Consider the following 71578-nt stretch of genomic DNA (forward strand, 5'->3'; position numbering starts at 1 on the left):
GTTCAGGATAGTCGTAGACTTATAGTATGCTTTTAATTGGGATAATTTCTAATAAAACGATAAGTTAAAATGAAATATTGCTAATTTCAATTAGAAACGAGAAAAATTAGGGCGACATAAAACTAGCCTTGATTGATGTCTGAAAAACAAGACGGACACCCGAACCACTCTAGAATAAAAATTCGTTTGTATGCTAAGATATGACCAACTCTAAGATGTTGCATTAGGCACATCTTTGCTAATTGGGCATAGATGCCCCAAGGCTTGACGGAGCAAGTTAGAGGGTGACACAATCTAATGTAGAATTTCGGATTTCCACCCTAGACAAGATAAAGGGGTATGTGAGCTCCGAGATGTAGCCCCTTAACCGTACCATGAAGCTTACCTTTGTACGTATGTTTAGTTAGTATACTTGTATGCTAGCGATTATGAATTAAGTATGTTAAAGTATGTTTTAAGTATAAACATTATAGGATGCATGTAGTATAGTTCCGTTATTAGTGTGACACTAAGCTTGTGAGCTCAACGTTCGGAATTTGTTTCCGTGCGCATGTTAGGAGCAGGAGCCTATACTTTTACTGACTAGCACTAGCAACTAGCTCTTGAGTATGTCCTGTCTTTTGTACTATTGGCATGTAATGTAAATGAAATTGTGTATGTTAGGTTAAAATGTAAATTTGAATATTTTGTAAATCTTAATTTCAAGTATTTCGGGGACTCCCGAATATGTAAACAAGTTACATGAATTTATAAAAAAAAAAATTGTGTGTCAATTTATGGATTTATGCAAATGATCTTGTTGAATTTTAAGGAAAAACTTTGGTAAATCTCTTTTATGGTTCGTGTGACGCCATAGTCTGTTGGTCTTCGAATCTTACTAGATTAGGACGTTACACTTAATTTCTTTTATGAAATATTCATATCCGGCATTTACATTCGAGTCCAAATAACATGTGTAACTTTGCATGCATGTAAAGGTCAGGAATCTGCTAAATATGGTGGGAAAGGAGGTAAGAATGGAAGGTTATCTCATAGGTTCCTATATGGACAGGTTTCCAGATTTTTCAGTGGAGATGGGGGGCTATAATACGTTCTAAATTCAGATTCTATCAAGAGATCAAGAGTTTCGGGGAGAGTTTGGGATCCCTTTTCTCAAGCTCTAATGAGGGGAAAGTCATAATTGAATTTAAGCCGGCCCCCAGTCCAGTCATCAACTGTCAAGGTGGCAGGCAGCACCTTGGATTCTATTTCCAAGGTTTCAACTGCTATAAAGATGGCACTCAGATCTCTCGATTGTTGCCCTTGTAGTTGTTATCAGTACAATCAATAGTTTGTGATGATATGTGTCGATCCTGTCGTTGTTTAGTTTGTCCAAACGGCTAATATTGTGCTTGGATTGGGAAAAATTCAGAAATCGATTAACAAAGATTAAAAACAGATGGATTTGACACTTGGATAAAGCACTGGTAAATAAGGCTCTTAATTGAGGCTTGAAATCTGCAGTCGGTAGTTTTGCTACAGCGTTCATTGCTCAGTGTCACAGACTTAACTTTTAGTTGATTCGGTTATTAATTCGTACGATACTTGAGGAAAACATATTTCTTAAACAAATCAGTCTTAATCTTAAATATTTATTCAAAACATAATCACGGAACGTGTTAGATATTCACCACAACGTGGTCCTTCAGAACGAGAGTCGAGATCATAGAACATAGCGAATGTACACGGTCAATTTCAGACTCTTCAAGGAAAAAATATGTTATTATTGAAAATATAACACCGAGTTACAAAAAACTCACCTATATTATTGATTAGACTGTAGGGACAATCTTCGATAGTATTCACAATACACATTTTTATTTGTAGATCAGTCAAACTCATGCTATGAAAATAAAATAGAATTGTATAATATAATTTTTACACGATTGGTGTACCAAATATTTTCCTCAAATTTATTTTTTATTTAAAATTAAATTTAAATAAAACATAATTAATAATAATAATAATAAATATTAAAAAGCTCAATTTATAATTAAATGAAAATGTTAGCTAGGAAGCTCACATTACATTACATGTGTGGTGTGGAATGAAAATCAATGAATTGTTAACGAAAATGAAATCCCAAAACATAATAAAGGCAAACCCAAGACCACACAATCCCAAGGGATAACGAAATCAGAGCTACAAAACACTGATTTTGGGATTGATTTGATTATTTGATTGATTACCATCTTTCTTTTTCATTTTTGACCTTCCAATTCCATTCTCAGCCTTAGGCCAGGCTCCTCGCTGCGTTTGCTAATTGTCAAATTCATCGGGGACCCGATGATCATAAAAGGAGTATTCGGGAGATACGAAAGATGGAACCCGGTGCATCCGACGTCGGGTGCCTTTTGGGGTATGGGAGTAGGCATTGGGTGTGGCGTCGGATGGGGACCTGGATTTGGCCCTGAGGTCATTGGTTACGTCGGAGCTGGCTGTGGGATTGGTTTCAGTGTGGGTTTTACCCTTGCCGGTGTTGGCATTGGTCTTCCTGCAAATTACATCTTTCAACTTCCGTACAATGGTTCGTATATTCTTCTCTCTCTCTCTCTCTCTCTCTTATTGCTCACTGCCTTGAACTTGATATATTTTCACTCTCAAATTTCCAGCTTTTCAAACAACCAGAATCGGGGCACGGGATCTCGTCTCTTCCAAAATTACACCTGCTGTTGCCTGGAATAGATTTGCACCTCAGCTCTCTGACCTTAAAAGAGAAGCCACTGCAAGACTGTCGAGCATGGTGCCTTCCCACACTAGCTCTATTTTGGAACGTGTAGAAAGATTTAGCTCTCGCTTTTTCCATCCTCGCAAAGGTATGGATGACCAAATTAAATTGCTGTGGATTATTATTTGATGAATCCAGTGGCGGATGCACTTATAGTTGATCTGGATTTTATTGGATTAGTCATTTATTTTATCAATGATGCCCACCCTAAAACCTAAATTTTATTCGATTAGTGACCCATTAATAAAATGTCTACCCTGAAATTCGATTTTTTTTTATTAGTCACCTATTTTATTGATATGTCCACTTGAAGTTTCATTATATCCATCCTAAAATATGAATTTTCTTCAATTAGTAACTCATTTATTGATTGTTTATAACCTAAATTTTTTTTTATGCTTACCTCATTCAAAATTTTTATACCGTTAACATATATGTGCCCACCCTCGAACATTTTTCTGGATCTGCCACTGGATGAATCATAACTTAGTTTTGTAGAATCATAACTTAATTTTGCACAACAACAACAAAACCCTATTCCCATATGTAATGGGGTAAGGGGAGGTAGGGTAGTAGGCTGCCCCCAACGCCAGGTTAAGAGCAGCTTCTGTGGAAGACCTCCGGCAATCAGAAAATTAAAAATTAAGATAAAAATGCAATACATGTATAAATAAATGAATAAATAAATACATAGTTGGACACTTTTCATATGCAATCTTCGTATGCGCGTCTGTAATGAGAAGTAATCCCTGAAAATAAATCTCTGCGTAAAAATATCTGCATATAATCAGAAACGTAAGACCCGACTAAATTTAAAAAGAGGAAACATGAAGAGCAGGATACACAGAAGACAATGATAGCAAGCTACGAGAAAAGAATTAAGTCAAAAGGGTTAAAACCTAAATTAAGGCAACACTACTCCGCTACCCTAGTTCTAAGCCTTCATAAATTCCAATGACAAAAAACGTATAAAAAGTAGAGAACATGTAAATTACTACAAAGACATTAAAAGAAGACAGAGATGATACACCCTATGGATGTGGCCCGCACTACTCGGCTACACTGGTCTTAAGTCTCCATACTTTCCTATCAAAGGTCATGTCATCGATAAGGGCTAAATCCTTCAAATCAGATATCAAGCAGTCTTCCCACTTTCGCCTTGGTTGTCCTCTCCTTCTGGCATCGTCGACTGTAATCGACTCTACCCTCCTGACCGTATCCGACAGTTGTCGCCTAAGGACATGCCCAAACCACCGTAGTCTTCCCTCCCTCAATTTTTCGGATACTAGCACCACCCCCAAAGACTTCCTAATAGCAGAGTTTGGTGTCATGTCCCACAGAGTCCTACCACATATCCATCAAAGCATTCTTATTTCTGCGGCCTCCATCTTCCTTACACGATCCTTCTTGATTGCCTAACATTATGATCCATACAGCAGCGCTGGTCTTATTGTCATTCTATAAAATTCTCCCTTAAGTTTTAGAGGCACCTTCTTGTCACATAAAACTCCAGTTGCAGCCCTCCACTTTAGCCATCTCGCCTTTATACGGCGTGTAACGTCATCATCCACACCCCCATCTTTATGTATCATAGACCCTAGGTACTTGAAACAATCCTTTGAGGGGAGAACGTGTCCTTCTATGCATAATTTTACATCTTCATCGTTTTGGTTCCCACTGAAGTTTGAACATAAATACTATGTCTTTTCAATATTGATCCTTAGACCTTTTTCTTCCAGAGCAGTCTTCCAGGTAGCCAGTCTACTATTCAGCTCAGTTTTTGTTTCAACAACTAGGACAATGTCGTCAGCGAAAAGCATACACCATGGAATACCGTCAGGTGTCACACAATAGATGTCGTCCATAAAAATGGAACTTTAGCACTATTAAAGGAAATACCAAATTCATCAGTTACAAAATACAAATAATAACTCAAATACTAAGCTGTTCAAACATAGAAATGGAACTTTAGTACTATTAAAGGAAATACCAAAGCTTACGGAGATAACGAGATGTCAATAACTGACCCTTAAAACAAAAAAATAAACTGTAATTAACAATCAAATGAATGCAAATTCTCAGCCCTTGAAAACACAGAGATATTTATAACTTTCAAATTCTCAAAAACCCAAAAGAAATATACTTTTTTCCTTTCCTTTTTGAGAGTGAAAATCCGAACTTTGATTGGGAAAATGCATGACCAAAAATTAATAAAATAAATAAATTCAAACTAAGGAGCAAACAAACAAAAAAGAAGAAAAAACAGCAAAGAAAAAAAGCTTAAAAGAGGGGGAAAACAAGTTACCTGATCATAGAACAGAGAAAACAATGCTGAACAGCTTGAAATTACTCATGAAATGAAAAACTCAGAAAGGAAAAAACAAAATGATGTTTGTTCGAAGAGAAAAGAGAGACAGCTTGGATGTTTTGGACTTGTTTGTGTTCCTTCTTCTCCGAAGAAGCTCTTCCAGAACCGATCCAAACAAGAAAAAGGAAGAAAACAGTAATGATTATAGTTTATTTTTCTGCTTTTCTTGTTGATGATTGAATGAAGAAATAAAAGTTGAAGGTGTGCTATTTTTCGTCGTTTCCTTGAAAGAAGAGTAAAGAGAAAGGAGAGGAAAAACAAAGGTAATTTGACAAGCAAAGCTTACAGCCTGTCTATGTCTGTAGAATCCGTCATTTGCTGTTGTATTCTATTCTCTGTGTTACTTTTTTTCTCTGTTAGGTATGTTTGCTAAGCTGCTCTGTCTGTTTTGATGCCGTCCTGTTTTAGACTGTCTCCCTTGGCCATTATCGTTCCTTTCTGCTAAAGTGTTAATTTTTAACGTCAATTTCCTTCTTGTTTGCCTTCTACTGCCTAACGCTCAAAGTTACTAATTTGAACTTTATAATTCTTAAACGCTCAACTGAAAAATTCTTGTTTGTGTGTTTTTTCATTTGCATTTCGGACATACCATGAGTAACACAATCCAAACCGCTAAGACTTTGCTTGGTTAGGTGGAAAGAAGAATGTAAAGATGAAAAAAATGGAGAGAAGTACAAAAATTGAAAATGTATTTTTCTTTCCTATTAGTGTGCTCGGTAGGAAAGATGAAACAATGGAAAGAAGTTTTTTCCCCATTCATTGCTTGATAGCATTGAAAAATGAGAGGAAGGAAAATGAAAATTTCTACAAATGCTCAATCTACTAAATATAAACCCTTAACTTGCATCTTTCTCATTTTCTCTCCTCTTATCATTTGAAATTGAAACGATTTGTTTTTATGCTGGAAAATATTCATTTTTCTTATTAGATAAATTTGTGAATCAAATCCTACTAAGGTTAGAAGACTAAGTAGTTATTTTGATAATTGATCATTAGAAGCAGAAATTCTTAACATTTATTAACTTGCTCATTCTTCTCCTCAGTTTATGTCCAAATCAAGCATGCTGAAGACCGAAACATACTAAAGCCAGTAACAATTTGATTTTACTTTTTATTATAAGGACTTTGACCTATCATTTTTGGACATTGATGTGAGTGTCATGGTTTTTCATACTTGATTTGAGCATAAAATAATGATTTGGGGATGGGAGGGAACTTTATTTGAATGAAGCATTAAGCTTCGAGTGTATTTGAAGTAGTCTATTGCTGATCCCTTTTTCCTATTCTTACCTGAGTTGGATGAAGTGTTGCATTTTCATATTGTTTATGCGAGTAGCTAGTTTATTTTTATTCAGAATTTATTGATGGTAAAATCTTACTATCGAAGCAAAAAGTAGAAGAAGCATTATTACATTTGCATAAGGCCCCAAATAACTCAATGAGATGAAAGAAAAGGGCTTACTTCCGGAATGCGTTCTGAGATGCCATGTTATGAATCCAGTTCAATAACATAGGATATTGAAAATATACAGAGATTTGTCTGGTTACATGATTCATTTTGTTTGTATGAGTCAAAGGTCATTTCAGCATTACTATCAAAGAAATTTTAACACCGCTATTGATTGAATTGAATTTTTCAATCAATTAAAATAAAGGGATTCAACTCAATCCACCATTTTTTTCGTGAGTGTAGGTAATAATAGCACAATTCTACCTTTATCAAAAGGCAATTTAGTAAAAATTTGATTTATGGAATTATGATTTAAGGCTGCATTCTTGCTGTATGTTTTGAGTGTGATTAAGTTGCTTAGTTTTACATATGATTTTAATATTGTTGAGTTCCAGAGTTTCTACATCTTTTGCCTCTATATCAAAGTGAGCACAGTGTAACACCCCCAACCCGGATACGAGTCCGAAGTGTCACATTGACTTTTCAAACATTTATTCGTATAAAATAGTGAGTAATTTATAAACTTTGATAACAGTTAACTCATTCAAAACGTTTACAAAATATATCAGAGTTCATACAATTTATATCTTTAGACTACATGCCAACTACACTCTATAACCAGTACATATATTTTCTGATCTGACATTTGGTAAGGAGAACTGACCTGTCTTGCTCCGCATTACTCTTTACTCTTCTCGAAACCTACGTGTGAAACAATCACACGCTAAGTCGAAGACTTAGTGAGGCATAAAAACTTATAATGCACTTTATAACATATATCAATACATGCATGTTCTGTTCTATCATGTTATACCAAATTACATGCTTTCTTCGTATCATATAAAATCATATCAGATTAATTACAGTAAATACATACATACACATAACTCATCATTAACAGTTTATCATGTAATCACATACTTTTATGCTTAACATTTTCAATTAAACACTATACACACACAACATCATATCATTTCTATAACATTTATCATACCACTAACATATATTTGTTCATATCTCTGGATTAGCCCATGTACATATGTGAGAACTATAGATATATGAGTTTATGGAGGTTGTGCACTAATGCTGTCACCACAGCTCATATAAATGCACCGAAGTGCCACATAGAATTGCACCGTAGTGCCACGTAGAATTGCACCGTAGTGCCATATAATAATGTCCATAAGGACCACATATCATTCCTTAAGAATCATATACATATACTAGGGATCAAGTATGCGTCTCACCAGACTTCACACGTGTTCCAAAGAATACATATATGTCCCGAAGGACCACAATGTCCCGAAGGACCACATATCATTCCTTAAGAATCATATACATATGCTAGGGATCAAGTATGTGTCTCACCAGATTTCACACATGTTCCAAAGAATACATATATGTCCCGAAGGACCACATATCATTCCTTAAGAATCATATACATATGCTAGGGATCAAGTATGTGTCTCACCAGACTTCACACATGTTCCAAAGAATACATATATGTCCCGAAGGACCACATAGACCCTCGACTCTTGGCATGCTAACTATACCCCTAGCTCTCATGACACATAACATGGGCATTGTCATTTAACAGTTCACATTACTTGTCATTTCTCTTCTGTCACATACCATATGTATGTGTAATCATGTATTCCATATCATATCACATGTTCATATAAGCTCATAGCTTCTTTCACATATACATGTAATCACTTAGTCTATTTTCATGTAATTCTTTTCACTTCTCATATGATTTTATATTCATATCTCACATATTTCATATAGTCACTTAGCTTATTTCATTTCACATTGGGCATGTCTCATAGCATATATCACACATGCATATAATCATGTAACATATATAATAACCTATATCCATTTCATGTCTCCATGCACATACCAAAATCATAAATCAAATGACATTGTATTATTACATACTTTGTTCCATAGCCATATATTTACATATCTTAAACTTACCTAGTTTACTCTATTTCACACATAGTCACATAATCACGTAATATACTTACGCATAGATCATTTTCATACCTAAATCATATAACACCCAATTCTTCCTCATAAAGTTATATATTATATTCATATAATATCATATTATCCTATAAGTAAATACTTATCTTATGGTTTGGTATCATCAGTTATACTCAATTCCCTTCACTAATATATTATTCTCATATTACTCTCTAGTCTAATCTTATTTAACTCATCACCTTTCTCATGTAGTCATATAAATCTATTATATAAATTCTTATAATTGATCACTTATACTATTAACATGTATGGCCACTTATCATATAACCTATTTCATATTCCCATGCAATCATATAGACCATTCATATTAATTCCTATACTTATCACAATACATGTATTCACACAATCATTTAACACATTGTAATATATATCACATATACCCAAATCAAACATATGCCTATGATCATAAATTAATGCATTATAATATAGGAAATAGACTCGTCGCAAGTCTTATTTCCATTAAACATCATAAACTAACTTGTATGCACTCATCTGGCCTCACTAGTCCATTCCAATCTCTTATCTTCCCTTTTTATCGATCTTACTTGTCAATGATTCCGGAACTCGTTTAGGCTCTAAATCTACATAATAATTCATTGATACTTATCAGTATACTAATTAGTATATTCTAAACTATCATTTCTTCGGCTAAAAGAAAAGCCATTTTCATCTTTTAATGGAGGCATGCATCGATGCACTCCTGATGCATCGATGCACTGAGGGCATTCGATGTTCATTTTATTAGAAATGCATCGATGCACTCCTTATGCATCGATGCACTGACGACATTCGATGTTTGTATTTAAATTAATGCATCGATGCACTTCATATGCATCGATGCACCTTCAACAAATTTCTGGGATTTATCATTAATGCATCGGTGCATAATGAATGTGCATCGATGCACATTGCCCAGAAATGTCATTTAAGCACGAAAATCTCTTCTTACTCTACTTGACACTTTATATTTCTCCTCTTTTAATATCCCTAACTTACATACTCTTACTTAAACTAATTATTATCCATTAAATACTTCTAAAACTTAGAAATCTAATTCTCCATGTAGAATTTAAGAATCTAACCCAAATTCCAACATGTTCTAATTTGAATTCTAACACCTCATACTTCTTAGTTAGCTTTATGACAAGTCAAATCCCACTTTCAATTCTTATTATGAACTCTACTTCAAGATTTCACTTTTCTACTTCCTTTCTTTAATTCTTCCTATTCTCCTCATCTTATGGTTTTAAGATAATCTAAGCTTTCCTTAAGCTTAGTTATTATCTAAGGATCAATAAGCAACCTTAAATTCATCAAGAATTTGATTCACAAGAAAACTCACCTTTAGCTTGGCTTCACGGGGAGAAGAAGAAGAAGATGAGAGAAATGTCTAGAACTCTCATTTTTCTCCCAAATGCCATCCACGTGGGTTATAAGATAACCCCAAATAATATTAAATTCATTTACTTGATAAAAGACTAGTTTGCCCTCTTAACTTTTCCTTATATGCTAAATTATCCTTCTCCAAATATTTTAATCCAGTTCATGAACTTTCAATTTATCTAATTTGGTCACTGAAATTAAAATCTCACAATTTGATCACTAACCCGGTATGAGGGATGTTACACACAGTTTGTCAGCAGCCAACTTTTCCCTTTATGTATTCTGTGAGCGTGACACAGGCACACAGCACAGCAGATATTAATCTAGACTTTTCTGGTGATTTCCATTTGTCATTGAAGTTTATCTGCTTTTGCCTAAGTAAGATGGTTCAACCCTAGTTCTGAATTCTTGTTTGAAATTCAGATTTGCTACAAAACTGCATCTTGAGTATAAATGACCTATGGACAAGACATTACGTCTTTATGTTTGGGTCCAATGCACTGAAATGATAATGGATATGGTGAGATAGATGCAATTAGTAAATGAACTTCAAATATCATTTTAATAAATATCAATTCTTACTTTGTTGCAGGTTCAAAAGATTAGGTGCTTTGTTTATGTATATGCCATGTGACACATTTCAAATTATATGATGAAGAAAATGGCAGTGCATTTGGTGCGTGCATGGGAGACCATGAGCTGCTTGATGGTAATGCTAATGTCATATGGAGGAAGAGCCCGTTCCCTCCCCCACCCCACTCCTTTTCTTCTCAGGCAGGATCCATGTTTTTGAGACTAACAGATGATTTCATTTGAGTTTTAAGGTTGTTTCAAGTTGTCCATAGGGAAGTTATATAGATATAGGATTGACAGGCTGATGCATTTGTTATTCTCTACTCGAATATGCTGTGGAATGGAATGATTGTTTTCGCAATATGAATTCATCTCTTCTATTCTTCCATCACCGCAAGACAAGAAAATGTCCCCACATTGTCGGGCAGTCTGGAACTGTCCTTTTATGAGTTGCTTGTGGAAATTATTGGCCATCTTTGTTTTGCTCATCGCAAGACAAGGCGAGAGAAACTAGTGCCCTTGGGTTGGGATCATAGTAATTTGTGTTTTCTGATGAAGATGCAACCATACCAACCATATTACTTCTTGTGCAAGTAGTTATAGGAGTATATTTATTGGTTGACAATGTAAGAGCTTGAGAGGGCATGCGAGCCCACTTGTTGGCAAGTTTAGCGTAACGATACTCTCTCCTGGAGGAGGAAACAGAACCTTTCTTGAGATTAGGCCTCAACTGATATTAAGACCCTCTCAACCAAAAATTCTTCTTTACACCTCATTCCAGTTTCCTTATCTTCGATCAAGATGCGTGGCTCACAAGTCACCAGGAGGCTATGCATCAATTTTTTATGGGAAATTTGCTCCAACAGGGACACCAAGTTGGACTTATACACGAACTGAAAGTATTCGATGAACATAAAACTTTTAAGAAAAGCATAGTGAAAACATGAGCTTATCTTTCTCCAGATAACCGGCAGGCATAATCAGCACATCTCATACAAGATGCCTATCATCAATTCAAAGCACAATTCCTACTCTAAACATGAAATTATATTAATCAGAATGTAATTGTCAATGACATTATCCATGTAACAGAAACAAGCTCTTGAAGTCCATAACCATTACCCCTTGTTCCTCTACATTACTATCTTCAAAGAAATCCTAGAATACAACAGTATGGGCAATATAGAGATCTTGATGGAATCAAAGGAGACCAATAAGCTAAAAGTACCTGCAATATAGCATCTTTTGCAGAAGCAAGAATCATGAATTCATCTCCTCTACACGACATCGTATGCATGGATCGGGTTCATCTGACTCTATCTCCATAAACAAATGTTTTCAACACAAGTGACATCCAAACTTCAAAAGGCAATTCAATAATCATAACAAATCTTTAATGAACTCAAGGTTTAGTGTGTCTCTGACAATAAGAAACAACCCAAGGAGTAAAACAAGCATGATACCAGACGACATAATCCGTTGCTCCAGCTCTAGAGGAAGCTTCCGTCCGCCTCTAGCAGCTTCTAGAAGTACAAGGGCCAGTGAACCGCCGTCCAATGCAGGTAAAGGGAGAAGATTAATGACTGCAAGATTAAGATTCAGAAGAGCTGCAAACTCATATAGGCCATCCACGGTGGACCTTGCAACTTCAGCACCCACGGCGATAATAGCTACGGGGCCTGAGACTTTGCTTGCTGATTGTGAGAAATTCATAAAAGTCTGCTTCAAACTATCCAAAACGTTGTAAGTGAGACCCCAGAACTCCTTTCCAGTATAATTGAAGGCCTCAAAGATATTATTGGGTCTCAATTTAGTTATCTTTATGTTTGGTGATAACTGGACTCCAATCTTCCCTGATCCATCAAAATTCTCATCCGGAACAACCCCAATTTCAAAATCCTGCTTTGCCCTCTCCACCTTCAAGAACACATTTCGTTTGGGATTTTTCTTTATAATGTCAACAACTTGAGAAACTACACTAGGCCCAGTTTTCTGCAATTCAATACCATTCACAGCAAGGATAACATCACCGGGAAGAAGGCCGTCGCGGGAAGCGGCCGAAAAGGGTCTAACATCGGGGACGAGCACACCGGAGAATGGCTCTTGCATTGGTAATCCGACAGACAAGACTTGAGTAAAGATGATTGCGTAGGCAAAAACTATATTGGCGACGACACCAGCCGAAATGACGATGACCCTATCTAATATGGGTCTGTTCTTAAGCAAATTCTCATCGTCCTCAGGAATATCACTGTCTGGATCATTATCAGGGAACCCCACAAATCCACCCAACGGGACAGCTCTAAGAGAAAACTCTACATCGTTGGCGTTGAACTTTGCTAAAATTGGACCGAATCCAACAGCGAATTTACTTACACGGATTCCCTGGAGATAAGCAGCGAGGAAGTGACCGGTCTCGTGAACGACAATGATGGCAGTCAAGACGCCGGCGGCTTCCAACACGGATTCAACGTTCCCGAAGTCAAGTCCAGGAAGAGCACGTGACCTGAAATCGATCCTATCGGTTCGACTCAACAACTTGTTCTTGCTTGAGTGAGAAACGGAAAGAGAAGGAGATTTAACGAGGTGGGTTCTGGGTTTGAATGGGAACTCCGAGTACGGTGGTCTTGAAGTGTATAACCTGCTGGGGAAATAAGTGGAGGAGGAGAAAGAAGTTGGACAAGTAGAAGAAAGAGAAGAGAAGTTAATGAGCATGACTCCGATCGCTTGGGCTGAAACAAGATTGGGGATTAAACACGAAAGTGGAGAATTATGGGGTTGGCCAAAAGAATATCGTGTGGCGAAGAACAGAAGCAGGCAGAGGAGGATAATTCATATTTGTTGGGTTAGGTTGGTGTCCAACTGCGTGGAGGGGAAATGCCCCACATTTTTTTTACCCAAAATCACTTCTACCTCTCCATATATCCGGTTTTCGTCACTAAATTTATTTTTGAGTAAACTACGTATTTAGTAATTAAACTATCAGATTTATCTGTTTTAGTATTTAAAATCTTCTCAGCGGGAAATGAGGTTGCAAGAAGATGAAGCGTTTAACCTATTCAAAGATTTGCATACATCTATGGGGAGACATTTTTGTACCGGTGTCGTCGAATTTGATCTTTGTAGTAAGATTCATGAGCAGTATCGTGATCGACATACAGGTGAAACTCTTTTTGTCCCTGTAGTTGACAACATTGAACTATTCTGATTTGATGGGGATACTTTCGTTGAAGAACCATTAAAGGATATCGGCCCAGATGATGACGAGGTGAGGCCCTTCAATGAAGAACCAGGCGACCTTGACATGCCAGAGAGCGAATGATGATGACATTCCACATGTCGCGCCTCCTGTTTCTTATTACCGGCCACCATCCCACTTCACTACAGTTGAGATGGAACCTTTAAACGCTTTCGACTTTCCAAAATTCCCGCAACTTGAGCAATACAACGACATGGTGATGGTGCGCTTTATGTTGGAATGACATTCATAACAAAATAACTCGTCGTGACTGCAATTAAGAACTATAATATACGTCGATCGGTTACGTCGACTGTGGAAAAAAAACTCGGATAAGTACATCGTTGAATGTGTCCACAAGTCTAACGGATGTAATTAGAGGGTTCGTGTATCACGCTTGAAGAGGCTGAACAACCTATGGAAGCTAACATCATACGAACAACCTCATACATGCACCACCAGCAGGCTCACTCAGGATCATCCAAACTTAGATGTTAGCGTGCTTTCTGATGCCTTCATACCACTGGTCAAAGCAAATCCACGCATTACGGTTTCCAGTTGTATTGTTGTAATCACATCTCAGTACAACTACAATGTTAACTACCATAAAGCATGGTAAGCTAGGTATCATGCTCAACAAAAGTGTATGGCCAATGGGAAGAATCGTACAAAGAGTTATGGCAATGGCTGAAACTGATGAAGAAATACATATCGGAAACGATTGTCAAACTTGAAACTGTGTTGGCATACAAAAACGATTGTGTCATACAAGATGTGTGTCAATTTCACAAGCTATTTTGGACATTTCTATAGTGTGTTAATGCACTTTCGGCACTGTAAGACGATAGTTCAAATCATCGACACTTGGTTCTACGGAAGATTACACAAATAATGTTGTTGACAGTGGCACAAGACGACAATAGAAAAACAATTCACATCGTATTCGCAATAGTCGAAAATGAAGATATAGACTTGGGCATTCTTCAAGTATTTGCACAGATATGTTCTATCACGTGTCTTGCAAGAGTGTCCTGCTGGGATATATCTTATATCTGACAGAGGCGTAGAGATCAGATACGCAATTGAGCATATGGGACCATCTTGGACGCCTCCCCATATTTATCATCGGTATTGTTTACGCCACATTGTCGTTAATTATTTGTAGAAATTTAAGAACGAATATGAATGTGTAATGGTGCTTCGAATGGGTACACATTTCAATTTATTGGAATCATATATTTTGTCATTTATTATGTATAATTAACTGTTGCATTTACATTAGGTAGGCCAGTAGCATTCTACACACGAGGTTAACGAGCTGTTTGAAGAACTGAGACACATGAATCAGGAAGGCTACAACTACCTTGCGAAAATCCCAAGGAGAAATGGCTTCGATCATTTGATGTGGGCAAACGATATGATCACATGACAACGAACTTGGTTGATGCAATCAATTCATCGTTGAAGGGAGTGCGACATTTACCTATCACTTCCGTTGTAAAAGCGACATTATAATTTGGCAACCATGTTTGCAACCTTGGGAAGGCAAGTAGATGAGTGGATTGCAGGTGGTAACATAATCCACCCAGACCTCCATCAAAAATCGCTCAAACGTGATGAATGCAACATGCATCTCTCACGAACAAAATCAATTTCGTGTTTCGTAAATATTCCAGACCATTCGAAGGAATACAACACAACACATACATCTTCAATCTATGTGACAGAACATCCAACTGTGGAGTATTCCAAACATTCAACTATCCGTGTCCGCATGTAATTGCCACTTGTTCTTCTATAAGGATTGACTAGTGCAGTATGTTGATCGCGTGTATTTACTGGAAACCGTATCTAATGTGTACCGATACGAGTTTCCTCAGGATCTTTTTTCAGGAAAGTTCTCGAGAAAATGGTAATAAAAATCCCTTGTTATTCTACTTCACCTTCGGAATACAAAGACAAAAATCCTTCTACCAATTAACCCTATTAGACTCATATGAATGCACATTCGAACAACCAAAAGAATGACAAAAAACAATGGTTTCTTTTGTCCCTCTTTCAAACAAGATACAATAACTCAACGAGTTTGTAAGACACATCTACAAAAACACAACAGGAAATATGAACATTTTTCAGTCGGAGGTAAGTTAAGGAAATTACAAAAAATAGTCGGGTGTTCTCCATGCAGTCTCGGGCTCAATCTGACGTGGAGCTGGGTGAAATTGAAGAAAATTTTGCTCCATATTCTCTCCAATCTTCAGTATTGCAGCCATATTTCCACAGCGATAGCAGTAATTTGGGGCACTGAACACTGTTACCACATTCTTGTCCTACAATAATACATAGATTAGTATAATAAATATCAATCAAATAGAATAGATTACACAAACATTGTTTCTTTTTTCATTGGGGTTTCACAAACCTGGGACCAATTATATCCTTCCATAACAAGCTGGTGAGCTCTAGACATCAGGGTGAGCCCATTCGTGTGGTTGAACTGCCCAGAAATATCCTGCCCAAAGGTATACCCTGCTCCTCGAGGAGATATTCCCCACCCACATCGGTCGTCGGGATCAGACCATAAGAGATCACACATTGGACCCTCACGAGGAACCTACACAACCAACAAATACAAAGATGCTAGTAAAATTTAAAATACAGCAATACTGAGGAAGGCATATTTGACGTGATGACCCCAGTTAGGCTTCTAGAAAAACAGTGATAATAATGCTAACTGATAGATGTGACATCATTACCAGTATCTAGAATCATGTCCATAAAAAAGACAACATTCGTAGGGCCAATTTCGATTTATGAGTCATGGTATCTTTAGTTAGTGAGTCGGGAAATCAAAAAGTTCTACTCCAACCTACCTCTTATTTTCAAAAAATAATACCCATCTAGACATCAGGGTGAGCCCATTCGTGTGGTTGAACTGCCCAGAAATATCCTGCCCAAAGGTATACCCTGCTCCTCGAGGAGATATTCCCCACCCACATCGGTCGTCGGGATCAGACCATAAGAGATCACACATTGGACCCTCACGAGGAACCTACACAACCAACAAATACAAAGATGCTAGTAAAATTTAAAATACAGCAATACTGAGGAAGGCATATTTGACGTGATGACCCCAGTTAGGCTTCTAGAAAAACAGTGATAATAATGCTAACTGATAGATGTGACATCATTACCAGTATCTAGAATCATGTCCATAAAAAAGACAGCATTCGTAGGGCCAATTTCGATTTATGAGTCATGGTATCTTTAGTTAGTGAGTCGGGAAATCAAAAAGTTCTACTCCAACCTACCTCTTATTTTCAAAAAATAATACCCATTACAAATTCCACATGCGTGGATACTCAACGATGTACTTTATACTTTATAGTTTATATGCTATACCAAGTTTTGAAAAGGTTTTCTATTAGTCAGATACTATTATTTGTAATGTAACAAGGCCATCTCCTCAGACTATTTAACTTTCAAGTGCAAAGGACAATGGAACTGCAGACTGCAGTTTTACCTCTTGAATACAATCAAGAGAACGGATGTTATCTAACGTATCCAAAGATGGAGAGAGTCCGCCATGCAAGCAGAAAATCTGCAAGGACCACAAATGTTATCATCTAAAGTCTTGGAAATAATCAAGATAAGACTGGGTCTAAGAATTCAAAGTTCAAACCTGACTTTCAATCAGCGCAGTCAGAGGTAAATAGTCAAGGAGGTCAGTGAAATACTTCCATACATTAGCATTTCCATATTTTCTCAAGCATTCGTAAAAGAAGCCATATCTGAAAAGAGGGGCAGCTGATTACATACTGATCCAGCGATATCACTAAATAACTTCCACTCCTTGATATTAGGATATCATGATCCAAATACATATTACTGGTTTAACAAGTATCCATACTCCATTTTTCCAATTTACTTACAAGAAACATTAGTCTGTCATAGCAACATAAAAGAAGAAAACTTAAGAAAAGTGTAAGTACTCCAAAGAACAATCAAGAGTACTTCGCTCCAGGGTGCAGAAATTTATTTAGTCAATGAAAAAAAAAAGACAGCAAGTGCATTACAGAATGAAAAGGAGAAAAAACAATAAATATGCATATCTCACACTTGAGTTATCTGGCGGCTCTCATGGTTTCCCCTTAAAATAGTTATTCTATCTCTATAACGAACTTTCAGAGCAACTAAAAGTGTGACATTAATATCCTCGATCTGCATATACCAATGGAAAAATAATCACCTGCATACAAAGCACATATACTAAAGACACGTCGTTATGAATGATTTATGGAAACATTAGACAAGAAAAAAGCCAGCACAAACGATGCCAGAGAAAACCAAACAGTGCAGAAAAGGCAATAGATTGAATAATACTCAGTATCAAGGCTCTCCATTATCTTTCTACAAATTCCTGTCCTAAAGGATGAGTTGTTATTTTTTTAAAAACATGGACTTTATGCAATTTTATCTTCTTTTACTAGCATCTCACGTTACCAAATAGAGCAGACGAAACAATGGAACAAACAACAATACAAACAACCAAATTCTTTGATCTCTCGGTAAATGGTTGGATTGATTGAAAAGTAACAAATAAAAGATGTTCAGGTTCAGTTCAATATGAAATACTCTTGATCTTATCAACAGTTCTAGTTCAACCGATTAGATTCTTAATACAAGCTTATTATTTAAAACTCCCCTATCAATAGTTCAACTTTGCTTTGAACAGACGAGATAAATCAATTTCCAATTACCAATAAATTTAAAGTTTACGCGCATAACATTTCCTTTCCTAAAATTTCTTTTTTTTTCAATAAATGATAATTATGATAAAAAAAAAACCAAGCTAATTATCATACTAACAATTTATTTCATATGAAAAGTATTCAATGGCAATTAAATGCGATGAAAAGTGTACCAACCCACGTAATCTCCCATAAAGAGATAATTAGTATCGGGAGCTTTGCCGCCGATGCGAAACAGCTCGACGAGATCGTGGAATTGGCCGTGGATATCGCCGCAGACAGTGACGGGACACTTCACCGGCTGAACATTCCACTCCTCCACGAGGATCGCGCGCGCCTGCTCGCACAGAGTCCTCACCTCCGCCTCCGGAAGCAGCTTGCACTGCATTAAGTGCTCGATCTGACGGTTTAGATCGCCGTGAGACGGCATCGTTTAGCAATCGAGCTTTTCGGTGTTCTTTTGCGACTACTTAATTTTACACTGGGGGTTTCGATCGAACGGGCGAGAACGAAGCTGGAGGTCTGAGGATTTTGGCGATCAGGTCATCGTTAGGGTTTGGGGAGATTGGATTTGGTCCTCAAACCTTAGGTGTCTTTTGATTGGCTGGGAATTTGAATCTAATTCTATTAAGGGAAGTAAATAACATAACATGAATTGAAATTCTTTGAGGATGGAATGTGAAATTTGACCATACAACTCTCATTAATATTTTAGTATTAGGGTCGGATTTTTTTAAAAAAAAATAAAGATCGGGTTGGTTTTTTTTTTTAAATATTCAGGATTGGGTCGTATTTTTTTTTAAAAAATCGGGTTCAGGTCAGTTTTTTTTTTAAAAAAAAAAGGGGATCGGGTCAGATTTTTTTAAAAAAAAATCGAGTTCGGGTCGGGTTTTTTAAGTGTGATATTCGGGTTTGATTTTTTAAGTGTGATATTCGGGTCAGATCGAGTTTTTTTAAGTGTGATATTCGGGTCGAGTTCGGGTTTAGGGTGAAAAATACCCAACTCGAAAAAAAAATATAATTTTACCTTATATATTTAGGAATAATTACAATAATACCCCTCTATATATAATTTTTTTCAATTAAGTCATTGTTTTTATTGAATAAAAATAATTTTTTATTATTTCGGGTCGGGTAAGATCGGACCAGGTGAAACTTTATTTTGGTCGGGTCGGGTCAGGTGGATAAAAAAACCTGACCCATGGTCATCCCTAATTGGGATGATTTTAACCTAGGGTTTTTATTAGTATGATTTTTATAATTTACTTAAATGAATAATCAATTAATAAAATGAAATTTTAATATTTTTAAAATTTTTATAATATATTGTTACATGTAAGTTTTAAACAAATTAAAATTAAGCCAAAAAAATAAAAAGGGCAATTATGTCATTTTACATTACTGAAATCAAATTCATGTTGCATGTATGCGAACCAAACAGAATATGAAATTGGATTACAATTCAATTTCCTGCTAACAAAACAGGTTTTAGATTCAGATTCCAATTCCTTTACAGATTCCAATTCCCTCAAAAATATTCCAACAAACCAAACGTCACGTCAGTATTTTCCCCTTCCTAGAAGCTAAGCTAACATTATTTTTGTTAGCAGATAACTTTTGGAATTTACGCCTACGAGTCCCCGATTTTCCCTCTATTTATGTATTGCGTTCTTTGAATAATTTTCTTTCGTACGAATCAAACGACGTTTATAGTAAATGATTTAAATGTGTCAACGTTCAATATTGAATAATAGATAATTATCTTTAAATATATATTATTTTTATATTTTCCTCGTATTAATTTAAAAAAAACCACCTCTCTCAATTTCGGACTTTATTTAAACTGTTAAATTAGGTTTCTGCTAAAAAAAAATCTGAGATTCTTGCATTTCGACAACTCCGGTTACATTGTTAAAGCTTCTGATACTAAAAATCTAATTATAATGCACGAATAATTATATTAAAAAATACAACTGAAAATGAAAAAAAGAGAAAATAATGAAAACAGTAAAACAATTTATTTGAGAGTGGAAACAAGAGTGGATAAATAATAAAAAAAAAATTAGATTTAAATTAGATTTTACCACACTTACACTGTAGATGAAATGCAACATGTTATTAAAAATATATATATTTATCATAATTTACTTTAACAAAATTAAGACTAAATTACTATTATAGTGCTCGCAATAATCCAATTTAAGTCTTTCATGAAAATTTTATGCCTTCGACCCTCAAGAATTTTAATCTTATTTCAGCCGGCCTTCGATGCAGTCGATTAACACTAACGGGTTGGTTTTAAGTGATAAGCAACATATCTCAGATTTAAGATTTTGTGTATATAGAAAATCAACGTCAGAAAATTCACCTATCAGTATCAAACATGAGATTCAGATTGGTTCACATTAATAAAAACAAAACCTCAAAATTAGAGGGCAACAAAAAAAAGGTAAATTATAAAAATTACCACCTAATTATTTAGCCATTTTACTTTTACTACCGATCTTTTAATTTTGTCAATCAAACCATTTAACTATTTAATTGTTGTCAATTAAGCCATTAACCATTAAGAATGGACGGAAATGCAGTTAAATAATATGGTATAATTATACATTTAGTCCTTAATATTTATACATTCTCTCAATTTAGTCCTAATTTAAATTTAATTTAATAAATTAATCATTCAATCCAGATCTGACATGTGTCATTAGTGACACGTGTAATACATGATTGGAGGTTTTTATTTAATTAAATATTTTTCCATCTAATCAAAATGTGACACTTGACCGTCTACTCTTGAACCAATGTCCAAAGGGGAAGTGAAAAAGCACTCTTACCACTGCAGCAAACGTCCCCATGGGTTTATAGTTACAACAAAATGCATTTACCCTTTAAAAACTTGTTAAGGGTAAAAGAAAACAAAAAAAAATAGAATTAGAACTTAGATAATTATTAGCTGACCTTATTTCCATATGTAATGGGGTAAGGGGGAGGTAGGGTAGTAGACTGCCCCCAACGCCAAGTTGAGAACAATTTCCGTAAAAGACTTCTGTTATGAATTGCGTGGGACTCGATCTTACGACTACAAGGTTAAAAGCCTTGTGCTCTATCAACTGAGCTAGATGGACAATTTGAATTAGAACTTAGAAAAACTATAAAATAAAACAACACATAAATAATTAAAAATATAAAATATTATATTTTTAATGGAATATTTACAATAAAAACAAATTTAATGGACGCTGGTTCGAATATTAAAATATAATATTTTATTTATATATAATTAAAAATATTAATAAAATATTAAATTTATTTTTAAACATTTCCATTAAATTTATTTTATTGTAAAGCTTACATTAAAAATATAATATTTTATATTTTAAAAATAAAATATTAAATTATTTCAAGCATTTCCTTTAAATTTATTTAATTGTAAATCTTCCATTAACAATATAATATTTTTATATTTTAAAAATAAAATATTAAATTTATTTTTAAACATTTCTATTCAACTTTTTTTTTCTAAATCTTCCATTAAAAATATAATATTTTTATATTTTAATCATTTATGTGTTCTTTTATTTTATAATTTTTCTAGGTTCTAATTCTAATTTCTTTTAACTTTTATTTTCTTTTACCCTTAACAAGTTTTTAAAGAATAAATATATGTTGTTGTAGTCATAAACCTATGTGGACCTTTGGTGTAGTGGTAAGGGTGCTTCTTCACTCTACCAATGGACTAGTACGAATCTGTTCAAGATCAGTTTATTGTCCCATTATTTTCTATCGACTCTGTCACATTTTAATTATATAAAAAATATATTTAAAATATTAAATTAAAATTAATAAAAAAAATCTAATCATATATTCTCACTTGTCATTAATGACATGTCATGATCTTGTGCTAACACATATCATATCATATTTTAATAATTAATTTATTAAATTAAATTTAAATTAAGATCAAATTAATAGAACGTCTAAATATTAAAGATTAAATGTATAATTATATCAATTATTTTAACTGTCACATTAGTATTTTTGTTCATTCTTAACGGTTAGAGACTTAATTAACAATAATTAAATAATTAAGTAATTTGATTGAAATAATTGAAAGATCAATAATAAAAAAAGATTTAAATAATTAAGTGATCATTAATATAGTTTCCTCAAAAAATATTACAGTCGATGAATGCCTCTAGTAATGTGGTTCATACTCGGATTCATACAGCACAACTTGCATTTGGCCCAAATTAAAGAGAGAAGTGTACAAGATGTTGCAAATGAGAGTTTTTGATTGGTGAGCCCAATTCTTTACAAGAACGTTGTTATTTCTTTGGGTAAACTACATATTTAGAACTCAACCAATTCTTTTAATTCCATTTCGGTCATCCAACTATTTTTTTTTCAAAATCATATATAAAATTATATTTTGATTCTATTTTGATCATCTATCGTTAAATAATTAACGACGATATTTGATGTGTCACTATAAGATAACGTCACGTCGACAATTATACTTTTTAACGGTAGATGACTAAAATATAACATTACCTAAGATTTTGAAATAAAATAGTTGAATGACCGAAGCCAAAGGCGGATGCATAATACCCATTATTTTAGATTAGTTAGTAAATATAGTTTAATAAGGGAAGAAGGGGAAAAAAACTTTGCATACTCATCATGTTGGAAAAATAGTACTAAATTTTTTTGACTCTATTTATAAATTTTTGGATCTGCCACTTACCGAAGCGAAACCAAAGTGATAATTGGGTGACTAAATACATAATATACCTTATTTCTTTTTTTGCTTGTGGAGTCGGAGAGAATTCAGCCTTTGGGACGATTCTCAACAAGCTGCCGAAGAGCCCCGCCAACATAGCCGAATGCTCATCCCCTCTATTTTCTCGATCGAAATGGACAGGCAACACTTGGCCCCAGTCCTCCAACACCTCACTAAATTATTCGAGAGAACCAGTCAAAAGTGCTTCATCATCACAGTTCTTTCAGCACTCAAACAAGTAATCCTCGATCCTCCACACAAGTTTCACTAGTAGGTAACATCAATCTTTTTACATGTTTTTGCAGACTTCCAACTTGCAAGTTTAACTAAGAACACGCCCCATGACTCCATCCGCCTATGGTTATGGACCCTATAATGGGACATGTTGAGAAAATAGACCCCTTGTAATCCAACAATCCCTTTAGATCACAACATTAACAAAAAATACTTGAAAAATAAAAGAGAGAAAAACACAATAATTTAACGTGGAAAACTCCCAAATGGAGAAAAACCACAAGCGTTGTCAAAAGACAACCAAGAGAAAAAATATTTACTATGTGGAAAATTATTACAACCACACTACAAAATATTTAACTCTCATACATGCCCAAAAGCTAAAGTACACCCCAAGAGAATTTCCCTTTAAATTCTCTACTAGTATAGCTAATAGCTTTCTAGTACACCACTTGTATTTTGGTGATTGACATACATTTAACCAAAGGAAAATGTTCTATTTATAGGCTAATAATTTTTTCATCCTTTGTTCATTTCCAATGTGGGATTTGGCCAATTTTTGCCAAAAACTAACAAATCTCCACCTTGGCAAAAATTACATACAATTCTTCACCATAAAAACAACAGCTACCTCAATAACACCATCAGCTATGATAGTCACAATTCTAAAAACAAGAATTGTCATACTCCACCATAAGAGTATACACACTTGGAATTCACTAACTCCAAGAATTTTTACCTTGACCAGTTCATGTCGAAAAATTGCTAATAAGTTATGGTGCAACTTCCAATATTGACTTTCTAGGAAGTTCATTAGCCATCGACATCAATTCCACCACACACCTTGCATCAACTGTCAACCAATGCACATGTGTAAATGTGGACATGCTACCTTTTCATACATCCTTTTCCATGGCAACTCAATTGGTAGCTATCATGCCATGAGGATATATATCTTACTTTAAAAAACAAATTCATCGTCTTCATTTTCAAAGACGACTACATTAGTAGCATCACTTTTGGAGCCATTAGCCGAATTAGCTCCACCGTTTTTGCAATCCTTCTTTAGATGTCCAGGTTGCCCACATCCCCAACAGATAATTTTCTTTTTGGAGCCTTTATACTTCTTCCTATTTCCACAAACCGACAATGCTCCACTTTCAGAAGATTTGTTCTCTCCATTTTTCAGCCTTTTTTCTTCCGAAATCAGCTTACTTGTCACTTCTGAAAAATTCACATTCTCTTTCCCGTACATTAAAACGGTTTGCATGTGCTCATAGGAAGATGGAATAGACCAAATAAGTCTCAATGCTTTATCTTCATCATCAATCTCCACTCCAATAGATTCCAGTTCAGAAACAATCCCATTGAGTGCACTAAGGTGGTCAGAAATTTTTGTACCTTCTTCCATTTGCAATTTGTGAAATTTCTCCTTCAAATATAACCTATTTGAAAGACTTTTAGCTTGGTACATTTCCTCAAGCTTTTCCCAAAGCTCCTTTGTTGATGACCATCTAGCAACATTAGCAAGAACATTTTTTTCTAGACAGAGACGAATGTGACTTGCTGCTCTCATGTCTAACTCCTCCCATTCTTCTTCACTCATCTTGGATTTTCCCTTGTCTCCACTGCTGTCACTAGGTTTATCTGGTTCCTTTCCTTCGGACAAAGAAGTTGGCTTTCCCTTTAAGGCCTTATACAATCCAGACTGGATTAGTATATCCTTGACTTGTACTTGCCACAACCCAAAATTAATTCTCCCATCAAATTTCTCAATATCAAATCTGAAACTCATTTTTGCTCAACAATGCTCCAGTGATCTCACACGTAAATAATGAGTGAACAATTGTGTCTACAAAATGCACTAAGAAAGTTTCCAGGAAAGATTGGGGGGACACAAATGGTACCGCTTAAGTCCCAACCTCCTTAGGCGATTATAGCCTTTGTGACAAAACTTTCTTGGCTGCACTTACTTACACAATACCACACTCAATAAACACAATAACGTATTTAAAGGACCTCCAGTTGGACCACAACAATTTCTAAAAAATCTTTTCTGATGTAGAAGATCGGACAAAGCCGCAACCACAGAGCATACTAAGAATTTTAAAGAAATTCTTACCCCGCCTTGAAGTTTATCTTTTACCAAACCATTGGCTCCGATACCAATTGTTGAGAAAATAGACCCCTTGTAATCCAACAATCCCTTTAGATCACAACATTAACAAAAAATACTTGAAAAATAAAAGAGAGAAAAACACAATAATTTAACGTGGAAAACTCCCAAATGGAGAAAAACCACAAGCGTTGTCAAAAGACAACCAAGAGAAAAAATATTTACTATGTAAAAAATTATTACAACCACACTACAAAGTATTTAACTCTTACACATGCCCAAAAGCTAAAGTACACCCCAATAGAATTTCCCTTTAAATTCTCTACTAGTATAGCTAATAGCTTTCTAGTACACCACTTGTATTTTGGTGATTGACATACATTTAACCAAAGGAAAATGTTCTATTTATAGGCTAAGAATTTTTTCATCCTTTGTTCATTTCCAATGTGGGATTTGGCCAATTTTTGTTAAAAACTAACAGGACACCCCTTGTCGAAAAATTAAATGCCGAGTCACAGGACATGACACCATATGCTCAGAATCACCACTAAAAGATGAGTTTTGCAGAGGGGAACATGGAGGGTCCTCTCTAGCTTGAGAGACCCCTATTAGTGCGGGAACCAATCACAGTCCGCCACGTTTAAGCTACTCTCATATGGTGCTGAAATCAAAGCATCTTCCATTGTCTTCCAGTGTGACGAACCAAAATGTAGAAGATCAAATTAAAAAATATGAACAACTGCTCAAACAAAACGATGATTCTGTATTTTCTAAACCAGATACAAAGGTACTGCATTTAGAAGAGGAATGTGTTCATGCAGGCTAAGACCACTTGAAAAGGGACTTAAATATTCTACTCTTTCTTTGTTCTTCTTATGGAAAAGCAATGTACAAGCTACAAATGGGGTTTTTTTTTGGGGGGGGGGGAGAGGGGGCATTGCTTTATGGTTCCAAAAGTTTTGCTATGCTAGATATGCTTTTTTAGCTTCGAAATTGTTCTATTTTTGTAACAAGACTTCAATCAGCTCTTTGTACACTTGTCTTAAACAAGAGAGCATATAACTTTTGATCCATTGAGAAATAGAGAAACCCACCAACTGAATGCGTTACAAAAGACCCAAAAACTCGTCCCCACAATACAATGCCATGCCGGTCCATACACACCATCAAACTCCTGCATACACAAAAGTAAGTTGCTCAATTATGTCTCTCGTAAACTGAAATCCCCAGATCATTGTTCGTAGAATCAACAACAACAACAACAACAAATCATAAACAAATGGTATCAAAGGGGAAAATTCTTTTTCTTTTTTTTTATCAAATTAATAACCTTTTACCTTCTTGAGAGTGAGTGCAAGGGCCTTAGAAGTGAACTTTTCAAGGCTATCATGAGTCTTCCTTGCACAATCAACCGCATGCATCTGCACAAACGGTGGCATATCAACCGAAACAATTTTGACACCACAATTTGCAAGAACGCCACTCAACTCTACTTTTGAGCCGCTTAAGGATCTTCTCCTGCTCAATGAAGCTGAACCCTTATTCATATCGCCATCATCATCGTGCCCTTCATGTAGAGTCTTCAACTGTTTCTCCTTCACTGTTGTCAAAGCTAATTTCTTGCTATCAAGCACTGATCTTTGTTGTTGTTGTTGTTGTTGTTTCTTTCCACCCAAATCCTTCGATGCTTTCCTAAACGTATCTTTCAACGATTCTTTGGCCTTCTCATGGGCTAGCCGGTGGGTCGCTTTGATAAGCGAAAACTTGGAGGATTCGGCATCAGCTGAGACCGTCAAAGCTTTGGCTTGTAAACGAATGTCTCTAGTGTGCTGGTTGTTGGTGGGTTTCGGGGGTGCTCGGGTCTTGTGACTGAGATTCAATCTAGAGAAGTGACTGGACATGAAAAATGGCTTCTTGGACGACGTTAATGGATCTGAGGTTTGGGTTATAGGATGAGTGGTTATGGTTTGTTTGGGCTACATTTTGAAGGTGGGGTCTAAGGAATAGGGAGATGAGTTCGGTTCTGGTGCAGCCGAGCTGCGGCGCTGGTTGGGGCGGTGCGCCATGTTTATCGAATTGCCGGTTGTGTTGGAATTGGAGAAAAGGGAGGAGAGATGGGGACCGTTGAGTAAGGCGTTTTTTAAGGGGCGGGTGGGGGCTTGTGCATTGCGGTGGGTACCGTTGAGAAAAATTCTGATTGATTGATTTTCTTTTTTACCCAAAATAACCATATAAATTGGTCTAATTTTATCAATAGTCCCTATACAATATGTAAATTAAAAATTTAGTCTTTAAACTTTAGTTAAGTTAAATTAAATTTATATTTTTTTATTTTAAAATTGTAGTCTAAATCAAAGTGATGTTTGAATAATATAATTAGATTACAGAGTCTTAAAATTATCAAATCAGAAAATAAAAATTAAATCTATAATTTATACATAATATAAGAATTAATACTAACTTTGACTTAACAGATCTTCATCCAACAACTATCTATCTAAGATTCAAATTTTAGATACTCAAAAACTAATCAGATTATAATACATATTCTAAATCTATCAAGAACTGATTGCACAATATGCTCTTATGGGTTATACAAGGGGAATGGGTTGGGACTTTTAGAAGGTCCAATCACTGTGGATGTTTAATGTATTCCCAGTGTTAAAGGATTCTAACATTGCGACAGGGGAAGGGTGGGTGACTTTGTTGACCGTTGACCATGTCTATTTTGTGATTCTCCGTGGGAAATGCTTTGATTTTGTTAAATCCATCAAGTTTGACCCAGCTGCCTTCATTCCTTTGCCTCCAACATGCATTTATGAGAAATGTTCATTTTTGCAATTGCCAGCTGTGACATCTTTCACCCAATTAATCACATGGTTTTGACAAATAATTTAACTTTTAATAAAAAAGAAAGAACACGAACATCAAACCATTCGTTCAAGCTCGATTCATTTATCGCGTAAGGAAAGGAAAAGGGGAAAAAGGAATTTGGTTAAGGATACATAGTAAGAGCAGGAGCCAACCACCCCCAATAGCACAAGGGTCTACAGGGCCACACCATCTAAAACCCATGTTTTTTTCTTCTCAGCTACGAATATTTGTTAAAAGGGTTATTGTACATTCAAGTGGATAAGCTAAAAACTCCTGAATCCCCATCGACCAAGATTGCCTTAGGTTTGTTTCAATGTAGACATGCTAAAAAATGACTACCTAATCTACAGGTCTTTCTCATCATGTTGCCTCCCTCCTGCAAGGGATTGCATCCAGGTAGAGTGAAGCCTTGGAGGAATGCCGACCATAATTTCCTCGATAGGATTATCGCAAAATTTTATAAATTTTACTAGCATACACTTTGCTTCCCCCAGGAGAAAATTACAACATTTGCTCTCCACCAGATGAGCTCTAGAAATCGTTTCTATCGACGTCTTTCGTTGCTGTATTTGGACCGTCGTCACAACCAGAACCGGGAGCAAGTTCGTTTAGGTCAAGGAAGCGTGGTTCTCGGGTACCATCTGCTTCATCTTGCCCGCTGCCGCTTGATTGCTCAGGTTGCTGGCTTTGCTCTTTCTCCACCCTCTCCGAGTTAGCTTCCATAGGAGGATCAACTTCCATTTCCTGGTCATAGTCACTGCCATTGAAATCTTTACTTGCTTCTGAGTACTCCTCATTCTCACTTGCATCTGAGTGTTCATTTGATGGATTGCGCTTTTCAGGTTTAGACTCTGTTTCAGATTCCGACAGATCGTACTGACTATAATTAAGACAATTTCTGGTGGCTCTTTTACTACGCCTTAGACCTGACTGAAGCTCATTAACTGACCTTTGCTTAGTTTCCCTCCTAGTACGGCCTGGCAACTTCTTGGCCTCGTCACTGTCCTCACTGATACTTAAAGAATCCTCTTCTTCCTCCTCATCTTCAGCACTTTCGCCATCCCAGTGGTATTCCTCATCTCCTTCTGAGCTGCTGGATTGCCTTCTCTGATTTCTTTTTCTCAGGTATTCCTCATCATTTGCTGCTTCTCCAACTATATCATCATCACTGTCAAAGTCTGTCTCATTGTCTGAAACAGCTTCGACAAACTCTGTCACTGAATATTGTTGAGGTCTCTGCCTCCGCCGATTGCTACAAGGGATCATATAAAAATCAGATAAAGTTTAAGCAACAATAGAAGCAATTCAGTGATGAAGTTCCATCATACCTACGATCCAATTCCCCAGATTTATTATCATCAGAATCATCATATTCAGATAATTTGGGGGAAGGTAGATTGTAATTGTCCTGTTCAGAGCCATGTGAAGGACCACTCAATTTACCATTTGTGGAAGATTCAGACTTGGCAACATCTCTTCCACTGAGAGGATCCGGTGATGGTGCTTTCCGCCTGACACACAGTCAACAGTGAGAAACCATTTTTAAGGCATAAAAACAAGTACATATGATCGGAAGGAAATATATCAGTGTGTTCCAGAATATGTCTAGGTATAAACTACATACTTAGTAATCTTAATAGCCTCATTTATTGACCGATCATAATCATCTGCAAAATTATAAGAAATTATATCAGCTAAGATGAAAGTAAATAGAATCTAAACGCAAAATTATTAACGAATCTGAACTTTAACAAGCCAGAAAAGTCAGTTTAACACTGCCAGTATTTATGACTAGGAGCAAAAAAAACCATAAAAAATTGGATCTCTTGTTTTTAAAATGCAAAAATCCAGTAAAAAAAAGGTATGTTTGACTTTAAAGTTCCTTACCAAATGTGTAAGTCACAGGTTTTCTGTCACGAAGGGAGCGTCCTAAACCAAGCCCATCAACAACCAAGAAGTTATCAAGAAGTGGAGCTTGTCTATGTTGTTTTTTCAGTAACCTCTCCTTCCTCTGAGCAAAAGAATTGGATTAATAAACAATTTGTACCTTGAAAGAAGGATAACAGTTTTAGTGATGCTGCTCAACGACAAGCAACTTTTTTAAGTACCTTGTGTTCCTTTTCAACCTCAGGAATCATGTTATTCTTTAACTTCTTCCCTAGCGATGCTTCCGTTCTATTTTTACTGGCAAAAAGTTTCTCCTGCAACAGCAGGTGAACAGATAATATCAGTAATAGGATTCAAATAAAAGCTAAAAAAAATCCGCATTTTCAAGCAAACAAAAACAGATCATACACACAAAACTCAGTCTTCAACAGTAAAGGGGGATGAAATAGCTTCTTCATTCAAACTTCCATATGACAAGAAATTAACATCGATGACCGCATCATGCCATATAGGAGTACTTCCAAATGCCACTAATGGTTTCTTTTCCCCAATGAAAACAATTTAACATTAGAGTTTGAAGGTCTTGAGAAAGAAATTCAGAAGATGAAGTTTAGTGTCTCAATCAAAATCATCTTGGTTATGAATTATGATCCCAGCTTCCAATTCACAAAGAAATGCAAGGGTAAAAATCTGGGAACTTAGATGCAAATAACATGCAAGAATCAAAGCTGATGATGGCATCTATAATTATAGAACATATATAAACCCTAACAACAATCCTCACCTAGTACATAAACAAACAATGGAACATATACCCTAACAATCTGTAGATCAAAACACTAATAATTATGTTTGTTATGGCCTTCAAATAAGGCAACTACAGATTACTGGATAATGAGTCACAAAACATGTGTGAAAACAGCATCCAGTAAAATGAACAGTGGCCTGCTTCCTACCTTAGATCAAACTTTGGAAGTAAGCAGAACCACCGGATACTCTTACGAAGCCATGATATCAACCAAACACCCAGTGCCCTGCTCCATATTGTTAATGCCACTGTTTAAACCATTATCCATTTCTAGTGGCTATTTCTTCCACAAATTGCCATTACAATGTTACCCCCAAAATCAGAAACCCAAAAACCTAGCTCAAGGAGGTTGCTACTGTATAGAGAACTTAGATTTGCTAGATTATAGGTTTAGCATAAATTATGGTAAAGGGTGATATTTTCACTGTACTGGTCTTAAATGAACAAATTACTTGCATATTGCCACTGTGTTGAAAAGTTTGGATTTTACTAGACGATGAGATTAGCACACATCATTCTAGAGGGTGATTATTTGGCTACACATACCTTAAACGAACAACTTAACTTTTCCTACAGAACATATGTCTACTCTGAAGGTTTCGTTTGCTAAAAGACACGTACAAGCCTCAGACTCAGTTTTTTGAGCCATGTGAATAAATAAATAAATAAAATAAAATCGCAACAATATGGTGTAGTCAATGCTGCAGCCAAGTTTGCCTTGAGGATAGACATTATGGTCCAGGAATCCATTCAGTACATTATATGAACAGCATAGTCACCCAACTTACAGAAACATCTTGAAATTCTTCCAAATTCGTTGCAACTGTTTCCCACAGATATGTTGCACTATTAGGGACATGGGAACCTTTCATCTTTTCTTTCTTCAACTCAACTTTCCTTATTTCCCGGTATAAGCGATGACCTACAACAGCATCATCTTCATACCTGTGCAAACAACAAACAAATATCTTACAAAACAATGCCAATGGAGAAATATTCAGAACAAAAGAACTACCACAAATAATCTATCAAGCGTGACAAAAGCCATGAATTTTATTGTAATTCGCACTTATTAAACGTGTAGGAAACTTACAATTATATATACAAGCCTAGGCTTTATCTTAGGTAACTTCTAAACTAGGTAAAAGACTAATTCTAGTAATAAAAACAATCACTTAGATTTAGGGATACTAACTAAACAAAATATTTACAAATCCAACTCAATCTCCTTAACATAGGTAACTAATCTTTGACACTCCCCCTCAAGCTGGGAGTATGGATATCTTCCATCCTCAGCTTGCCTGTTAATTTCTAAAAATACTTACTAAGTGACCCTTGGTAAGTATGTCTACAACTTCATCTACAGTGGTCACATAAGGAGTACAGATCAAGCCACTGTCAAGTTTCTCTTTTATAAAATGTCTATCCACTTCAACATGTTTTGTTCTGTCATGTTGAACTAGATTATGAGCAATGTTGATTGCTGACTTGTTATCACAGTTAGGGGTGTAAACGAGCCGAGTCGAGCTCGAGTATTGCTGAGCTCGACTCGACTCGAAAACTCTGAAATGGAGCTCGACTCGACTCGAAAACTCGAGAGCTTAAAATTTTCAAGCTCGACTCGAACTCGAAATCCTGAACTGAAGCTCGTAAGCAGTTCGGAAAGGCTCGAAATGAAAAAAAAAAAATCTTAAACTTAACTCAATTGAAGCCTCTAACTCGAACATGAACCTTAAATATATGAAATCTTACTATATTTTTTAAAAAAATCAATACATAAATATTAATATTATTAATAACTTATTTTTTAAAAAAATAAAATCTTAATATATTATATTTTCGAGCTGCTCACGAGCTTTTCGAGTTGAATATCGAGTAGCTCGTTTTGGCTCGTTAAGAACTCGAGTCGAGTCCATTCGATCCGAGTATTTATCGAGCCTTGATCGAGTCGATCTCGAGTAGCTCGTGATCTGTCTCGTCTCATTTACAGCTCTAATCACAGTAGAGTTTCATTGGTCCATTTCACTTTACCTTCAAGTCTTCTAAAATAATCGTCAGCCATAATAACTCACAAATTCCCAATGCCATAGCTCGAAATTCAGCTTCTGCACTTGATCTAGCCACCACATTATGTTTTTTTGTTTCTCCAAGTAACTAAGTTTCCTCCAAAGAAAGTGCAATAGCCTGAGGTTGACCTTCTATCAATTATGGATCCTGCATAATCTGCATCCGTGTATGCTTCCAGAGTCAAGTTCCCCCCTCTTCTAAATAGAATTCCTTTGCCTGGTGTACCCTTCAAGTACTGCAAAATTTGGACTACAACCCTTAGGTGTGATTCCTTAGGATTGTGCATGAATTGGCTCACAACCCCAACAACATATGCTATGTCTAGTCTGGTGTGTGACAAATAGATAAGCTTTCCCACGAGTCTCTGAAAAGAATTTCTGTCAACTGTCAAATAATCCTCCTTTGAGTCTCCAAGCTTGTGATTGACTTCTATAGGAGTTTTTGCTGGTTTACATCTTAGTTTTCCAGTTTGCTTCAACAAGTCCAAAGTATACTTCTATTGAGATATAAAATTCCCTTGTTGTGAGTGAGCCGCCTCAATACCAAGGAAGTATTTTAATCTTCCAAGGTCCTTCACTTCAAACTCTTTTATAAGGCACTTCTTTAAATTACCAATTCCTTTAGAATCATTATTGTAACAATTATATCATCTACATATACCAAAAGTGCAGTTACTCCCCCTGAATGAGAGTATTTCACAAGCAGAGTATGATCACCTTGACTCTGTTTGAAGCCTTGTTTTAGCATTACTTTAGTAAATCTCCCAAACCAAGCTCTTGTGAATTGTTTTAGTCCATAAAGAGTTTTTCTCAATTTACACATTGCTTGTCCAGTATTCGAACCAAATCCGGGTGGAATATCCATGTAAACTTCTTCTTCAAGATCCCCATGCAAAAAGGCATTCTTGATGTCAAACTACTGCAAATTCCATCCCTGAACAGCTACTAAGGACAATAGGACCCTCACTATGTTCATCTTTGCAACAGGGGAAAAAGTTTCAAGATAGTCAATTCTATAGGTTTGAGGGTACCCCTTTGCCATCAATCTTACTTTGTACCTTTCTAGATAACCATCTGACTTATACTTGACAGTAAATACCTATCTGCATCCCATTATTTTTTTCCCTTCTGACAACTTTACTAAATCTCATGTCTTATTCTTCTCTAACGCCTCCATTTCCTCTTTCATAACTTTTTTCCAGTTCTCATTTTCTAATGACTTAGATATTGTTATAGGAATAGCAATGTCATTTAGGCTAGTAAGGAAGGTTTTCTGATTGGGGGATAGGTTTTTGTAAGTCATAAACAGATAGGTAGGATGGTTGGTGGTGCAGGTTCTTTTTCCTTTTCTAATAGTAATGGGAAATTCAAAATCAAAAGCACATATAGTATTTTCAGCATCACTTTGTTCAGAAGGAGTTTCAGAGTGTACCTCAAATTGTATAGGAGCAAGAGCAGGAGCAGGAAAAGAGGATGGTTGAATCTGCATAGGTGTCTTCTTCCTCGAATAGACCTTTTCGGGACAAGTAGTGTCCTGAATATTGGGTTGTGGTCTATAAATGTTTGGTTGAGGAGTAGAAGTTTGAGGAGTACTAGGTTCTAACTGGGGAGAGGATGGAGTAGAAGCAGGTTGTGTTTCTGTAGAATGTATAGCTATAGGTGTAGGTGTAGGAAGATCAACAAAGGGATGAAGTAAAAACAAATATGTATCCTTATCTTCCCGGAATGATATCTCCCCCTGAAGATAAGGAACTGTAAAATAACTCTCTTTTTCCACAAAAGTGACATCAGCATAAGTGTAGTATTTTCTTGTAGGAGGGTGGTAGGACTTGTAACCCTTTTGAGTGAAGGAATACCCAATAAAAATGCATTTCAATACTCTTGGATCAAGTTTCCCTAGGCCTTGAGAATGAATGTGAACAAAAGCAATACACCTAGATACCCTTGGTTTTAAGTTGAAAGATGAACTAAAATTTGGAAAGAACTTTATAAAGGTTTGAAGGGGACTTTGGGATTCAAGGACTTTAGTAGGTAGTTTGTTTATCATGTAAGTGGCAGTTAACACAACTTCCCCCCAGTACCTTTTAGGGACATTGTTTTGAAATAAAAGGGCTCTAGTTATGGCAAGAAGATATCCATTCTTTCTTTTTGCTACCCCATTCTATTGGGGAGTGTTTACACAAAAGGACTCATGTATAATACCTCTTTCTAAGAAATAAGGAGACAGAACTTGACTAAAGTAGTCCTTGGAATTGTCTGATCTGATTCGTTTTATTTCAGCCTCAAACTGAGTCTTGATCATGGTGTAAAAGGTTTTAAAAGTAGAGATAACATCAGACTTCTATTTTAGCAGATAAATCCAAGTAACCCGAGTACAATTATTTATAAAAGACACAAGCCATCTATCCCCAGTTATGTTAGGAATAGTGTAAGGCCCACAAACATCACTGTGAATAAGGGTAAAGGGATTGTTGGTCCGTTTATTACTTGCTGGAAAAGAGGAACGTTTATGCTTTGCAAATTCATAAACTTCATGTAGATGCTCGGTTTTATCCGAGTCTAGGTCGGGACAGGCCCCATTCAAGCCCAATGGACAACAGATATATGCACAAGAAGATAGCAGTTTGAGGGTCGGTTTTTAGCAGTTTTAGTTTTTAAGAAATAACCACCCATCATCAGTTTTAATGGGATTTAAAAGAGAGAGGGATATCAACTACGGGGGGGGATAGACAAAAAAAAAGGGGAAGAAAAACACAGAAAAAAGGAAAAGAACAGTACTTGTAAAAGGTTATTTCCCATATTCGAGGATCAAAGGAAGCAAAGGATCTCTCTTGTCATTGAATCAGAGTAATACACAAAATCAAAAAGGGGTACTTATTTCTATGTTTCCATTCTCAATTGTTTTTGTAATTTGCTTACTTATTTCTATGTTTCCATTTTCAATTGTTTTTGTAATTTGCTTGTACATGCATATGCTTTGAGTCAAAATCAAGTTAAAATATATAGAAATAACAGTACATTTACCTTAGAGGTTTGGGGTCATTTCTGGTGCTACATTCGAAGGAAAAAGAATAAATAGGTTCCTAAAAAACAGAATAAAAATCAGTAAATATTTTGAAATCAATTCGTTTAAGGGTTGAATGCAAATAGGAAAAGGGTTTTAGTCCATTTACCTTATTCGTCGGAAACATTATTGTTGGTTTTGTCGGAGTAGATAGTGGGTATTATTGTGTGAGCTTCGAAGGGTAGATAGTGAGGGAGAGAGTTTCGAGAGATGGGAGTTGAGGAAGAATATAAATTATAAGAGGGGTTTGTTTTTTTTATTTGGTTTGATCCATGGCCATTAAAAAATGAGTGAGGCAGTAGCGTTGGGAGGCAACCATTAAAGTTCAAGTTGTGTGGGTTTAGCGAGAGAGAAGAGGGGAGAATGGAGAGAGAGTGAGGCTTCTGTGCACTTTGGTTTCAACAAATCACTAAGTTTTTTTTTTAGTTAAGTCATAGTAAAGTTTTTGGTTAAATTAGGTTCAAGTCCATGATATTTATGCTTGCTTTTCTTTAAGTTTTTGTTTTAGTTTTAAATTAGTATGTTTAATTTTACATGTGTTCAGATTTAGTCATTACTTTAATGTATAATATATATATATATATATACATTTTTTTAAAATTGTAGTTTAGCATGTCATGTTTTTATTTTTATATTTAAGTCACATTTGTACATAATATGTCAATATGCATAATTTATGATTTTTAATTAAAACATATGTATATAATTTTTGCATGTCACATTGTATGATATTTGTAATTCTTACATGACATTATTTTGCATAATTTGCATGATAGCCTCACGCGCATAACTCGACCTATTACATAATCGGACTAAGGGTAGTACCCATTTAATTTAAAATTGTTGAAGTGGGCAGTCATAACTGATTTGAGGTCCGCTTTTAATGATTTTAAAATAAAAGTGTATCCCGAAAGTGAAACAAAAAAATTGATTCGCCGCCTAAAATTTGGGAACGAGAGAAAAAGAAATGTTCGTTTATTTAAATATATCGAGAAAAGGTTGTTATATCTTTAAAATCTGGTCTCGATATTTGTAAAATATCGAACATTCTTTATCTTTCTAAAACGACTCGGTAATTTTAATTTAATTTATTTGAGTTCTTTTAAATGTTTTTAAATTTACATCTTTGTTTTATGAGATCAAAAATTAAATTAAATTTGAATTTGTAAAGTTCATTGCAAAGACGTTAATTAATCGGCTAGGTACCGATTTAGGGCGTTGTGGGAGTGCTAATCCTTCCCCGCACGTAACCGACTCCCGAACTTGGATTTTGGTAACGCAGACCCTAATTTGTTGTTTTAATTAAAATTAATTTTTATTTAAAATAACAAACATTTTTTGGTGCCCAATCACACCCTAATCAAAGATTGGTGGCGACTCTTTGAACTGTATTTTTTCGATCATAAAGGAAATCCGAATTTTTTTTCGAAACGAAAGGTTTTTCAATCACATTTGTTTTTAAATTAAAAATCAATTGAAAGAGATAAATTAAAAATTAATGTGGTTTTCAAAATCTCACTTTTTTTCACCTTTAAAAAAAAATTGTTTCGACAGCTTGACGACTCCGCTGGGGACCCTTTTTTTAGAGAGTCAAGCCGATAGTCGATTAATTAATTGTCTTTGCAATTGAAAATTACAAATTCGTTTTAATTTGATTTTTGATCCATTGTTTGGTTGTTAATAAGTTTTGTTTGTATTTTGATTTCTTTAATTTAATTTGATTGACAATTAAATAGTTGTACTGATCTGTTTGCTAATGATTTCAGAATAATTGTGTGTTTTGGGAATTGATTTTGAGTGTTTTTATTGTTTGTTTTTTCGCTTTTCCTCACACACTGCACAACTGCATTGTCATAACATGAGCTAAAACCCCGCTCCGTCCTATTTAAGTAGGAGTGAGAGACTATGCCCTCGTGTGGTTTTCACCTCCGCATGAGATAGTGGATCGCTCCTGGAGCTCACGCCTTATGGTCCTCGTGATGGTAATCACCTCCGCATGGACATAAGGAGGTGTGTTCCCTCGAAATTGAACTCGATCCCCTAAAGCCTGTGATGGGCCAGGATTGAGGATTCGGCAGCCCAATGGGGCACCGACAAGGACAATTCGAGAACCTATTACTTTATAACCTAACCCAGCATATAGTGAACGTAGAGCCTGAACTTAGGTTGAACCAAACCCGAATCTTAAGAATCCCGTGGGAGGGTACACAAGGAAAAGCTTTTTTGAGTCATTTATTTTCATTTTTCGAATAAATGCTTGCGAACTAGATATCATGCGGTTAGGTTTATTTTTCGAACAAGCATGCGAACTAAATATCATGCGGTTAGGTTTATTTTCTGAATAAGCATGCGAATTAGATATCATGAGGTTAGGATTTCTTTTTGTGGATAACAAAGCATGGGGGTAGATATCATATTGGGTAGGATCCGATAAAGCATGATGGGGTAGTCAACATATGTGGGTAGGATTTTTGAACAAATTATTATCCTGAATTAATTGCTTCATGTTTACTAACTGATCTTTTGTTGTTTTTGCCTTGTTTCTTTTCTGTTTTGCATTGTCCATTACATGGTGTTGATTTGGGATCGATGTCCATATAGAAGGCAAGTAATATGGAACGAACGGCTCAGAAAGATGTTGAAGACAATGCAGATGTTTTGAGGTGGTCGGAACAGTCCCAACTGACCAATGGGGACAGCGTGATGCCTGGATACGTGTCGGAGTTATTTGGTTATACTCACATCAACGTGCGTCAGAATGATCTAAGTGAGCTAAAGGAGATATGGGGAAGATGGACAGTAGCCGATAAGGAGATGTTTTATCAGTTGTACGGCGATATTCCTTATTTTCTGGATGTTTCTATTGACCGAAATCTGTTTAGAGCATTGGCACAGTTCTAGAACCCGGCTTATAGCTGTTTCACATTTGGTAGAGTAGATCTGACACCAACAATAGAGGAGTATCAAGCATTGGTCCGTTGTCCGAGGTCCCAGATAGATAGAATATATACCAAGTTGCCAGTCACTCCTTCATTTAAGAAAAAATTACTATTGATGACCGGAATGAGTGAAGATTGGGTAGTCAGAAACATTAAGAAGAAGGGAGACAGTGAGTGCATCTCTTGGGCTGCTCTGAAAGAAGTAATTGCTCATCATCCTGATAAGAGAAAGAAGCTTGACTTGTTTGCTTTAGGGATTTATGGGCTTGTTATTTTTCCAAAAGTGCTAGGATATGTAGACGTATCAGTTGTTGACCTGTTTGAAAGATTAGACAAGCACGTGGATCCTGTTCCAGCTATTCTAGCTGAGACGTTCCGGTCTTTGAGTTCTTGTAGGCGCGAGGGAGAAGGACGCTTTATAGGATGTGCGCCTTTGCTGCTAGTGTGGATTCTGAATCATTTTAAACATGTTGAAAGAGCACCAGGACGAGTGTTTCTAGAGGGGTTTTCGCCTTTGAAAGATTTTCTTTCTAAAGAGTGGCCTGGGGGTTTTACTGAAGAAAAATGGATGGTCATCTTCAAAGGATATCAGAGATGGAGATATTTTGTGGCGAGCTTCGTGGAATACCTCTTCGGATATACTTTACCGATGTGGATAGCGAGATTGGGTTCCTTTGCCAGGTATATGGGGTTCTGTTGGGTATGCACCGCTACTAGTTTCCAGACAGTATGGGTCAAGGCAGTTCATTCCAGCCACATGGGACTTGGTAGGGGTCGGATTTTGCATTCAAAGGAGATCAGTATAAGGGTAAAGTTAAAGGGGTTGATGAGGCCTGGAAGCAAACTCGTCGCGTGAATTTGTTTACCTATGATCTCGAGTTGTCTCAAGAGTACGAGCAGTGGAGAAGCGGTCGAGTAAATGACAATATCCCGATGGTGAATCCTGAAAATATTCAGCCGGTGGAGGAACAGTTGAGAGGTGCCATCTCCATTAGAGTTAGCCAAGCGCGATTTCGAAGCAGAACGGAGACAATGGAGAATGACTTTGCAGAAGCTAGAAGATGAAGTGTATCAAAAAGGATTGGAGATTGACATTCAGAAGAGTAGAGCAGATCGAATTGAAAAAGTAGAGAAGCAACTTCGGCTAGACTTTGACGATCTTCGGTCAACTTATTAGCGAATGGTAAAAGCTCAGGCAGGTTCTAGCTCGAGTAAGTCTGTCGAATTGAGGCAAGAGGTGGCGAACCTCAAAAGATTAGCCGGAGAGAGTCAAGAAGAGCTCAAGCAAAGCAGGCACCAAGTTAAGATTTTATCGAAGGAAAATGATTCTTTAGAGCAGCGGTTACAAGAGAGTCAAGCCCAGAATGAGAAGTTGAAGGGGAAAACTTCAAGTTTAGAGACTGCATTACGATAATACCGAAGCGGGGAAGGTAGCTCGAGCCGTGGGGAGGTTGAAAGTTTGAAGAGACAAGTGAGCGAGCTTGAAGCCATGGTTCAAGGTTTTCAGAGGCAAGCAAGTGAGCTATCGATAATTCCTTATGAGGGGGATATACAGTGGCGTTTTCGGTGGGAGCGAGCTCAGGCGAGAGTTAAGCAAATAGAGGATTTTATTGCTTGTTACCTAGACCACGCGCGGGGAATAGCTCAATATTTGGTCATTCTATCTGAGGAAGCTGCTGATGTAACTGAAGAACTGGATCCTGAGGCTGAAGAAAACCAGAAGATCATGGAGTTGCTAGCACATGTACAGCAAATAGGAGAAATGGTGCAGATTTATTTGTGATGTGTTTCAACTTTGTACTTGAACGTCGTTCTAATATAAAGAGTTGTTCTAAGGAGTCGTTCCAGGATCAACACCCTGCATTTTGCATATGCATTTTTAATGCATTTAATTTTTGCATCGCATTTTATTCATTCATAATCATATGTTTCATATTCATTAATAAATATCAGCGATAACAAAATGACTCTGTGACAGAGTAATACTGGAAAATCCCAAGCATATCTACAGAACCAGGAGGAAAGTTATGGAAGACAAACTTGCCCAAATTGAAAAAGCTCAGTCGGAGTTACAAGATAATATCAAGAAAATGCAAGAAGATATGATGAATGCCCAAAAGGAGATGTTTGCCAAGTTTGCGAGTATGTTGGAAGGAAGAAATCCAGAACATGGGAAAAGCCCTATGCCAGAAGGTGTAACTGAAGACCCACTTCATCATCCAGGGTTAACCCCAGAACAATCTCAGAATGTTCAAGTGACCCCTGTTCATGTCGGGAAGGTGCACATTAATCCAGTCGGTGCTTCTGTTAACGTACAGCCTGGATCTAGTTCGTATCAGGAAGAACATCAATATCATCAAGTTCCGGACCTTGATGAAGAAGCCAAGAAGGACCAAAACAATCTGTTGGAAGAGAAATGGAAGCAGTTAGAAAGAGAGGTCAGAGCCATGAAGGAAGATACCACTGTCTATGGATTCGACGCAAAGGAGTTAAGTCTAGTTCCTGATCTGGTCTTGCCTCCAAAGTTTAAAGTTCCTGACTTTGAAAAGTTTGATGGTACCAGGTGCCCCTCTGCACATATCACAATGTTTTGTAGGAAGATGACCGGATACATAGGGGACGATCAATTGTTGATACACTGCTTTCAGGAAAGCTTAACTGGCTCGGCAATCCGATGGTATAACCAGCTAAGTAGAGCTAATATTAAATCGTGGAAAGACTTGGCTAAGTCCTTTCTTGAGCAATACAAACATGTGAAGGATGTTAGGCCCAACAGGATGATGTTGCAAGGAATGGAAAAGAAGTCTAACGAGAGTTTTAGACAATATGCTCAAAGATGGAGAGATGTAGCAGTGCAAGTCCACCCGCCATTGGAAGAGGAAGAAACAAATATGCTTTTTGTCAACACCTTAAAGGCTCCTTTTTTCTCGCATCTTATCGGTAATCCTTATCGAAGTTTTGCTGATGTAGTTACGGCAGGAGAAATGATTGAAATGGCTGTTAAGAGTGGGAAGCTCGAGGGAGGAGAGTCTAGTAAGAGACCACCAACGAGGAGAAAGGAAAACGAAGTCAGTAATGTGAGGTATTATGATTCTAATAACATTACTGTTTCCCGTCCTCAAGGAGCAGGGTCATCAACACAAAATGACAATAGACAAGGGGAAAGGGACCAGAGGAGAGAGAGGCCTCAATTTGATCCAATTCCGATGACTTATAAGGAATTGTTTCAGATTTTGTATGATCGACATGTGGTTTCGCCGTATCACGTGACACCAATGCAACCTCCTTTTCCCAAATGGTATGATGCTAGTGCTCAGTGTGAGTACCATGCAGGGAACCCTGGGCATTCCATTGAGAATTGTACTGCTTTTAAGAAGGTTGTCCAAGCTTTGAGAACGAGGAATGTCATCAACTTTGGTGACAGTGAGCAGCCAAATATAGCTCAGAATCCGATGCCAAGCCATGCAGGGGCAGGAGTTAATGCGATTACTGAAGAGAAAGGAAAGAGAATTGTAAGGAATGTTGGTGAGGTGGTATCACCCATGAGTTGGGTGTGGTGCCAGATGGTCAAGGTAGGATTGTTGAAGCCCAGTTTGATGGGTGAACAGTTTAACAGTGGAGAGGTATGTCTGTATCATAACAGTGAGAGACACAATATTCAGCAATGTCCTGACTTCCTATCTTTGGTACAAGACATGATGGACAGTAAAGAAATTGAGTTCTTTAGAGAGATTGCTGAAGAAGAGGAAGCGGAAGTTTGCGCTTCAGAAGGATCGTCTAAAGAGGTATACAATGCCAGTTGTCCCCTAATTATTACTCCCAAAAATCGAGTTGCTGAGAAGGTAGCCACAAAAGTGGTTATTACACCTCCATCTCCATTCCCATATCGGGATAATAAACAAGTGCCTTGGAGATATTATTGCCAGATGGGAGATGTAACAAAAGAGAATGAGGAAGTAGATGAGGTGGGACGCTTTACTAGAAGCGGTAGGTGTTATTCTCTTAATCCACCTAAAGAGTCTGAGAAGAAGGTTGCAGCTGATAAGGGGAAAAAAGTGGATGTGCAGATAGAAGAAGATAAGCCTGTTATCAATGAACCGGTAACCGAGAGTGAAGCAGTAGAATTTTTGAAATTTCTGAAACACAGTGAGTACAGTGTTGTGGAACAGTTACACAAGTTGCCTGCCCGTATTTATGTTTTATCATTACTTTTGAGTTCAGAGGCCCATAGGAATGCTCTGTTAAAGGTTTTGAACCAGACTTTTGTTCCGAAAGAGTTGCCCATTGAAAAGTTGGATCGTTTAGTTTCCAATATACAAGCTGATAATTTTTTATCTTTTTCTGAGGATAAAATCCCTTCTGGGATGATGGGTAGTCAGAAGGCTTTGCACATTACAGTTAAATGTAAAGGGCATGTGTTGTCCCGGGTCTTAGTTGATAATGGTTCAGCTTTGAATGTGATGCCTTTAGTGACTCTAAAGAAGCTTCCATTAGATAGTACACTTATGAGAACCTGTCAAAGTGTGGTTCGAGCTTTCGATGGGACTAAAAGAGAAGTGTTGGGCAAGATTGATGTTCCTCTGAATATTGGTCCAGCAACTTATGAAGTAGAATTTCTCGTAATGGACATTATGCCTACGTACAATTGTTTGTTGGGAAGGCCTTGGATTCATCAGGCCGGTGCAGTTCCGTCCACATTACACCAGAGACTGAAATTTGTGATTGATGGAAGGTTGGTATGTATTCATGCTGAAGAGGACATTATTGCTTCTGTTTCTACTACTGCTCCGTATATTGAAGTTGATGAGCAAGCCGTCGAGTGTTCTTTCAGATCGTTGGAGTTTGTCAATGCTACGTTTGTGGCCAAAGGCAAGAAGATACCAAAGCCTCGATTGTCAAACTGTACCAAGATGGGGCTTAAATTGACTCTTGGAAGAGAAGCAAAAGTTGGAAAGGGTTTAGGCCGACAGTTGCAAGGACCGGAGAATCCCATATGTCCTATTACTAAAAAAGATCGATTTGGTTTGGGATATCAGCCAACTTCGAGGGATAAGATGAGGGGAATTAAGAAGGGCCAAGAAATCAGAAAGGCCAGATTGGCTGGTGAAGACCTTAGCTGGGAACCCATGACCTTCCCACCGTTGAGTAGCATTTTCATGTCTGGGGGGCATATGTTTCAAGGGAATTCAAGGAACACTGCGACGATGGTTGAGAATGCCTTGGGAGATTTAGGCATTAATGTTATAACTGATGATGAATCCGAGGAAAATGAGAGCTATGGGCATTTATCCTGCACCACCGGGCTTCGTGTTGAACAATTGGACCGCGGAAGAACTGCCTGTAGTTTACAAATCTGTTACAGAGTAATGCACTGGAACTTTCTCCCTGTTGTTCATACCCTGGGGCAATAGGTGATTTTATGTAAAGGGTTAAGCTGTTTGTTTTTTCTTGCTTTCAATAAAGGATGCATTCTGTTAGTTCCAAATGGCAAACATTCTCCCATGCATTTCATTCATTCATTCTTTGTTGTATATATGTATGTATTTATTTCTTTTTATTTATTTATATGGGAAAAGATCCTCCCATATGTATATATGTATATATATCTTCTCTTTCATTATTTTTCAGGAGCTCAGATATCAATAATATGAATGCCAATGACTCTGACCCGGAGATTGATTTCGAGAAGCCTATATGTCAAGGGGAAATCGAAGATTGTGATGATGATGAGGGATGTGAATTACCTTCTGAATTGCTGAAAATGGTGGAGAATGAAGATAAGCAGATTCTACCTCATAAAGAGCCTACTGAGATTTTGAATTTGGGGACAGATGAGGATAAGAGAGAAGTAAAGATTGGTACCACTCTGTCAGTTGGAGGTCGATATGATTTGATAGAATTGCTTCAAGAATACAAGAATGTGTTTGCTTGGTCATACGAAGATATGCCGGGTTTAGATACAGAGTTGGTTGTTCACAAACTGCCAATAAAGTCTGAATGTAAACCGGTACAACAAAAACTGAGAAGAATGAGACCTGAGATGCTGCTCAAGATTAAAAGAGGAAGTGAAAAAACAATTTGATGCCGGGTTTCTTAAAGTGGCCAAATATCCTGAATGGGTAGCTAATATTGTCCCAGTACCGAAGAAGGATGGGAAAGTTCGAATGTGTGTTGACTACAGGGATCTCAACCGAGCTAGTCCAAAAGATAATTTTCTTTTGCCACATATAGACACTCTAGTGGATAATACTGCTGGAAATTCTTTGTTCTCTTTTATGGATGGTTTCTCTGGCTATAATCAAATTAAGATGAACCCTGAAGATATGGAAAAAACGACATTTGTTACCATGTGGGGAACGTTTTGCTATAAAGTCATACCGTTTGGACTGAAGAATGCAGGGGCAACATATCAAAGGGCCATGGTGACGTTATTTCACGACATGATGCATAAAGAGATAGAAGTTTATGTCGATGATATGATAGTCAAAGCCAAGACAGAGGAAGAACATATTGTGAATTTGAGAAAGCTTTTTAAAAGACTAAGAAGATGCCAACTAAAACTCAACCCAAATAAATGTACTTTTGGGGTGACATCTGGAAAGTTGTTGGGATTCATAGTAAGCCAAAAAAGAATTGAAATAGACCCAGATAAAGTAAAAGCTATTCAAGACTTGCCAGCCCTACAAACACAAAAAAGAAGTCAGAGGATTTTTGGGGAGATTAAATTATATAGCTCGGTTTATTTCACAGCTGACGGAAAAGTGTGATCCCATATTCCGCCTTCTTCGCAAGAATAACTCAGGGGAATGGAGTGAGGATTGTCAAAGAGCTTTTGAAGCAGTGAAAAGATATTTGTCGAGCACTCCAATTTTAGCGCCACCCATCTCAGGCAAACCCTTGATTCTATATTTGTCGGTTTATGAAAACTCAATGGGGTGTGTGCTGGGGCAACGTGACCAAACTGAGAAGAAAGAAAGGGATATCTATTATCTCAGCAAGAAGTTCACTGAATGTGAGACAAGATACTCACCCATTGAAAAGTTGTGTTGCGCTTTAGTATGGGCTACCCGAAGGCTTAGGCAATATATGTTGTATCATACTACTTGGCTTATATCCAAGCTTGATCCCTTGAAATATCTAATGGGTGTGCCTGCATTATCTGGAAGATTAGCTCGTTGGCAGGTCTTATTGTCCGAGTTTGACATCCAGTATGTAAACCAGACGGCAATTAAAGGAAGTGCTATAGCGGAATTCATTGCAAGCAGGGCTTCGGAAGAATATGAGTCGTTGAGCTTTGATTTCCCAGATGAAGATTTAATGGCTATTTCGGTAGAAGAAGCAGTGGCATCCACTAGCAAATATATTGGAAGTTGAACTTCGATGGTGCTTCAAATGCCTTGGGACATGGAATCGGGGCAATTTTGGTCTCACCAGAGGGAGAGCATTATCCTTTCACCAGTTGGCTTAATTTTGATTGTACAAACAATATGGCCGAGTATGAAGCTTGTGTTCTGGGTCTTAGAGCTGCCGTTGATTGCAAAGTAAAAATGCTCAAAGTGTATGGTGATTCAGCTTTGGTAATATACCAGCTCAGAGGAGAATGGGAGACAAAAGATCCCAAGCTTGTAGAATATCGTAAGTTGGTTATGGAGCTTGTTGAAGAATTTGAAGAAATAACTTTCAATTACCTCCCCAGAGAAGAGAATCAGATGGCAGATGCCTTAGCCACACTGGCAGCAGCGTTTAAGATGAACGAGCATTCAAATATGATGCCCATTGAAATGAAAGCTTATGAGTATCCAGCCCATTGTTTTAATATCGAAGAGGAAGAAGATGGAAACCCTTGGTATTATGATATCTTGCAATATATAAGGTATCAGAGTTATCCAGAACAGGCCACTGAGAATGATAAGAGAACCATTAGAAGAATGGCATCAAGGTATGTGCTTGATGGTGAGACCCTATACAAGAAAAGTCTGGATCAGGTCTTGTTAAGATGTGTGGACGCGAAAGAAGCCAAATTGATTCTTGAAGAAGTGCATGAGGGAATATGTGGTACCCATGCTAATGGGCATACTATGGCTAGGCAGATTATGAGATTTGGGTATTATTGGTCAACTATGGAAACAGACTGTATCAATTATGCCCGAAAATGTCACAAATGTCAGATTTATAGAGATAGGATACATACTCCTCCTCATCCATTGCATGTAATGACAGCGCCGTGGCCATTCTTAATGTGGGGCATGGATGTTATTGGACAAATTTCGCCCAAAGCTTCAAATGGTCATCGCTTCATTCTGGTAGCCATAGATTATTTCACCAAGTGGGTAGAAGCAGCTTCTTACGCAAATGTTACCCAGTCTACAATATGCAAATTTTTGAAGAAGGAGATCATTTGTAGATATGGTTTGCCCGAGAGGATTATCTCCGATAATGCGTTGAATTTAAATAATAAGATGATGTATTCGGTCTGTAAACAGTTCAAAATAAAGCATCATAATTCCACCACTTATCGCCCAAAGATGAATGGGGCAGTAGAGGCGGCCAATAAGAACATAAAAAGGCTCATAGAGAAAATGACTGAGACCTATAAGGATTGGCATGAGAAATTGCCCTTTGCTTTGTTTGCTTATCGAACTTCAGTACGGACTTCAACTGGGGCAACTCCGTTTTCTTTGGTTTATGGGATGGAAGCTGTCTTACCTATTGAGGTGGAAATTCCCTCACTTCGGATTTTGTCAGAGGTAAAGCTTGATGACGCAGAATGGGTCCAAGCTAGGTATGACCAGTTGAATTTGATTGAAGAAAAGAGATTGAAAGCTATTTGTCATGGTCAGATGTATCAAAAACGTATGATACGGGCACATGGTAAGAAAGTTCGCCTTCGAGAATTCCATGAGGGAGATTTGGTGCTTAAAAGGATTTTGCCTATTCAGAAGGATTTCAGAGGAAAATGGATGCTCAATTGGGAAGGACCTTATGTTGTCAAGAAAGCCTTTTCTGGGGGAGCTCTGGTCCTAACTGAAATGGACGGATCAGAATTACCATATCCAGTGAATTCCGACGCTGTTAAGAGATATTTCGCTTGAAGAAGAAATAAAAGAGAAGAAGAAAAAATGAAAAAAAAGAAAAAATAATAATAATAAAAACAAAACGAAAAAAATGGAAAAAATGAAAAATGAAAAAAGAGAAAAATGAAAAAAAAAGAGAAATAAAAGGAGGGTTCAAGATGAAAACCCGAAAAGGGCATCTTGGAACCAAAGGAGGTCTCAAGTTGAAAACCCGCAAAGGGCGACTTGAGTTGAATTTGAAATTCAGAATTCATGCATGGTGGAAGATTCTGAATTAATTTTAGAAGTGGAAAGAGCTCCTGATATGGATAGTAACAATGACAGTTGGTGATAAGGGATGAGACTGAAGATTAATGAGTCTCGATTGAAATAACCAAGAGGAATTGAATGCACATGAGATTCAATACTGGTTTAGGGCATCCAATGATAGAGATTTGGGAGTTTAGAAATAGCTTCATACTCTTAAGCATCACAAATTTGGAGATCTTTTTGACAGAAGCTACATTCGAGACATTCTAACGGCGTGTCAGTTCAAAAGCATTTGCATTATTGATATTTGAAGACGCCTACTCTTTTGTTCTTTTACTGTTTCCAGTTAAAAGTTTGCCATTTCGTTGCCTAAAATTCTCTGTATTATATAATAAAGAGATGTCTTTTCTTGATAATTTCCCTTTTGCAAATCTTATTTTGAAAGGTTAAAACATATGGCTTAACTTGAAGTACATGAGATCATTTTGTATTATTGTGCAAAAGGTTTTGGAAAATGCAGGTATTCTGAAGTTGACAATGGTTTAAACATGTAAGCTGTGTGGCCATGGGAAACTAAATCCTCAAATTCAAAGAAAATCTCAGCCATTAAAAATGACCCAATGAGGTTACCATTAATCAAGAAGTTGGTCATGGGTACTGACGGGTTTCAAGAAAGAAATAAGTCAAGGTACTGTTAAGCGAGAGATATGGAATTGAGATTGTAACTGGGGTGAACTGGTCAAACGTTGTGTGCCCAAGATGAAGTCGAGTTCCATCGAGATCAAAAGGAGATAGAGTTCCTTCAAAGAAGAAACGCATTGAATTGCATAATTGCATACATTTTAGGCATGATAGGATCATGTCATTCATAATCGCATGATGGCTTAATATCTACAGGTTTCCAGGGATGGTTGAAGATTGAAGATATGAAAGCATCGAGATGAAGATACTGGTTTGAGATTTTGACAAGAATGATGTTTATACGAAAATGAGTCAAAGCAGATTCGATATCCAATGGCTCCAGACAAGTTTTCACGATGGAGATGGATTTTCAAAAATTTTCTCAACTTCTAAATTATTTTTTAGTATAATATTTTTCAAATATACATTCATGATGAATAATGTTTGATTTTCAGGTTTGACCTTTGAAGCAAATCATCTATAAGCCTTCACGAAAGAGTAGTGAAGCAAATTCGTTTGTTGAAGATTGAGTCCTATACTCTCTGAAGGAATAGGGAGCGGACAAGTTCGTTGAAGATTGAGTCCTATACTCTCTGAATGAATAGGGAGCGGACAAGTTCGTTGAAGATTGAGTCCTATACTCTCTGAATGAATAGGGAGCGGACAAGTTCGTTGAAGATTGAGTCATATACTCTCTGAATGAATAGGGAGCGGACAAGTTCGTTGAAGATTGAGTCCTATACTCTCTGAATGAATAGGGAGCGGACAAGTTTGTTGAAGATTGTTTGAGTCTTATACTCCCTGAATGAATAGGGAGCAGACACGTTTGCCAAGGATTGTTCGAGTCTTATACGCCTTGAAAGAAAAGGGAGCAGACCCGTTATTTGAAGATTTTTCAAGTATCACTTCTCTTGAAGTAACAGTGGAATGGTTTAATCTTTTGAAGTTCTCATGACCGGACAAACTCGATCATCTTTTGATCTTTGCTCTATTCTCGTTACACGACAATGAGCAAAGAGGGGCAGCTGTAGATGCTCGGTTTTATCCGAGTCTAGGTCGGGACAGGCCCCATTCAAGCCCAATGGACAACAGATATATGCACAAGAAGATAGCAGTTTGAGGGTCGATTTTTAGCAGTTTTAGTTTTTAAGAAATAACCACCCATCATCAGTTTTAATGGGATTTAAAAGAGAGGGATATCAACTACGGGGGGGATAGACAAAAAAAAAGGGACGAAAAACACAGAAAAAAGGAAAAGAACAGTACTTGTAAAAGGTTATTTCCCATATTCGAGGATCAAAGGAAGCAAAGGATCTCTCTTGTCATTGAATCAGAGTAATACACAAAATCAAAAAGGGGTACTTATTTCTATGTTTCCATCTCAATTGTTTTTGTAATTTGCTTACTATTTCTATGTTTCCATTTCAATTGTTTTTTGTAATTTGCTTGTACATGCATATGCTTTGAGTCAAAATCAAGTTAAAATATATAGAAATAACAGTACATTTACCTTAGAGGTTTGGGGTCATTTCTGGTGCTACTTCGAAGGAAAAAGAATAAATAGGTTCCTAAAAACAGAATAAATCAGTAAATATTTGAATCAATTCGTTTAAGGGTTGATGCAAATAGGAAAGGTTTTAGTCCATTTACCTTATTCGTCGGAAACATTATTGTTGGTTTTGTCGGAGTATAGTGGTATTATTGTGTGAGCTTCGAAGGGTAGATAGTGAGGGAGAGAGTTTCGAGAGATGGGAGTTGAGAAGAATATAATTATAAGAGGGTTTTTTTTTTTTATTTGGTTTGATCCATGGCCATTAAAAAATGAGTGAGGCAGTAGCGTTGGGAGGCAACCATTAAAGTTCAAGTTGTGTGGGTTTAGCGAGAGAGAAGAGGGGAGAATGGAGAGAGAGTGAGGCGTCTGTGCACTTTGGTTTCAACAAATCACTAAGTTTTTTTTAGTTAAGTTATAGTAAAGTTTTTGGTTAAATTAGGTTTAAGTCCATGATATTTATGCTTGCTTTTCTTTAAGTTTTTGTTTTAGTTTTAAATTAGTATGTTTAATTTTACATGTGTTCAGATTTAGTCATTACTTTAATGTATAATATATATATATATATATATATATACATTTTTTTAAAATTGTAGTTTAGCATGTCATGTTTTTATTTTTATATTTAAGTCACATTTGTACATAATATGTCAATATGCATAATTTATGATTTTTAATTAAAACATATGTATATAATTTTTGCATGTCACATTGTATGATATTTGTAATTCTTACATGACATTATTTTGCATAATTTGCATGATAGCCTCACGCGCATAACTCGACCTATTACATAATCGGACTAAGGGTAATACCCATTTAATTTAAAATTGTTAAAGTGGGCAGTCATAACTGATTTGAGGTCCGCTTTTAATGATTTTAAAATAAAAGTGTATCCCGAAAGTGAAACAAAAAAATTGATTCGCCACCTAAAATTTGGGAACGAGAGAAAAAGAGAAATGTTCGTTTATTTAAATATATCGAGAAAAGGTTGTTATATCTTTAAGATCTGGTCTCGATATTTGTAAATAATCGAACATTCTTTATCTTTCTAAAACGACTCGGTAATTTTAATTTAATTTATTTGAGTGCTTTTGAATGTTTTTAAATTTACATCTTTGTTTTATGAGATCAAAAATTAAATTAAATTTGAATTTGTAAAGTTCATTGCAAAGACGTTAATTAATCGGCTAGGTACCAATTTAGGGCGTTGTGGGGGTGCTAATCCTTCCCCGCACGTAACCGACTCCCGAACTTGGATTTTGGTAACGCAGACCATAATTTGTTGTTTTAATTAAAATTAATTTTTATTTAAAATAACAAACATTTTTTGGTGCCCAATCACACCCTAATCAAAGATTGGTGGCGACTCTTTGAACTGTATTTTTTCGATCATAAAGGAAATCCGAATTTTTTTTCGAAACGAAAGGTTTTTCAATCACATTTGTTTTTAAATTAAAAATCAATTGAAAGAGATAAATTAAAAATTAATGTGGTTTTCAAAATCTCACCTTTTTTCACCTTTAAGAAAAAAATCGTTTCGACACTTCACAATGAAATTCTTCAACATTTAAGGAATTACACAAGGAGGGAAACATAGTTTTTAAGAGTCTAAAAGGTGGTTGACCAAGGCGAAAGTGATGTCGCTAGATTTGGTCTTTATTGGTTGTAGATTCGGATAAAAAAGGACAATGGTTGAGTATTCAAAACTCTAGCTAGTCCAATAAGGTCTTCAAGGTAGTATAGGCCATTTATTTTCCTAGCACGCTCAATCATCTTCTTTATTTCTTGCTTCTGAAAAAACATTGTGTAGGATGAAATAAAACATTGCAGTTAGTGTCTTTGATAAGCTTTGGAATAGAGATAAGGCTAATAAATAGTTTTGGCACATGTAAGACATTTTTAAGCAATAAGGTTTTACTGATGGAAATATCTCCTTGGCCAGCAACCATTACCATAGTACCATCTGCAACTGTGATTTTCTTATTGCTAGAGCAGGGTGTGTAGATGAGGAATTTTAGTGATGAATTAGTCATATGATCAGTGGCTCCTGAGTCAATTACCCAGGAGTTTTGGGTATATGTGGGTGGATGATTCCAAGGCATTAGAATTCTGAGAAGATGAAGAAGATATACCTGAGAAAACTAGATTGCGTGTACCTGTAGAGGATGGTTTTTCTAAGGATTCTAGTAGGTTCTTCAATTTTTCTACTTCTTCCTGGTTGAATTCAACAGATTGTTCATCAGACTCCTTAGTCACATGTTTAGTTGCATAAGCTCTGCTTTGTCCTTTTGTTGAGACTCCTTTCTCTGTGGAGTTCTTATTTGTAGTCTGAGGCTTTCCATGTAGCCTCTAGCACTTCTCTTTGGTGTGACGAGGTTTTTTACAGTAAGAACACCATAAGGAGTCCTTGTTAACTGTCCTTGTTTCTTCTAATCTGCCTTCAATATTTTGTTGCTCCAGACGATTTAGTCCCTTAGGAGCAGCCCTAGTAACCAAGGCTGAACTTTCTATTTGATTATTTTCAACCACCACCACTCCTCTTCTTCCTTCTTCAGCACAAATGATAATAATAGTTTCATTCAATGAAGACAGGTCTTCTTTTCCTAGAATCTGGACCCTTACTACATCAAATTTTATATTTAGTCCAGCAAGAAAATCATAAATCCTATCTTTTTCTACAAACGTCTTTAGAATTGTTGCATCCTCACTGCATTTCATCTGAATGCATTGATAGTTGTCCATTTCCTACCACAGATTCTGTAGCATGTTAGAATACTCTGTAATCAATTTGCTTCCTTGTTTAGAGGCTGAAATCTTGCTCTTGATTTTATAAATCTGAGCAGCATCTCGAACCTTCGAATAGGTTTGTTTTACAACCTCCCATATCTCATGGGCGGTTCCAAGAAACATGGAGGTGTCACTAATTTCAGGTACCATTGAATTCCACAACCAAGACATAACCAATGAGTCCTGTTCATCCCAAGCCTCAAATCTGGGATCTCCTTCCTTAGGACATGTTCCGAGGAGATGACTAAGTTTACCTTTCCCTTTTAGGAAAGTCTGAACCAATTGTGACCACTACCTTGTATGTTTTGTAAGTCACTTATCGAATTAGAGTGACTTCCCTCACCCATTGTGCCTCTTTAAGCAGTTTCTATACTGCTGTAATCGCCCGTATCGCCTATATTTTGCTGATCAAGTATCATACCCTCTTAAAGAATAATAAGAACCAAGAAAAAAACGCTCAACAAGAAGATTAAGACACAAAAACGAGTAGCTCTATACCATGACAAAAGCCATGAATTTTACTGTAATTCACACTTATTAAATGTGTAAGAAACTTACAATTATATATAAAAGCCTAGCCCTTATCTTAGATAACTTCTAAACTAGGTAAGAGACTAATTCTAGCAATAAAACAATCTCTTAGATTTAGGATGCTAACTAAATAGAATATTTACAAATTCAACTCAATCTCCTTAACTTAGGTAACTAATCTCTGACAAAGTGCAACACTCAAACCAAGCAAGCTACAAGGGAGTAACGCATAGAAGCATTCTGACAAGCCCTGGACATTACCAGTAATTAATTCCCTGAGAATCACCTCCGACACGTTCTTTACGAAAGGCTGGAAGTTGAACACCATGTTTAAGTGAGTTGTCAATGTAGTTTCGGATGCCTTCTTGCTGCAAAATGTAACTTGAAATCAAATTCCTCGCTAGTAGAAACAATAGATTTATAGAATAAAACAAGCACAAAGGATAACAGATACCTTATCACACAGTAACTCAAGAAACATTACATTAGTTTGAAATTATGACTTATGATAGCATATAATTGGAAAAGAAAGAAAACTCTCCAAGTAACCGTTCAGCAAGAGCTACATAACTTAACTATAAGGAGCATATTACAATAACATAGAAGATCAAAACAGACATTTAGATCTAAAAGTAAATGTCAGGGAGTTGTTTTCTATGGTGATATCAAATTTCCTTCAATGCAGTAAGGAATCAAAAGAGAAGGAAGCCTTCAAATTTCATGATAACAATTTTGGACACATACACCAAAATTTGTATAGACAAGCATGTCACTGCATTAGTATCTGACAAAACCCAACTGTACCACAGGAGGTGTACAATCATCCAAACCTTAAACTACAGAAATTCAGTCATTCAGGATTTATTTGTAATAATGGAAAACTTAAATTTTAGTGCCCCTAAATGCTGCTTCAAAATTATAATATAATATTAATAGAAATCAAAGGCATGATCAAGATAAGAGAAACATAAAGCATTTACAAGTGAGTAAAAAGACATTTTATTGATGATGATCATACCTCAACACGAATGTCGCATAGTGCTTTCAAGATCACAACACGAATTCCAGGATCAAGTGACTTGTATACTTCAATCTCCGCCCTAACAAATTAGTATTCATTTGAAAGACTAAGCATTACATGTAAAGAATATTCCAAAAATGTATGGCAACTCACCCATGTGAAGCAACAATGGGAAGACCCCCATCTGCAACCTGAAAATGTCCAAAACAATTTATAAATATAACTGTAAGCAAGTATACTGCATTTTATTAAGCATAAATAAAAGGAGAGCACAAGTTACCCGATGCCACCAGTCTCTTAATTTTCTGCAAAGAACAGTAATCCAGGTATCACGTGTAAGGGGCATCCGAGTAATTGGAGGGATTGCCTGGAATGGAGAAAGTATATTGATAACTCATTGCAGTTGCAGACAAAAATACTTTTAATGTACTTGTTTTCAGGCAAACCATTTAGGTTAACAAATTCAATAGAAATCGTCATTCCCATATGAAGTACATACTACTTATAATTGTAAATGTTTCTAGTACAACAATTACACAGGCACTTAGCATTAAAAGTACCAACCAGAACTCCTTTCACTAATCACAGACATGCGTAAAGAGCCATAATGCTTTAGAGTTCATAGTCACTCTTGGGGACATGTAATCTACTTTTAAGGAAAGAACTGAAAAAATTAGAAACAAATTCCTGATGCACATTTTGTCCCGGATACTGTCTTATACACAGGTGGAATACACACAGGCAACAGGTAACCAAAACAAGGTACCTGGCACACAGGAACTATAGATATGATACACTTTAGAACCAAACAATCAAATACATGATGAGCTTCCGATAATTCACATAACTTACCACAACTTATAAACAATTTAGGAAGTAGAATCATATTGTTGGCAATTTTATTCAGTCCAACTTGTCTTAAAGTTTTTAATTTCGTCTATGTTGCTCATGCTCTTCCTTTTTTTTTTTTTTTGACAAGACTCATGCTCTTCATTTTTCTTGAAGTACCTGTGTTCGAAACTCGTGTTTGATACATGGATACAGGGATATGACCCTAAGGCCCCAACGATCCTCCAAATACATGAAAAACCTTCGAAAAGTCTAAGCATACCCGAAAAGGATACATACCCATATTCAATACTCACACTCAAGTTTGAGTAACATAGAATTTCTTACATGAGACCACCTTCAATCCTTTCCGAGGAACTCTTCAGTAAATCAGAGTTTAGCTATGGCTAATCTTTGAAGAATATAAAATTCTTTGAAGCTCCTTCCCACTCAATTATAGCTGGTATAATCATTCAAAGCAATGACACATTTCACTATTTTTGCTTCTATACAAGCGTGACACTGACATCCCATTCATAAGCTTCCAAATTTTCATCTAACCATAAACCCCAAAAAAAAATACATAATGATAAATAGAACCATTTGTAGCATGACAACATTTTCTTCATGCCCTAGGTTCTTTGTAAACCATGATATACACTAAGCAAATAACAACCTCAGGGACAAACAGCCTTAGAACAACAGTTGTTTTAGACTAGAAATGGCACTAAAAGTCCACAATTAAATAAAAATCAACCAAGAGAGGACAAACCTTAATGAATTAGCTAGTTTTCTCAATCGTAATTCACCAAAAAAAAAAAAAAACTTCATGCCTTTGTTTTCATTAAAGATTTAACACATAGAATTCAACCTCTTAATGGACAAAAAATCAAACGTTTGTGATTTTTCATGTGAGAACATATATCTTGAATTATAAATATTCCAAAGCAAACAACTTATCCATAGAATTCCATGTTCTTTGTAACTTCACTGATCTAATATAAGAAGTCAGAGTCCTAAGACGAGGAAGATGGCCATAAAGAATAAAAAAGTAGATTCATGTGTCAAATTGTTTTCTTGGGACTCATCAACAGCTACAGTTATAAAAAAGCCAATCCTAGCACTTGAATATGAAAGTAAAACACTCCCTGATTGTAAAGTAAAATAGCTCATATAGCTGCATCCCATAAAAGGACTAGCATACAAAAGCTAAATAAGGAAATTAAGTTCTCAACTAAAGAAAGCCATATTCGAGACCTAGCATGTATAACCATCCAACTATTACTCTGCCATTCAAAAAACCTTGGCAGAAATCTAAAAGCAAAAATGTATCACGGAAGAGAAATATCTGACTCTACAAACAACAAATTGCCTCAATAAGAATAAAAGCAATGCCAACAGGCAACAAGGCAACAATCATGAAAAAGAAAAATCTATACAAAAAATGGTATCGTTTGAAGCAGCCAACAATAAAACCATACATTTCAAAAGATGAAGAGGAAAAGAACGAACCTTCATTAAAGGCATATGAATATCTGCTAAAGTATCATTAGGAGTAATTAGCGCTGTTTCAAACTCCTCCGCCGAAAACTCCACAGCTATATTCAAAAGCGGTCTGAAAACCTGTTACACTCAAAACTTGTAAGTTACCTACAAAAGGCAAGCCTCATAATGAACTAATAGAAACAAAACAATACAATGAATTGGAAACTCACATGCAGGAAATTAAGTACTGAAGCAAACTCCCACATTGACAGAATGGTCCACCTAGGCAACTGCGAAGGCTCCGGCGGGTCCACTAACGGAGTAACGATCTTGCTATTAGCGCAGCATTGCTGCGGCGGCGGCGGCGACGAAGAATCATCACTCTCGTCCTTGGTTTGTTTGTGTTGCTGCAGGCCGTGTTGCCGCTCCTTCTTCGCCAGCTTCTGCCGACGCTCATTCGCGGCCTGATGCTGCTGAGCGAGCCTTTGGGAGGCTCGGATTGTACAAGCCCGCGAGGGACGATTTCTCCTCGTTAATGGCGGGATCAGCGTTGGCGAAGCGTTTCCGTCCGTGTGGATGGTTTCCGGAGCTTGGGTTGAAAGAGTGTCGTTTTCAGGTGAGTCGGGACGGATCGGAAGGGAAGGGGAAGAATCGAGGGACATTGTGGGAAAAGAGACAGATCGGAACGAGGGTTTTAGGGTAGTTACGGTAGGATTAAGTGTAGAAGATTCCCATTATAAAGGAAAAAGGAAAATTATTATTACTATTATTATGTATTATAAAAATAATAAACAAATACTCATAAAAATTAAGAAAAAATAGGAAACTGGAATTAGGGTGATTTTATTGATGGAGGTTTGTTTGGGTTAAGAGCAGTAAAGTGGAAAGGAGAACCGAAGCTCCAAACCATCACTCACTGGCTAAACTCACGATATAATGCTTTCAAAATAAATAATTCACGAGATAATGCACTCTTCATATTATTTGTTGAAATAGGATGAAATCCAACCGTAGGTCGTCATGCCTTCCGGGCGACCTACTACGTCGCCATGGCTTCCCGGCGAGCTGCACAGAGATAATGGACGTCTGCATGTGCCATGCACGTCCCCAACACCCAACACATGTCGCCATGCACTCCCCAACACCCCAACACAGGTCGCCATGCACTCCCAGCGACCTACAAGGTCGCCATGCACTCCCAGCGACCTTGTAGGTCGCCAAGCAGTCCCAGCGACCAAGCTTGGTTGTTTTCATGTTAATCCTCGTCATATTGCTTGCATCCTTGGTTGTTTTCATCTACGTGGTCACCATGAAAGGCTCGGGCCACCTCGAACCGAGTCGGGCTTACTTGGAATATCGTCTTGAAGATTTTTCGGGTTGGCTTCAATGGAGAGTTCGGAGTTCTTACAAATGGGGTGAATTCAGTAATGGCTGCAACGCATGCACGAGGGAGCATGGTTAAGTTTGGTCGCCAGCGAGCAGGGTTAAGTTTGGTCGCCAGCTTGGTCGTCGGGAGTGCATGGCGACCTTGTAAGTCGCTGGGAGTGCATGGCGACATGTGTTGGGGTGTTGGGGACGTGCATGGCACATGCAGACGTCCAGGGAAGCCCATGCGACGTAGTAGGTCGCCCGGAAGGCATGGCGACCTACGGCCACTGTGGATTTCACCCTATTTCAGCAAATAATATGGGGAGTGTATTATCTCGTGAATTATTTATTTTGAAAGCATTATATCGTGAGTTTAGGCATCACTCACTTCTATCATTCATCTTATATGAATATTAAATTTGGGGAGTTTCTGTTATGTTGGACGGAAAGGAAATGTAGAAGAACAAGGCGGTTTTATCAAAAGAACACCCAAACTATCAATAATTGTCTGACAGATACTCATTGACTAAATTTTACTAGGCCTATAAACGAATACGAACAGAGGTATGTTCATGTTTGTTCGTTTAACTTTAACCGAACAAATGAATGAACACGAACATAAACGAATAAAAAGTTTATTGTTCATGTTCGTTCGTTAAGGAATGTAGCTTGTTCGTGTTTGTTCATTTAAATGATAAATGAACACAAATGAACGAACATAAACGAACGGATGTAAACAAACATAAACGAAAACAATAAACGAACGTAAATGAACACAAATGAACGAACGTAAACGAACACAATAAATGAATATAAACGAACGTAAACGAACATAACTGAAAATAGATTTTTTCTTTCTTTCCTAACAATTTTAGGATTATATTTTATTTAATTATTTTGAGTTTTTTTATTTGTATTTAAAATTAATTGAAATTTAAAATATTTATGAGTATCAGATTAAAATTTATTGGACTTTAATATTTTAAATGGGTCTAAAGAGATTGGGATAAACATAAATGAGTACACATAAATGAACATAAACGAAAAGACATAAATTAACATAAACGAACGAACATAAATGAACGAACATTCACGAATGTAAATGAACGAACAAGCCCTCTATTTATGTTCATTCATTAAATTAAACAAACACAAAATCTTGTTCATGTTCGTTCATTTAATAAATAAACGAACTTCCCGTCGAACGATTCACAAATAGTTCGCTAAGCGTTCGGTTCATTTACATGCCTAAATTTTACCGATCTAGCATCTATTTGCTGATATGAACGGAAAGAGCAGATGGTGATCCAAAGCGCGAATCACCATCTGCGCCTTCGTGGGGAAAACTGACACACAACAGAAGATGTGAATCACTATTTATGCCTTCCATTATTCACCTTGAATTATTGGGTACTCCATTATTACCCGAGCCTTAAAGCTCGACGACTCACCCCTCCCATTCCCAATAAATACCCCTAAATGCAAACATCAAGCTACATTAAAATTACTTTTACATTCTTCCTTCTATCGAGCTAAGTATTTTTTTATAGTTTTTAGAAGGTAAAATTATTTATTATTATATTATATTTATTTTCTATTTAATTATTTAACCAAAAATTTTTGTATTAATGATTTTGTTTTATTTTGTATTGATATAAAATAGAAGGCGGGATCAAATCTCGAGACATTTTCCTGAGAGTGTAATAATGTTAAATTGTGTTATTAAATTTACTTTAAAACTTTTTTAAATGTTTTAGCATTAGTTTATTTTAAGTTCATATATTATTTATTTAATTAGGCGTATTTAATCTATTGATTTTGCATATATAAGACTCTAAATATTTCAAACTTTCAAACTCTAAAAATGAAGCGTATTTCAGCTATTGTTTACTATGATAGAGAAATTTAAAAAGATGAAAAAGACGTTGTCTTCGTATCAAATCATTCTGTTAGAATATCCTTCAATAGAAACATCACGCTTGAGGAGATGATCACTAAAATTTCAAGTAAGGTTCATGCTAGAAGTAATAGAAGATTGTCCTCACTTCAGTACAGATTTCCAACATCAGTATTTTCGTAAACTTATACAACGTTTGAACTCTCCAAAGATTATGATGTTGCTATGATGGTTGATTCTCATAATCAAAATTCAGACGCTGATACACAGATGTATGAACATATGTTGAAGTGTTTGCAGTTCGTGATATGTCATTATGCTCCTACTATGGGAACAAACTGATCAAGTTGACAGCCCAACTACAGTAATGTGTAATGATTTTAATGACATAATAGGAAATCCACACCATGATATCATCATATCAAGTTAAATGGGGAGACATTCATCGGCAACTTGTTACGATGCTTATTAAGGTGGCTCCACAAACAATCCATATGGCAAGCTTCTAGTTCAAGGGAATACATTCATGTCAATTTCTTTGACTTGAATATAGGGATGTCATCGACACAATAATATGTTCAGTACCCATTTGACACGATACCTTCAAGTTTCATGTGAGTCATTCAACTGCGATCTTCTTTGACCTCAATGTCGATATGCATGTGACACAACACTCAGTCCAAAACCCGTATGACACGATGCCATCAAGTTCAAGGGGAAGGCATTCGACTACCAACTTGTTCAACTTAAATATTGGCATCATAGAGGAAGCCTCATCTCCACCAGAAGAACCTCTTCGTGAGCCAGGTGCAGATGATGCTAAGATTGGATTATTCATTGAGCCAGAATCACCACAGTTCAACATAAACTCCGATAATGATGATGTAAATGAAGTTCCTACAACTACGATACACACCGAACCTCCAGCACACATATGAAGCTGACTATGGTACAATGTACGGGTCAGAATTTACGGATATGCCTAATGTTAGTGACTATGGATTTAACTCATCACTCAATAATGGTAAGTTATATATCGGAATGGAGTTTCCATAGAAATAAGAAGCGATGATTGATATTAAGAATTACAATATTCGTAATTCTGTTCACTTCATATTTGACCGATCCACCACTGAAAAATATGTCTGTTACTGTGTCCAACGTGATAACGGATGTAACTGGATGGTTCGTGTATCAAATAGGAAGAGGAAAAATAACATATGAGAACTAACAGTATACAAAGGTCCTCATATATGTTGTGCTAGAGGGATCAACTAGGATCATCCCAACTTGGACTCCGACATTATCTGTCAAGCCATCATGCACATGGTCAAAGCAAGCTCTCATATAGTTATTGTTGTGTTGATTTCAATTATACAGTCTCAATATGGGTACACCGTATCATACATGAAAGTATGGAAGACAAAGTAGAATGTCATTAAAAACTATAAAAATATAGAATCGATGAATACGAAAACTGGGTCGGAGGTGCTGAGTTTGTGATGGCGCACCACCCGCCAAATATGATGCATACGAAGCTCACGATGGATCTACAAGCATGGAAGTGTAATATATATCTGGAGGGCATAAAACCCTATAGTGATAACATCTTAACATATTGTGGTGGCATATGAAATGAAGGCAGTGGCGTCTGAAATAGTGTGGACCATCTGAAATGGTTGCATCCCCATTTGGAAAGGCTGCAAATATAACCCAGTGTAGACGATGCTATTGTGATGGTTCCGGTGTTACAGCTGAAGATGAGCCGGAAGCGTCTCTCCGTCCACTAGTTGGGGGAATGCAACTGTGACAATAGATGCTTTTCTTGATGTCGATGAATGCTTCGGTCGTACTTTCTCGAAAAGTATGAACATCTTACTGTTAGTGTTGAACCACTAGTAGTAGTCATCCGCAACCGAATGTTAATCCACATAAATCGCCTCCCCATTAGGAATGCGTCCACATCGATCCTCCAACATCATCATCAGTCGATCTGTTTCATCAGCCAATTGACATCTTTTTCCCCGTCTATCGATGTTATGCAAATTGTCGAGATTCATAGGTGCTTCTGGAATAGACTATACAAAACTAAATTGTCGGAGAACGCGATCAGTCGGATGCTACTCGACAATAGCATACATATCAGATGGACCATCGATTCATACGTCAAGTGGGTCACTCATATTAGTTGGGATACAATGCCTCATTTCGTCAGTAACATAAGGACCATTGAAACTACAACAAATATATATAATTCTTTTCAAAATAATATTTTAATTATGTAATGATAATTAAAGGTAAATAACAAAATTTAAATACATACCCATGTATCAGTTTTTTGATCAATGAGTTGTCGAATTTCTTCTAATTCGTCTGAAATTTCACGATGATCTTTCCTTACACATGATCACTTATTCAATGTGAAAAAAATATTCATTATACACTCAGAAAAATTATTATATACGAACTCAGTATTGAAATTACCTCAGCAATAACGGGAAGACTAACGAGTTTTTTCACCACCGGACATAAAAAGACATTCGATACCACACCCATGACTGCATAAGCAGAAGACATACACCGATAGCATTTTTCGATAATCAGTGCTTGACATTTCTTTATACAGAGATGCCAAAATTGCAGAGCCCCAACTGAATGACCCGACAACTCAAAAATCGCCAAGGTGACGCAACCACATACAATTAACTTGGTTGCGAGATTTATCGGGAATCAAGATCCCTCCTATGAGTCGTAATATGCAAGAACAGGCAAATATTTTAGCATCTTCCTCGGAACAGTCGTCGCTCAACTGTCGAAAATTTGTAGTCAACCATGATAATGGTATTCGACCATCGTTAAAATTAAGCGGGATACCTCCAAGATATTCCTCGCACAAAGATTGTCAATCATAATCCGTCACACCAAAAATGACATCCCCAACTACCTGAAGCCCCAAATAAGGAAACATCCTCCAACGTAATAGTGTACTCCCCACATAGTAGATGGGATGTGTGTCTCTAGTCTCCACCTCTCGACCAGTGCAGAAATAAGGTTAGATTCAAGGTTACAATGTCCTTCGTATCTAACTATGTAACCAAATCCAGCCTTTGCTAAATATGGCCAGACACGATTCAATATCTCTAACTTAGCGTTACAAATAAATGAATATAATATGCTGTCATCCCCCCTAATTAAATAAATATACAAATTAAAATAACTAATACTAAAAAAAACATTCAAAATAATTAACATAACACAATTCAAATTGTTGACGTATCCGAAATGGCTCGAGATATAATTCTTATCTAAATACAGCAAACCACATTCCATTTTATAACTACAAAACATAAAAAAAAATAGCACAGTCAAATATAATGAAATAATATACTATTTAATGATTATAATATAATAAAAATAATTTTACATTCTAAAAATAATAACATAATCCACTTGAAACTAGTTAGAAGGAATGATAAAAGTAAGAAGGAGAGTTTTTTTTGGGTGTAATTTGAGTTGTATGAGGGATATTTATAGAGGGAGGAGTATGTGGTAATTAAAGGAGAGCGACGGACGATTGGGGGTATTTATGGAAGGCGTGGATGGTGATCTGCGCCTTTCCCCGTGTGTTAGTTTTCCCTGCGAAGGCGCAGATGGTGATCCGTGCTTTGCTCGCGTGGCGCCAGCTAAGATGAAAACCCACCATTCGCGCTTTCCATCTATGTCAATAAATGGGTGTTAGATCAGTAAAATTTGGTCAATGGGTGTCTAATAGGTAATTATTGATTGTTTGGGTGATTTTTGGGTAAAAACGGCGAATAAGTATTTTGTAAGTAGTTTTTGGATTTTTTGAAAATTTATTTTATAAGTTGTTCTTTTTTTCTTAAATTTAAATTAAAACTTCAAAAATAACAATAATTCCTTATTATCGATGTCACTTTATTCAAAAAATAAAAAAAATTATAAACTTAGCCTTAACTTAAACTCGATTTGTATTTAAATTCGATTTAAATTTAATAGTGATTAAAAATTAAATAAATTATTTCAATAAACATTAAAATAATGTAATTTACACCAACTTGGACAATTGAGCTGCTTCTCTCATGTTATTCGAACTTTGGTCCTTGGCCCATGAGACATTAAATTAATTAAAGAGCGGTCCAAAAACATGCCACAATTCACAAGTGCTCAACCGGGTCACATAGGATGTTACGGGTCTTGAGATGATAACGAAGTCAAGTTTTTGTTTAATTCGATTTTTATCTAAATATGTTTCAATTTGAATTTTGAGATAAAAATTCGCATTTGATTTGATTAGATTAGATATAAATATAAAAATTATTTTTATTTGGTAGAATAGGAAACTAAATAAAAAAAAATTACAGAGATATATATTATAATATTTATCCGTATATTTATAGAAGAAAATTATTTTGTTATCAGAAATCAAGTTATATATTTTTTATTCTAAACCCGTATTGAACCCAATCCTATTTCATACTACAGAATTTGACCTAACACAATTTAAATCTGATTTAAAAAAGAATTTGATCATATCAAATCAAGTCAAAATTTATCATATCATGATTAAATTGTGATCCCTAGATATCTCACTAACTAATCAGGTCACAAGCATTCAAATGGGTCACCCCATGATGGCGTTGAATATGGTTAGCCATCGTGGGCATTAGAGACCAATGTAACCCGTAACGAACACCCACCAGTATCGAACTAGAATAGAAGGCACCGAGCAAATCGGATGTGATCAGGGCATGACCGACGCTCATGATTTTTAGTGCGAGGACCATTAACAATGGCTTCGCCCATCCTTTAACATGCAGGAAATTATCCGAGAAAAGTCCATATGCAAGCCATGAGCCCATACCACATGCCACGAGTAGGGGTGCTTGTCGAGCAACTGTATCGCGAGTTGGGCAGTGCTCGATTTGTATTCGTTAAAATATTTTGTTATTTGATTTGACTCGTTGTTCGTTAAATTTTTGTTAGACTAGTGCTTGTTAAGAAAGTATGTTGCTCGACTCGTTACTCGTTAACCTCGTTAAAATTTTCTCGATTCGTACTAGTTAAGCTCACCTAAATTTTTATTTTTTAACTTAATATAAATATAAATTAATAAATTTAACAAAAAATAATCAAAAGAGTGTATGAAACATGTTCAAAGTCTAAAGACCAAAATAACAATTCATATATACATTAAAATAATAATTAGGGTTTGATTTTTGGGTGTAGTAAATTAAGATTTATTATTTGATAGTTTAATGTTTTTAATTTTATTAAAAATAGTAGATTAGTAATTTATCATATTTTTATTATCTATTAGTAAATTAATAATTTTTTGAATGAAATTTTTTTAATATAAACTGAAAAGTTATTCAAAAATCAACGAGTTGCTGACGAACTTATTGAGTCGATTTGGACTTTACTTGAACTCGTTAAGGTCTGAAGTCGAATCAATATGAGTTGAGCTTTTATCGAGTTTTGACTGAGTCAAGTTCGAGCTACTCAACTCATTAAGCAGTCATAGCCACAACAAAGAATAAAATTCAAAAGTTCGCACTGCATGGCTTCAGGGACAGATCTAGAGGGGCAGGTGAAGACGGTCGTCCCCATAAAAATTTCAAATTCTTATAAACATTGGATATTTTCTATTGAAAATATATTTTCGTCTCTCTTAAAATTATATAAATTCTTCAATTCTTAAAATTTTATATATTTATCGTTCCTAACATAAAATTATGCGTCCAGCCTAATATATTTTTGTAAAAGACTATATTGTCCGTCTTCCTAGAATATAAAAGATCTTTAAACCAAAAAAAGTTGATCGATACCGATATCATGCTCAAGGTAATCTTAGATTTTAAAACTACCTTTAAAACTATTTGTCAAAACAAATAATTAAAGTTATATTTTTTTTTATCAAAATAGGTATTTAAATTATTTAAACTTTTTTATCTAAGTTCTAAAAAAAATTGATGTAATTAATTAAAAATATTTTATGTACTTAGATGAAAAAAATTGAATACTTTAAGTACTTATTTTGACCAAATACTTTAGGTACCTATTTTGACAAAAAACGTAACTTTAGATATTTCTACTAAAAAAATACTTTAAGTACTTAAATGTAAAAGATGTTATACTTTAGATACTTATTTATTATATAAGCCTTTAAAAAACCAAAGTAATATTTAAACACGCTAATTTGAGTATTCGAGTTGTATGTATTCATCGTATCATAATTATATTTAAGATATCATATATTTGTACATTTTTTATACCGTAATAATTCACTATTTACATTCATTTTGATAAAAACAATACGTGATATGAAATATTTAAACTGAATTATGATATGGTGGCCAATTTCAATCCTCTTCGGATTGTGTTGACTCACAATAAAATAGTAAAATATACATAGTAATATTTATTTATACCATATAAAATTAAAATTTTATATTAATATTAAGTTATTGAATAAATATAAATAATAATTTATATTAATTTTGTGCATTTATATTATCTATTTTTTATCGGTAATTTCTTTTATTTTTAAATATGTATCTTAATCATTGATTTATATTAATTTAATACTATCATATCAATGTAAAATTAAAGATTTTAGTAAAGTATAATCCAATATTGCAGGGGAACACTTACGTGCGGCAGCCTTAATATACAACTAAAAAAAGACGTTACTGAATTTGTTATTGTTTAAATAATAAAACCGGTAAAAAAATGACCGGAAACATTATTAGGCACTAAAAAAAGACCGAAAACATTATTAGACGTTAAAAATGACTAGAAATGTTAAAAATGATGTTTTAGATAAAAATAATAAAATTTTAGATAATTTTTTATCTGTTTTATTATTTAAACAATAATAAAATCGGTATAGCTTTATTTTAGTCTTATATTAAGGTGTCACAATGTAGAACTTCCCAATATTGCATCCATTGACATCACCTAATAAGGGTGTGTTTGTTTGCCGTAATTGGAATTACGGAATTGGTTTTTCCCGAATTCCCGTGTTTGTTTCACGTAATTCGTTTTTCGGAAAATGTTTTCCCGTGTTTGTTTCACGTAATTGGTTTTTCGGAATGTAATTCATTTTCCTAATAACATAATTTCCTTTGTGTTTTCCGTAAGTCATTTTCCGAACTTTTCACTTCAAAGAATAAATACTCAAAACAATTTTATTTTATGAATTTAATATTAATAAAATATTTTAATATCATTTTCATCAAAATATTATTTATTATATTAATATTTATAATATAAATATTATATTTTTAATATTATATAAAATAATCAATTATATTATAATAATATAAGATGTTTATTTTTATTTTAATAATATAATAATTTTTTATATTTTTAATAATGAATAATTATTTATATGTTTAAATAATATTTTAATAAATATTTAAAATATACTAATTAATATTTTTAAAATATAATATAACACTTTACTTTAATAAATAATTAATATAATTTATAATATTTTATTTCACTAAAATATACAAAAATTAATATTTTTATTAATAAAATTATAAAATAATATTTATTAATAAATAAATTATTTTAATATTTTAATATTTTAAATATAATATTAAGTTTTATGATAAATAATATTATTTATTATAGTGGAAAAAATGTTTAATTAACATCTTCCAAACATCATAAAACGTTTTCCAGATGGTTTTCATAAAAATGTAATTCATTTTACAGAAATCATTTTTTGAAAAATGTTTTCCAGAAATGTAATTCATTTTCCAGAATTCAAATTACACAAATTACAGTAATTCATTTTCCAGTTCCAATAATTCAAATTCCACGAACGTAAAACGCGTATCTAAATCAATTCGTAGGTCCAAAGCATGAAAAATCAGTTTGATAACAAATAAGCGTCATCTTGATCAGTCATGGCTATGTCAAATCCAACCCTGAGAAAAAATATAAACGAAAACAACGGCAAAAAACATAAAACTACCAAAATGCAGAAATAAACGTGACATAAATATAAAATTATTCTTATTAAAAAACTAAAAAAGAAACAAAGAATAAAGATAACATAAATAATAAAAAAAATTAACACTGATCTATAGAAAATGAAAAAAAAAATTATAAAAAAATAGAAAAAAGAAAAAGAGAAGAGAGGGTGAAGGGAGAGAGCTTATATCTAATAAATTTAAAAGCAAATTCTTTTATATTAAAGAATACAATGTGTTTTTGCCGTTAAGATCAACACTGATATAATTAATTTGTTGTGGGTGAAATAAAACATTTTAAGTAAGGAATATGTCAATAGGAATATATGATTAAAAGTTTTTAGTTGATACATCACTTTTTTTATATGTCGTGAATTTAATACTCATTAAAGGTAAAATTTTCTCTCTTTATATAAAAATTGTTCAAATACAAAATAAATTTATGGTTAAACATAAAATCATTCAAATTTTGAAATTTAAGATTTTGAAAGATATGTTTGTTCAACTACGGTCTTTACACAAATTAAAGGATAAATTATACAAATGATCACTAATGTTTGAGTAATTTTTTGTTTTTTTCACTAAAGCTTTAAAACTAATAAATTAGTCATTAATGTTATTAATTTATAACAAATTGATCACTGATGTTATCGATCTATATCAAATCGATCATTCGACGTTAACATGGGTGACCAAAAACTTATGTGACACGTTAAATTAATGACACATCACTATTTTACCACAAGTTTGACTCCCAAAACTTTTGACCAATATTCTTCTCTCTTCTCTTCTCTAGACTCTAAGTGATAAATACCCTAACACAACCACAATAAAATATTGCAGAGCTCACAATAGAACAGCTGATGGTCGAAAACCACTCTAATTGGTGGTTTCTCTAAACCCTAAACCCTTGTCATCACTAAAACAAACTATCAAAATTTAAGGTTTCGGAAATTTGATACTTGCTTGGAGTTCCAGGTTGGTTTATCTTCTTTTGAGGAAACGGGGTGGAGCAACCGGCGGTTCGGTTGATGAATTCGATGTTGAAGAATGAAGTATTTTTATCTGGTTCTGATTTTCTTCTCTAATTCCAAAGAAATGACCAGAGGAAGAAGGTGCAGCCGTCATCTTTAAACAAAAGCCTCACTTTCTTTGGTTACTGTTCTTTAACTTCTGAGATATAATATCTACTAAAAACACATTAATCTAACATCAAACCCACATTTGAAATCTCATCTAAAAGGCCAAAGTTTATTGATATAAGAAGAAAGATGGATGAGAGAAGAAGAAAAGAAGAAAAAAGAGAGAGAATCTAAGCTATATGGACATTTTTCTACTTTTAAATGCCAAACTGTGAATAAACTGAGTGTCTTGCAGAGACACTAACACATATATATCATCGTCATCATCTCAACCAAATTTTCCTTTCTATTTTAACTTTTTGATTGGTTTTGGTTAGTTCGTTCTGAAATTGTGAAATCAAATTTAAATGAAAAGTTTGAGAGAGATGAAGAAGAAGAAGGGGGTCGGTGGACCCAATCCATAAGACGCAAACGACATAGTATGGATGTTAATAAGGGATGTTAATGCGAAGCTGGCTCCCTCATACGTTTAATGTCTGATGATATTCCTGGTGTTAACTTCTCCTATGGTTTATATTGGCATGCTGTTTAGCTGGTTTGCATGGCATGTTGAAGATCCAAGAGCTTACCATGTAGGATTTAGCCATGGTATGTTTTTATATGTAGTTTATTTTCAGCTTTATGATAATTTCATTGATTGTTTATCTTATGAATGAGGGATTTTAATACTTTCACATTTAGGGTGTTGATGCTTTTCACGGTGATTGTGTTATGGTATTTATCCCTTGATGAAAGAGAGAGGATCGATAGTCAAAAGTTTTTAGAGTCAAACTTATGGTAAAATAATGCCAAGTCATTGATGTCATTGATTTAAGCTGACACATCATCTTTCCGTCACCCATGTTGATGGTAGTTAACGTAAAGTGACCGATTTGTTATAAATCGATAACATTAGTGATTAATTTGTTACAAGCGATAACATTAGTGATCAATTTGTTACTTTTAAAATTTTAGTGAAGAAAACGAAAACTAAATTAAAAATTAGTGACCACTTATGTAGTTTACCCTATATTAAAATATGTACTGATTGGTTGTCACATAAAATAAATATATGTTATTTAGTATTTATTTTTAAAAATATATTTAATAAGAGTATAAGACGTACTTTTATTTTATACGATAAAAAATTATATTTATATATTATAAGTATAAATAATTTAAAATAATATATTCAAATAAACCGCAAAAAACTTATATTTAATATTCGACAAATACTACTTTGTAATTATTTTATTTTAATAAAAAAAGTAGAAAAACCTACTCAGTTGACCACTTAACTATTTAACATTTTTACTTTTGCCATCGATATTTCAATTTTCAACTACATCACATAACTATTTAATTGTTTCAATCAAATTATTAGCCGCTAACTGTTGACGGAAATGATAATATGGTATTTTAAAGGAATTGACATGATTATAGTTATGTGGCTTGATTTAAGAAATTAAATAGCTAAGTGGTCAACTGATTAGTAGCTTTTAACTGTCATATCATCATCATCGTCACAGTTAACGGTTAGTGGCTTGATTGAACAATTAAATAGTTATGTGGTGTGATTGACAAAATAAAAGATCAATGGCAACAATAAAAGGGCTAAATAGTTAAGTGGT

The 71578-nt window shown here is 35.5% G+C and overlaps 3 protein-coding genes and 2 pseudogenes across 3 annotated transcripts; 1 reads left to right on the forward strand and 4 right to left on the reverse strand.

The window, feature by feature from the left end:
- Positions 1–2228: 2228 nt before the first annotated feature.
- Positions 2229–10823, forward strand: LOC120181237 (cadmium-induced protein AS8-like). The gene is made up of 3 exons (XM_039186404.1): positions 2229–2566; positions 2652–2855; positions 10610–10823. Exons 1-3 carry the CDS (start codon positions 2326–2328, stop codon positions 10621–10623), a joined length of 459 nt encoding a protein of 152 aa, XP_039042335.1. The 5' UTR covers positions 2229–2325; the 3' UTR covers positions 10624–10823.
- A 797-nt stretch (positions 10824–11620) lies between these two features.
- Positions 11621–13430, reverse strand: LOC120181235 (probable membrane metalloprotease ARASP2, chloroplastic). The gene has a single exon (XM_039186402.1). The coding sequence runs from the start codon at positions 13303–13305 to the stop codon at positions 11971–11973; it is 1335 nt and encodes a 444-aa protein (XP_039042333.1). The 5' UTR covers positions 13306–13430; the 3' UTR covers positions 11621–11970.
- Positions 13431–15742: 2312 nt separating this feature from the next.
- LOC120181238 lies at positions 15743–19172 on the reverse strand (annotated as a pseudogene).
- Positions 19173–26472: 7300 nt separating this feature from the next.
- Positions 26473–27917, reverse strand: LOC120181236 (annotated as a pseudogene).
- Positions 27918–28899: 982 nt separating this feature from the next.
- Positions 28900–58220, reverse strand: LOC120181234 (DDT domain-containing protein DDR4-like). The gene is made up of 12 exons (XM_039186401.1): positions 57789–58220; positions 57586–57696; positions 55526–55612; positions 55399–55436; positions 55243–55324; positions 54486–54592; positions 32070–32226; positions 30695–30787; positions 30474–30597; positions 30211–30253; positions 29915–30097; positions 28900–29838 (listed from the first exon to the last, which is right to left on the reverse strand). The coding sequence occupies exons 1-12, from the start codon at positions 58218–58220 to the stop codon at positions 29118–29120; spliced, it is 2178 nt and encodes a 725-aa protein (XP_039042332.1). The 3' UTR covers positions 28900–29117.
- Between the last annotated feature and the right edge of the window lie 13358 nt (positions 58221–71578).

The sequence above is a fragment of the Hibiscus syriacus genome, unplaced genomic scaffold (genome assembly GCF_006381635.1).
Source record: "Hibiscus syriacus cultivar Baekdansim isolate YM2019G1 unplaced genomic scaffold, ASM638163v2 tig00112518_pilon, whole genome shotgun sequence".
NCBI classification, from domain to species: Eukaryota; Viridiplantae; Streptophyta; class Magnoliopsida; order Malvales; family Malvaceae; genus Hibiscus; species Hibiscus syriacus.

Coding starts and splice junctions, on each gene's coding strand:
- LOC120181237 (XM_039186404.1), top strand. CDS start 2,326: ATGATCATAAAAGGAGTATTCGGGAGATACGAAAGATGGAACCCGGTG. Junction 2,567..2,651: donor CTTTCAACTTCCGTACAATG/GTTCGTATATTC, acceptor TCAAATTTCCAG/CTTTTCAAACAACCAGAATC.
- LOC120181235 (XM_039186402.1), bottom strand. CDS start 13,305: ATGCTCATTAACTTCTCTTCTCTTTCTTCTACTTGTCCAACTTCTTTC.
- LOC120181234 (XM_039186401.1), bottom strand. CDS start 58,220: ATGTCCCTCGATTCTTCCCCTTCCCTTCCGATCCGTCCCGACTCACCT. Junction 55,437..55,525: donor TAAGAGACTGGTGGCATCGG/GTAACTTGTGCT, acceptor GGACATTTTCAG/GTTGCAGATGGGGGTCTTCC. Junction 54,593..55,242: donor TATGCGACATTCGTGTTGAG/GTATGATCATCA, acceptor TACATTTTGCAG/CAAGAAGGCATCCGAAACTA.